The sequence below is a fragment of the Gossypium arboreum genome, chromosome 9 (assembly GCF_025698485.1).
Source record: "Gossypium arboreum isolate Shixiya-1 chromosome 9, ASM2569848v2, whole genome shotgun sequence".
Lineage (NCBI taxonomy): Eukaryota > Viridiplantae > Streptophyta > Magnoliopsida > Malvales > Malvaceae > Gossypium > Gossypium arboreum.
In genome coordinates this window covers 4662243-4734331 of record NC_069078.1, presented here as the reverse complement: position 1 = coordinate 4734331, position 72089 = coordinate 4662243, and the positions used below count along the sequence as shown (strand labels likewise).

The 72089-nt window shown below is 34.3% G+C and overlaps 1 protein-coding gene, 1 long non-coding RNA gene and 2 pseudogenes across 2 annotated transcripts; 2 read left to right on the top strand and 2 right to left on the bottom strand.

Moving 5' to 3' along the window:
• Window positions 1-15687: 15687 nt before the first annotated feature.
• On the bottom strand, window positions 15688-17007 carry LOC108459266 (uncharacterized). Its single transcript, XM_017758613.1, has one exon. It carries the CDS (start codon window positions 17005-17007, stop codon window positions 15688-15690), a length of 1320 nt encoding a protein of 439 aa, XP_017614102.1.
• Window positions 17008-24899: 7892 nt separating this feature from the next.
• On the bottom strand, window positions 24900-26714 carry LOC108459265 (MDIS1-interacting receptor like kinase 2-like; annotated as a pseudogene).
• Window positions 26715-36058: 9344 nt separating this feature from the next.
• LOC128280807 (uncharacterized) lies at window positions 36059-42042 on the top strand. Its single transcript, XR_008270971.1, has 3 exons — window positions 36059-36380; window positions 36469-36606; window positions 41914-42042. It is a non-coding gene; the product is annotated as an uncharacterized LOC128280807 (long non-coding RNA).
• A 23274-nt stretch (window positions 42043-65316) lies between these two features.
• On the top strand, window positions 65317-68027 carry LOC108455051 (protein argonaute 4-like; annotated as a pseudogene).
• The last annotated feature ends 4062 nt before the right edge of the window (window positions 68028-72089 follow it).

Below are 72089 nucleotides of genomic sequence, written 5' to 3'. Positions count from 1 at the left end.
TAGTCTAGATCGGCAAAAGCCAAATGCCAAAACGGTATTTTGTAGATTTGCGAGTGTGCGAATGCTCGTGAGGTAAATCGATTAATGTTTTTGGTAAGCTGTAATGTTTGGACTGCAAAGTGCATATTTCTATGCCCTCGATATTTTTGGGCTTAATGGGCCAAAATTGGAATGATAGGCCAACGGCCCAATTCAAGAAGAACCCTCGATGCGTGATTCATTAGTACGTGAAAAGTAAGAATATGCATGAAAAACCCTAAAATAGATAAATTATGAAATACCTTTAAAAGTGGAAAATTTTCGGTTTACCCTAGTAGATAAATTACCAAATACCCCTAGGTTAAATTGACATAAATGCATGTTTGACTATTGTTATTTATTGCATGCCATGTTGTTATTATCGATGCATGGGACCGGGATATTGACGGAGGAAGTACTGAAAGTGGCTTGTCCACGTCTTGGAGGCTTTGCCTCAATTTATCGATAATCGAGCGAAAGGTGCAAGCTGTGGAGTGTTAAATTGGGTGGGTTGAGCTATTCCCACATGGAGTGTATGGGTGTACGGGTGGAGTGTAGTGGTTGGTGGGTTGAGTAGTCTCCCAAATGGGCTTGCATATGTTTCTTGATGTTGCATGTATTTTGAAATGGGCCTATGGGCCATACTATTATCTGAATAAGGGCTAAGGCCCGGTTTATTGTAATCTGAAAAGGGCTCTGGCCCAGTACCACTATTACCTGAATAGGCTTAGGCCTAATAGGCTTGAGCTGACTTGGGCTTTGAATGGGTTTTCCTTACACACTGAGTTTCCCCAAACTCACCCTTTTAGTTTCATCCACGCAGAAATCCCCAACCATAGTGGGCTTGGAGTGTGAGGGAATTCGAGTGGCCACCGCTCGAAAGTTTGATTTTCTTCCGGTGAACTGGACATCCTTTTATTTACGTTTGAAGTTTTGGGCTTTTAAATGTAATAAGGCCGCTTTTTTATTTTTGATGGTTTTAATATGTATTACTAAGATAGGCATTACTTATTTTAACTGTTGAAATTGGATAGCTTTAGGGCGCGTTTTCAAAAACAACAATTGATTTCAAAATAACACGACAACAAGCAAAGCTTCCGCAATGAAAGTATTTTCCAAAATTAATCACTTTTCCTAAAAATGACTTAATCAAATCGGTTTCCTAGAAATATCCATGACGTTAAGGTGTGGCAATGGCAGTGTGCATGTCTAAGATGGGATCCGAAGGAGCTTGGTATAGCGATCAGATGGACTCACCACCTCTTTTCCGGTTTCCTACGGTGTACACTTCCATTCACTTTAACCTTTAATGAATTAATCTTTTGAACATCAAGTACGATTTTCGGACTTAGAATGGAAATTTTTTACGTTTCGATGTGGCATGCGGATCCGCCATAACTTCGGGCGGGTTTGGGGTGCTACATTTAGTGGTATCGAGCCTAGGTTGCAACAACTCGGTACGTGGAATGGGTTTACAAAATCAAAGATTTTCAAAGCAAAAATTTTATAAAGAATGCGAAAAACTCGATTTTCAAAATTTAGATCTTTAGAAGTGGCATTCAATCTCCTACCAAGCACGTAAGTATTACTCTAAACTCTTCGAATATTTTTCGACTTATCATGTCGTACTAAAATCACGCTAGGATACTCTAGATAGGATGATCTGAAACCATCGAAAAATCGATAAGAGATCGAATCGTAGCTAGACTTTGATTCTGCGAAAACAAACCACGAACTCTTGTCGATTTATAAAACATCGTAATAAACACTGGAATATTAATTGATGCATAAAAATTCGTAATCAAGATAATACGATATGAGTACAAGAGGTCGTGGGCGGAGCCGAGGAAGCGCTCGAGCGAGATCTTCGTCTTCGAGACATATGCCGGCGGTGGATGCACCGGTACCACCGGCAACAGAGGTAGAGTCTCATCATCGCAGTACCGAGGATAATGCCCTATCACAGGTAATGCTTCGTGTTCTGAAAAGGGTTGCCGGAGTAAGTTCGGGCAACGAAATTCAGGGATCTATTTCTGAATGACTTCGGGACTAACGAAACGGAGATCTTTAAGGGCATGTCTGGTATAGCCTCGAATGTGGCGGAATATTGGTTGGAGGCCACAAAACGGATTATGGACGACTTGGACTGCTCTGAGGAGATTGTGAGTAGGGTATCTGTACTAAGTCCCTTGAGTCACTCGGTTAGGGTAGACAAACTGTATAGGAATGTACCCTTAGAAACTCAAGGCAATATTTTTCCTGAAGATCGATGGAGTTACCGTTGGAGAGTTTGACCTCATTCGGGAATGGATTGGCTTGTTAAGCATAAGGCGGTTTTGAGATTAACATTGCTATTGTGATTTTAAATTTATTACCTGATTGTAATTTTTAGGAAATTTGAAACATTTAAATTTGTGAAATGAAAATCATAACACTATTGCATGATTCTTAAAATTAGATTCATCTAAAGTTTTTCAATTGATTTCTATTTAAATTATCGAAGTTTAACTGTCAGGTTTCAATATAAAATGCATAAACTTAAATTTTCAACGGTTGATATTAGAAGCTAAAATCTATTTAATTGAAAGATTTAATGAATGATTTTCCAATGGACTTATCAAATTTTTCAATTGTCAATTTAAATAATTCAGATGTAAGGAAAATTCTTGCATCTTTTGAAATCGTAACGTTATTTAAGCAAATCTTCATTACAACTAAGATGACTGACAGGAAATTTACATATTTCCTTGATGTATTTCATCTTTCAATAGTATTTAAATCAATTCATAGAATCAGATAAATTTGTATCATTTCAACATTTGTTCTATTTTAATTATTCATTCAAGAATCTATCAATTAGAAATTAGAAGAACAGGCAGAAAGGTGTCAAATGAAACCATTAAGCATCCACATCTAAGAATTAGTGGCATGCCATATGGAACCTGATTAACATGCCCATTAGAGCGTGCTCAATTCGACCAAATCTTAACAACATTTTTAAAAAATAAGGAAAAGTTACAATGAACAATTAAAGGATAATTCCTAGAGATCACTCATGATTTTCCAAGCAAAGTGATGGTATCTTGTATTTCAAATGAAAATTTTTATTTTCTAAGATTCTATTAAGATTAACTGAGATTTTAAACATTAGATTTGTTATCTATAGACAAGTTTGATATATTAAACCTATACAAGATGGTACTAAAATCCTAATATTATCATTACGAAGTTTTGATCGAAATAGTGTCTATCTGCCATTGATTTCTATTATCAAGACTATATCCTAACAGGAGATAAACACATGTTTAAACTAATTCAGCTTAAAATACATAAATGATAATGACATAATAGAATGATTAATTAATAGAAGTCAGTTGATTTCATGGTTGTTCATGATCAATTCCTATTATATCTTCATTAATTCGAAGATTATTAATGAATAGATGGATTGATCAATAATAGTTGTGATATATGAATAGAATTATTCATAGAGTGTTCTTTCGCTATGTGTTATTGATTCCAATTATCCTAATTTAAGATAATTATTTTATTTAGCATAACTTTATTTTGGTTAAATAAAAATCATATTATTATAATCTGGTCATTTCAATAGCATCTGTAATAGATTCTATCTATTCTACGTGAAGTATAATTACTAACACGTTAACCTATAGTTGTGCTTAAATCATAAACACTAGATAGATTTATGGCATAGGATTTAATTATAATGATCCAAACACTGATCCTTGTTTGCAAGACGCATTATTCATTTGATAGATCTTAACTTACAAAAAGTGATTAGAATCAGATAACAAGAATACATTGATATTATTTTCGTACAACTCTATTTAATAAGATTTAGCGAATTGATGTGCTATTAAATATAATTAGACTGTATAAGATACTTTAAATTATATGAAATAAGAAATTTCATATAATAGACATTACGGACATAAAAATAAGAATTAAATAGAGACAACATTTAATAATTTTGATATATTTAATTAATTCATGAAATGAATTAAATCCTTGTCCTGTAATTAAATTTATCAAATTTTAATGTAGCAATAAAAATTACTTAATATATTTGCAAATAAAAAGGTTATAATTATAGTTATTAGTAGTCTAACATTGAAATTATTTCATAAATATATAATTATAATTACAATAAAAAATATTAATTACAATTAAATTAAATTATACAATAAATAGATAATTGGAAAAATGGAATTATATTTTAATTATTATAAAAGTTTATCAATATCCATAAATATTTGATTTTAATTAAAATATATTAAAATTTGAATTAAATGACATTTCTTAAATATATAACTAATAAATGAAATGAAATTTGATAATTATAATTTGAAATATATTAAGTTAAAACTATAATTATAAATTTTCTAATTTATTGATTTTTAAAATATAATTCATTTGAATAATCATATTTACATTTTTTAATTAATTTATATATAAGAATTTTTAATATATTTAAAAAATTTTCAATTATCATATTTCATTTATAAATTAACTTTAAATTAGTGATAATTATTCCTAATTAATATAATACTATATCTCAAAAACTATAAAATAATTTAAAGTTATCATAATTTACTTAAGTTTAATTTCATAATTAATAAGATTTTGTAAATAATTTCATTATAATTTCTACTTTTTAATATGCATTAGAAATAATTCAACTTTTCTATACTCTTGTTAAATAGTTCATTTATTTTAACTAAGCTCTTAATTATTCATAAAATTTACATACAAAATTATGCTCATATAATCCTTTTAAACTAATATATGTGGATTATGCCAACAATTATCGGAGATTATCTTGATATTTAACACATTATTTAATTATTTAATTAATTAGTTAATTATTAATTTTCAATCTGAATTGTTAATTATTTGATTTTATGCGAACACTTATTATCAATTTGAAATTACAATATTGCAGTAAGTTTCACAATATTCTGTAAGATAATTGTTCTAGACTATATTAAACTCTTATTAGTGTTTGATCGAAAGTAATGGTGTTGACCATTACAGCAATTCTGGAAAATCATTTAATCATCTTACAATTTTGAGCAAAATTTAACTTTAGTCCATAGTTCTTTAATTACTCTTACAATTTTTAAAATTTTATTAATTTTATTTCTATAAACATTCTTTATATTTATCTTTAACCTCATACTACTTTTAATATTGTCAAGAATTCATATCTGAGAATTGACAATTGCAAAACTTCAAGTATTCATGATTATATGTATACTATAATTACAAATTATTATTATTGAATTTTAAAATTGGTTTGGACTAATTAAATTTGATAACAATGAGACTCAATCAACATTTATACAAATTACTTAAATTCATATAATTAAATTGAATACAATGGATCGATGAATGATCGATTTACTTTACAGTTTAACCTAATTTTAGAAGATTGATAATGACACAGTAAACCGAGGATTATTGGATTAATTGAAATTATAAAAAATGACATTGATGTTGTAAATGAATTGAAGCAGCATTATTGTAGCATAAGAATGACATATAATGTCAATTATTTTGAAAAATAAGCGATATTTTGGTTAGTAATAGTTCATTATTAAAAATAATTTGTAGTAATACTAAAACGATATATTTCAAAATTAGTTTAACTTGAAATTGTCATTGAATTTATCTATAATTTAATTTATTAAACAATGATCCAATTAGAAATCAACTTTGAATTTAAGCTTATCATATATTTAAATGTTTTTTAAGAATTTAATAGTGTCATAATATGGATTAAATAAAGTATAGATAAATATTTACTAATAAATATTGATTAATAAAAATAAAATATATTTATAATATAAAAATGAACTATACATATAAGAATTAAATAATAAAATAATAATAATATATTATATAAAATACTTTATAATTAATAAAAATTATTATATGTAAAAATATATCAATAAAATAAGAAATGTATAATTTAAAATGAGTATGAAAGACATTTATTTAAAATAAAAGTAAAATATAAAGTTATTTGTCCGATAAGAGTAAATCAAGATTTATATAATAAAAAATAAGAATTGTTAAATGAAATTACAAAAATGTTCAAGAATATACATAAATTAACATTAATTAAAATTAATTTCAAATAAATCTCTAAATATAGTTAAATTAATATATATGAAATAATAATTTAATTAATATTAGAATAAAGTAATTTAAGAATAAATAAATAGATGTATAAAAACATAATCAACATTATTTGAAAGTAATATTTAGAAAAATGATAAGATACAAATATTCTAAAGTTGTAATTCATTCAAGTAACAATTTGATTGTAAAAATATTAATTAATTTTACATGTAAAAAATAATGTAACTAAAGATGAATAGAAAATTTTAATTGGAATTTGAAAAATCATGATTATGATTTAAATGATGAGAAATTGATAAAAATTTTAAAGAAAATTTATTGATAATGAGTAAATATAGTAAGAATTCAAAGTTTGATATTATGAGAGGAAAGGAACTTAACCAGATTTGGTAATTTTATCAGTGATTAGATATAAATTAATGATGAATTTAAGTAAATTAATCATAATAGGTTGAATTCATTAATGAAGTTATGACAATGTTGAGATCAAATTAAATGATATTTAGCTTAAATATGAAAGTAATTTAGTTATAATCATAATATAATGGATATATACATGTTAAAATATTAGTAAAATGTTTAATTTATAAATATATATTTTGATTAAATAAAATAGAGATATGATTATAAAATTAATTACATTATTGGTCATGATCAATAAGTAACAAGAGAAAAAATGATAAATGTAAATTTAACATGTAGATTAAGGAATATGGTAGTTGTAATGATGAAACTTTATACTTATTGAATAATTTTTTAATTTGATGAGTTAGTTATTGTAATAATGTTTGTTTAGACATTGATGTAAATAGATAGTGAGTATTGGACTTGAGCGATTAGAGGAAGAAATTAGGTCAATCTCTTTAAATTGATTATTGAGTTATATTCTTAAGAATTTAATTCTATGAATGTGTATTTGATGTTATAATGTTGTAATCTGTGTCTAATATGAAAATAGAGTTTTAAATCTGTTTTGAGTTGACAAAGGAATTAGAATACCATAATTGAGAATTGTAAGCTAATGAAAAGGTAAATACAATGAGTTTAGTACAATAGATAAAGTATGATATTCTATGAGCATAATTTTTGGTAAAAGAGGCAAATTAGGTGAATAGGAATTGATAAAACTTGGCATCATGTAGTTTGAAACAAAAAGTGCTGAAATTATGAAAATTGTATACTTAGGATTAGATTAAATTATGTAAATTGTACAAAATTAGTTGTTAATAAGTCATATATTAATGTAATTGTGAATTTGATAAATGTATGGGAATTAATTTTGATTTTTTAGGCTTGTTTAAAGTTTGATAATGAAATTAATGGAGTTAATTTGAGTGTACTAGTATCAAATGTAGTGATGTATCGGTGTTCATATGTGAATTGAGTTAAAAGTTGAATTTATATTTTTGGAGAGGATTGAATCTTACGATGTACTATGAGGCTTTTATTTAAATTGCGGATAAATTCGATTTAATGTTAGCATTTGTAAATAATTTAGGTTTTAGTTATTTCAAAAGAATATTTCAATGAATACACCTAATGTAGGGCTAGAATTAAAACGTCAAGTTGATTTAATATGAAAGTATTATTGTGAATATGCAAATCTCTAAATGTAAAATTAATATTTAAGAAGTTAATATCAATAATAGGAATATTAATATACTAGTTAATTGAAAGCTTATGTTTTAATAGGAATTTCAAATCAGACAATTAACGAAATAGAAGTATTCAGATATTCTAATGATTATCGTTAGAAAAGTGAATAGTGGAATGGAATTAGGATTGAGAACTAAACAAGTGAAATTTAGGTAAGCTAGTGGAATTATTCCGTAAACTTATATGAATTGATGTTCTATAATTAAATGTTGATTTATGAATATAGCTTATGTAAGTTCTAATTAGATATGGCATTGCAAATAATAGTGTAGTGGACTTTGAATTTAAGTAATTAAAGAATATTTAATATTGATGTTTAATTAATCATGAGTGATGATCATATTGTAGTTATATTGGTATTCGAGTATCTCTAAAGTATGAAGTATCATAAAAATGTATGACTAGTGCTTAGAATAACAACCCTTATTTATTTATAAAGGTAAATTATTACTGAAAGATAGAAACATCTGTACTAAATGGTTAAGGTTAGGTGCCAAGATTACACATCATTTTAATGAAAGAGGAAATACCCTATAGTATTTGCTTCGTTTTCTCTTTTTCTTCAAACTTCTTCTGTAATCTTTGTTCTTTTTTTTTTGAAAAAATCATTTACTTCTATTGCTTTCAAAAGAAAAAGAAAAAAATCCCCTTTTACATTTGATCCTTAGGCTTTTATATAGCCAACTTGTTTTCTACTTGATTGATATGTTCTTTTGTAGGTGAATGGGCGGTGGATGTGATGGGGGTGTTGCTGCAGTGGGCAGGTGGTGGCAGGGGGTAGTTGGCTGAATACCCTAGGTACGGTTGAAGCTAGGGTTTTTTTTCTTTAAGTTTGGGCTAATTGGGCTTTCATAGATTTAGGGGTTTGGGTTTTGGGTATTGGGTTTTAATGGGTTTAGGGGAGGATAAATTGGGCTTGTAACAGCTGCCCCTCTTTGCTCGTTGTCGTGTGACGAGAACAGAGCAAAGACCTTCAACAAAGACCAATTTTGCCCGTCACGCCGAGTCTTGACTTATTTGGTGCTCCTCTTCTTCAGGTAGTCTCATTCCAGTCCACTACGTCTTGTTGCTTCGATCCATTCCATGGAGCTTCATAGATATAGGACTTGTTGCTTTAATCTGTTCCACTACTCCACTGTAACTTTAGGGAAATAAGGTTTGTTTCGATCTGCTCTACCGCAAGTTCAGAGAGGTAAGATCTGTGATTTATTGCTTCAATCTAATCCTACTGGAACTTCAAGGAGATACGAATGGTGGCTTTAAGCCTCTCCAGTGCCATTTGGGGGGAAGAGATGTAGCTTTGATCTACTTCACTGCTCCGCTGCAACTTCAGGGAGATAAGGTCTAATATATTCGGTCCGCTCCACTACAACTTCAGGGTTCCACTACAACTTCATGGAGATTAGAATTGTAATTTCAACCTGCTCCACTGCAACTTCAGGGGAGCAAAATCTGCACATTTGATTAGCTCTAATCTTTATTCTTTATAAAAAACAAACATCGAAAATAGCTCGGCATACAAACTGACGTTCAACTCATCTCTCGTATTATGAGTTAATTTTTGAAGAAAGTGAAAAATTGAAAATACCTTAGTGTGTGACCTGAAGCTTAACTCACCTTTCGTAATATGAGTTGATGGAAACTAAAAATACCTCAGCGTGTGACCCGAGGCTCAACTCACCTCTCATAATATGAGTTGATTTTTTTGAAACATAAACTAAAAATACCTCAGCGTGTGACCTGAGGCTCAACTCACCTCTCGTAATATGAGTTGATTTTTTTTGAAACATAAACTAAAAATACCTCAGCGTGTGACCCGAGGCTCAACTCACCTCTCACAATATGAGTTGATTTTTTTTTTTTGAAACATAAATTGAAAATAACTCAGTGTGTGATTTAAGGCTTAACTCACTTCTCACAATATAAGTTGATTTTTTTGTAAAATAGGAACTGAAGATACCTCAGCGTGTAACCTGAGGCTCAACTCACCTCTCACAATATGAGTTGATTTTTTTTTTGAAAAATAGAAATTGAAAATACCTCAGCATGTGACCCGAGGCTCAACTCACCTCTCGCAATATGAGTTGATTTTTTTGAAAAATAGAAATAAAAATACCAAGATACCAAAACATATCATCTGGTGGAACTTCAGGTGTCTTTTTCTTTGGTCCAGTATAACTATCATCAAAATCTCTCGCTCTGCTGGAGTACCTGCATATGTCATGCATGATGTTATCATGATATGCACATGCTTGTCTTAAATGCCTGTATGCCTACATGATCATGCCATGCGCCTTGGACTTGTTTGTCATATATCTCTTTTCATCATGATTCTTGTGATGATCTGCATTCATTGCTTCGATTCTTGACTTTCTCTTCAGGCTTTGAACCCATCCCCTAGCTTTACTAGTAATTTGTGTTTCTCAGATATCACTCTTTTGCTCCCTGTTGAACTTTGTCCTTGCTTTAGGGCCTCGTACTTATCGAATTCTCATCCGAATAATGCTCAACATTTCTTTTGTTTTGAGTATGTCATTCTACTATTTATCATTCAAATAAACCATACAATGAGATGCATGAAAATGGTCAGGTAAGTACAAAAGAGGTACTTCACATTTATTTCGAAGGTAATAAACAAAAAGTTTAACCAAGGATAGTAAAAAGGTGTCATAAAGAAAAGGGAATCGTATTCAGTAAATACAAATGCTCTAGATATTCAGTGCATGATCTCTTCCACGTTACTTAATCAAGAATCTTTTCGAGCATGGCTTCTTACATAGAAGATTTCGAGCTTTCAGAGGTGCTTCAAATACTATAGCCTTGTCGTTTGACCCACTATTCAAATCACCTTACTCTTTAAGCCCAGGTTTGCTTCATTAGGACGCCTTCTCAGGTTTTCATCCAAATCTTTTTTGTTCATTAAGACACCCTTTTCGGGTTTTCACATTGATTTGATTTTTTTTAGGCATAATATTTCTTTACAGCATCTGAGTTCACTGGGTTAGGTAACTCTTTCCCATCCATCTCAGTGAGAATCAAAGCTCCACCTGAGAAAGCCTTCTTCACGACATATGGTCCTTCTCAATTTGGTGTCCATTTTCCTCGGAAGTCTTTCTGTATTGGGAGAATCTTTCTCAGCATGAGTTCTCCTTCGTGGAATTCTCTTTGTCGTACTTTCTTGTCATGGACTGCGATCATTCTCTTCTGGTACATCTGTCCATGACAGATTGCCTTCAAACATTTTTCTTTGATAAGTTTTAACTGGTCATATCGAGCTCGAACACACTCTGCTTCCTCTAGTTTTGACTCCATTAAGACTCGTAGAGAGGGGATCTCAACTTCGATGGGTAGAACATCTTCCACTCCATAAACCAGAAAGAAATAAGTTGCTCACGTAGATGTCTGCACAGATGTACGATATGCATACAAAGTGAATGGTAGCTTATCGTGCCAGTCTTTATATGTTTCGGTCATTTTCCCAATAATCTTCTTAATATTCTTATTGGCCGCTTCAACTGCTCCATTCATTTTTGGGCGATAGGGTGATGAGTTATGATGCTTTATTTGAAATTGTTCACACACTTCATTCATCATCTTGTTGTTCAAATTCAAATCGTTATCTGAAATGATCCTTTCAGGCAAACCATATCAACAAATAGTCTCCTTTTTTAAGAACTTGTAAACTACAATCTTCGTCACATTAGCAAATGAAGTGACTTCTATCCATTTCGTGAAGTAATCTATCACTACAAAAATGAATCGGTGTCCATTAGAAGCTTTTGGGGAAACTGGCCCTATAACATCCATGCCCCTACATAGAAAAAGACCACGGAGAAGTCATGACATGAAGGGGCGAAGGGGCTACATGAATTTTATCACCATAAATTTGACATTGTGGTATTTTCGTACGAAACTAATGCAGTCACTTTCCATCGTCAGTAATAACTGAGTCTCATAATCTTCCTGGCCATAGTGAAACCATTGGCATGTGTCCTACAAATTCCCTCATGGACATCTTCAAGAATTTTTCTGGCCTCAACAGCATCTACGCATCGCAAGAGCACTTGATCTTTTTCTTTTTTGTACAGAATGTCCCCATCAAGAACAAATCCTACTACCGTTCTTCTGATTGTTCTTTTATCATTCTTATTTACTTGTTCAGGATACTTTTGATTCTTGACATATTCTACAATATCATGGAACCATGGTCGTCCGTCTGGCTCTTTTTCAATGCTGAAACAATGTGCAGGGACTTCATATATGCTCATTTGAAGAGGCATTATTTCTGTTTCTCTATTCGCTTTGAACATTGAAGCCAAAGTGTCTAGGGCATCAGCCAATTGGTTTTGTTCTCGTGGGAAGTAATTAAAAGTTATTTCTTTGAATTCTTTAATCAGTCCTGCCACTAGATCACTGTATTTAACTAATTTCGAATCTCTCACTTCCCAATCTCCACGGATTTGGTATATCACCAACGCTGAGTCCCCGTACACCTCTAGGATTTTGACATTTTGTTCAATAGCTGCACGAAGTCCCATGATACAGGCCTCATATTCCACTATGTTATTGGTGCAGAAGAAATTCAGCCTAGCAGTGAACGGGTAATGGTTCCCTTCTGGTGATACTAAGACTGCTCCAATCCCATGCCCCAATGTATTCGATGCACCATCAAAGCTCATCTTCCATGACTTCTCTTTGGATAACTCACATTATTTCCCCGTAATGCACATCAAGTCTTCATCTAGGAAATCAAATCTCAATGACTCGTATTCCTCCGTTGTTTGAGTTGCCAAGAAATCAGCTTTTGCACTCCATTTTATCAACTTTTGGCTCACATAGATAACATCATATTCTGATAGTAGGATCTGTCATCGTGCCATTCTTCCTGAGAGTGCAAGTGATTCCATCATTTACTTTATTGGGTCTAGCTTTGAAATTAATCATGTCGTATGATACAACATATATTGCCTAAGCCTCCGAACTACCCAAACCAAAGCGCAACTGAATTTTTCAACTGACGAGTACTTTTCCTCATACTCTGTGAACTTTTTGCTGAAATAGTAAATCGCCTTTTCTCTTTTTCCTGACTCATCATGTTGCCCCAGTACGCAACCCATTGAATTTTTGAACACAGTCAGATACAATATTAACGGTCTTCCTGGAGTTAGTGGTACTAGCACCGGGGGACTAGACAAATACTATTTTATCTTGTCAAAAGCCATTTGGCATTCCTTGTTCCATTCTCTCAGATTATGTTTTCAAAGGAGTCGAAAAATTGGGTCACACTGGTTGGTAAGTTGAGCAATGAACCGAGCGATGTAGTTCAACCTCCCTAAAAATCCTCTGACTTCTTTTTGCGTGCGCGGAGGTGGTAGTTCTTGTATGGCTTTTATCTTATCTAGATCAACTTCAATGCCTCTCTCGCTGACGATGAAGCCTAGCAATTTTCCTGAGGTAGCCCTAAACATACGCTTGGTTGGATTAAGCTTTAGCTAGAGCTGTCTCAGTCTTTCGAACAACTTCCTGAGGCTCCCAACATGCTCTCTTTCCCCTTTGGATTTGGCGATCATATCATCGACGTAGACTTCTATTTCTTTGTGCATCATGTCATGAAACAACATCACCATGACCCTCTGATATGTTGCCTCAGTGTTCTTTAATCTGTTCCCCACATCGTTACGAAAGTAGTTTTCTCCATATTCTCAGGAGCCATCTTTATCTAATTATAACTCGAGAATCCATCCATGAAAGAAAACAATGAATGTTTGGCTGTGTTATCCATCAATGTATCGATGTGTGGCAAAGGAAAATTATCTTTAGGACTTGCTCGATTCAGGTCGCGGTAATCTACACACATTCGTACCTTACTGTCTTTCTTCGGTACTGGGACTATATTAGCTACCCATTGTGGATACTTGGAGACTTGTGGGAAGCCAGCATCGAATTATTTTTTGACTTCTTCTTTTATCTTTAACAGCATTTCAGGTCTCATTCGTCTTAGCTTCTATTGAATGGGTTTGCATTCTGGTTTCAGTGGGAATCTATAGACCACTACATCCTCATCCAATCCTGGCATGTACTGATACGACCATGCAAATACATCTTTGTACTCATGAAGCAAAGCAATCAAATCATGTTTGGTGGTATCTGAAATGGAGGTCCCAATCTTTACTTCTTGCCTTTTTTCTTCATTTCCCAAGTTTACTATCTCAACAGATTCTTGATGAGGTAGAATCTATTTATCTTCTTGTTCTACCATTCTTAGTAAGTCAGGAGGCGAGACATAGTCTTTAACATTTTCCTCAGCTTCGAACTCTCCTAAACAAATAGCTTTCTTGAAATCGATTTCAAGATTTATAACGGGTTTGTTCATATCGTTGATATCTAAGCACCTGAAAGTTGAATAGAAAAGAAAACTATAGAGGAGCATCAAAGTATTTGGACCAACAAGCATGGCATGATGTGAGATATATGCAATGACACGCTGTGATAAGAAGGGAAAATTATGACTTTAATAAGAATGAAAAGACCATGACAAAATGCATCTCCATTAATGCTCATTTAAATGATAAAGAGCAAACATAAGCTCTTACAAAATAATCCCACTATTACTTAGGGACACACAAAAAGAAGAGTGTTAACATTGATCATTACTCTGGGAGAGACTTAGAAACTACAAGAAGGTCCATATCAGTCCAATTGTTCAAAACGAATCCAGGAGGACAAGGGCGTATCATTGAAACATCTTTAATTGCATCATCTCCTTTGTTAATGACATTTATACTGACATTTTGAAGATCCTTTTCAATCAATAACAGCGTGCTTCGTGGATTATCTTGCCCGGGTTATATCATTCCTACAGAAGTAAATGTTTTTGACAATGGAAGGTACATTATAGGCTCCCATTCTAATTATCGGCCTAAGGCTCTTGCAATCCGCCTTTCTCGATCTTTCTGCGACTATTTTCTTCTTTGTCGCATATCCAGTTCAAACCCTAAACCATATCGAGCCTTATGAGACACTGGTTTTAGAGCTCTAACTATCCCTTGCCGATATCTTCCCAAACCTTTCCTCGCTCGGGCTCCTTTTCCCACAGTCAGCTTAATTCCCATCTTGGTATTCCTTGATAGCTTAGGCATGAGGATTTTATTTCCCTCAGCAACAAACGTAGCATTGATGAATTTAAAGGAACAGAAGGAACATTCTACTGCATCCTTGCTTACTTCGAGGTATGGTGTATCAGTAGAGATAGATGCGATAATGTCTTCCTTACCCACGATAGTGACCAAAAGACCATCCATAATAAACTTCGCTTTTTGATGGAGAGATGAAAGAACTACCCCAGCAGAGTGGATCTAAGGCCTTCCTAAAAGGCAATTATACGAAGGCGTGATGTCCATGACCTGAAACTCGATGTCATATATATAGGGGCCACTTCTAGAGGAATTTCAATTTTTCCCATGACTTCTCGTCTTGTCCCATCGAATGCTCTTACTGTAGAGTGACAAGGTCTCAGATAAGATAAATCAATTGGAATTCTAGAAAGTGTAGCCAAAGGCATAACATTGAGTGCTGACCCGTTATCAATTAGCACATTTGGTATTATATAACCCTTGCAACGGGTTGTGATATGTAATACTTTTACGGAGCTCCTACCATTTGGCGGTATTTCATCATCACTGAAAGAAATAAAATTATCTGCGTTCAGGTTATTCACCCACCTATTAAGCTTTTCGATAGATATATTGCTTGCCACGTAAGCTTCATTTAACACTTTTAGTAAAGCATTCCGATGTGGTTCTGAATTTAACAGTAGGGATAATACCGAGATTTGTGCCGGTTGTTTGCTTAACTGTTCCACGAGTTATATTCACTATGTTTGATGAACTTCAAGAATTCATGTGCTTCCTCTTCATTCACAGGCCTTTTAACTTCTTGTTTGCTTAACTGTTCCATGACCTCAGCCTCATGCATCGGTGCCTTTCCTTTCTGCTTCAAGTCATTAGTCTTCTCCATTGGTTTGACCACTTTAGAGTAACACCTCCCGCTGATGGTGAAGTGTCCTACTTCTCCAACATTTTCGGCTGTGACTTTAGATTTTTCACCTTTAGGTATGATAATGTTGACATCATATTTCCATAGTACTGCCTTGTTGTCTTTGTAAGGGAAAGGAGATGGTACTTCAATTATCATCTTTGGTTTCACTTGCTCCTTTTTTGTATAGTAATAAATCACCAATAGTCGATCGGCACTATAAGGAAAACCTGATGACTGATTATCAGAAGTGCATACTTCTCCTTCATCGTCCTCTTTTATTTTGTTTAAGATCCCGACTTCCTTATTGTCCATCATGTCTTGAAGTAGTTTTCTAAATCCTTTACAAGACTGAATGTCGTGCCTCTCGATCCCATGAAAATCACAAAAACACTGACTTTTTCTATTTCCTTCTTTGAAAATTCTTTTGGGGTGACAGAACAGCCTCTTTTCAACCATTACCTCCCAAATCTTTCGCAGTGGTGTCTTTATTTCAGAAACACAACTTTTGGCAGGCCACCTGTCTTCTTTCATCAACGCGCTCACGTTTCCTTCAGTGTGGTTAGGTAGCGAATTTCTAGTCGTATTGCCAGCACCATTAAATTGTAAAATACCTGCATCGATAAGACCTTGAACCCTCCTTTTAAAGGCTAGACAATTTTCTGTAGAATGCCCCTGGTTTTCGGTATTGTACATGCAACTGGCATTAGGATCGTACCATTTTGGGTATGCAGGCTTCAGGAGTGCCATATAATGTGGGGATATTAATTGTTTTTCCAACAGTTTTGGGTACAGCTCTCCGTATGACACGGGAATTGGGGTGAACTGGGGTTTTTCAAGATTGGATCTTGTCGGTCTTTGTTCATTTTTGGGTTGGTTTTGAGCAGGCATGGTATTTGGTGGGAACATGGAAAATGGTATTTGGTTATCTGTGGTGTAGACGAGGTAAGGAGGAGGTGCTTGATAGTATGGGCTTTGAGGTGGATAATAAAAGTTTAGAGATGGGCGATATCGAGGTCGTGGCTGGACTGGGTAAGGATTAGAAGTGTGGTGGCTCTCAGTTCCCACCATATGGGCTTCTGCCTCTTTTTTCTTTACAGATGCTATCCTTTTCGAGCTCTCGGAACCTTCCATCCTTCCACTTTTGATGGCATTTTCTATAAGTTCCCTGGATATTACAATATCTGCGAAGTCTTTCGTGATACTTCCTACCAACTTATCATAAAATGGTGCTTTCAAAGTGTTGATGAAGAGGACCGTTATTTCTGTTTTAGACAGTGGGGGTTCTACTTGAGTCGAGATGTCCCTCCACCTTTGCGCAATTACCTAAAAGTCTCCGTCGACTTCTTTTCCATCATCTGTAGAGTTAGCCGATCAGGCACCATGTCAGATACATGCTTGTATTGTTTACAAAATGCTGACGCCAAGTCTTTTCATTATCAGATCCTTTCTCTACTAAGTTAATTATACCATTAAAGGGCTGATCCAACCAAGCTGTCTTGGAAACAGTGTATTAGCAATTTATCTTCATTCACATAACCAGTCATCTTTCAGCAAAACATGATAAGATGCGCCTTTGGACATTTTGTTCCATCAAATTTTTCAAAATCTGACACTTTAAATTTTGGAGGCAGAACCAGATCGGACACCAAACTAAGCTCTTTGGCACTTAGTGCATAGAAGGTTTCAGTACCTTCTATCGCCTTGAGCCTTTCTTACAAGCTCCTGTACTTATCCTAGGCATCATGATCATCCATTTTCAACCTGGTTATTTCTACCGGATCATCCAAATCTGGAACATTGGGATCAGCAGGATTAGCTCCAAGGTTTGATACGAATATACCTTGCCCTAGATGAGCAAGGGGTATGGGTCGTTGCTCCAAGCTTGCAGGTTGTCCTCGAGGACATTCTCTTTGTATTACATGTGCATGAGGTGGAGTGAATCATGGGGGATAGAGCGAATCTTGATCATGATTAGTTCTTGGCTGAGGCTCCATAGTGTCAGGGCTGTGAATAGGTCTCTTTCCTTTGACCAAAGCTGTCATCATTTCCATCATTTTGGCCATCTGATCTCTTTGCTCAAGCGACTCCTCTCGAGATCTTAACATCAGATCTCTTGCTTCCTGTTGTGACTTGGTCAACTGCTCTTGCAATTCTCTTTGGGCACTTTTCATCCTTTCAATTCTCTCACTGAACTCGGCTTCTATAATTCTAGCTTTTTGGCGCGTCCTATAAGAATGGCGTGATTCTAGACTTGTAGTGTTGCAACTACGAATTATACGGTTTTAGCCTTAGTGAATGATTATGGTGATATGTACATGCAATGAATGAATGAATGAATGTCAAATGAATGTTAGTCATGAATGAATATGCAAGAATTTGGTGTTGATTTCAAGATGGCCCCTACTTAGGCATTTCATTAATCAAAAAAGTCTATTACAAAACGTTTCGCTATTTTTGATTCAACAATTACACAAATTTTCTTGCCACATTGCCTTGTTTCTTCACTCGTTCTAAGAATTCTGATATGCTTGATCTTTGACTCGGAGGAAATTGGTAACTGAGAGCTTCGGCTTCATCTGATAATTGCACAACTTGCATAGCTCCTTGCGAATTTCGTTGATAAAAAAGCTGAGTTGCATTTCCTTTTCTTGGAGAGCTCTTTCGTAGGCATGAGTGTCTCTATCGTACTGACTATTCTTTTCTTCCAGGGCTTTTAGGAGATTATCCAACTGTTGCTGTTGAGCTTGCAGTGTATTTTCTAAATCTCGTAATTTCCCTCTTAGCTCTTGATGTTTAGACTGACTAGTCACAAATTCTGCAGACACAGTTTCATATTCAGCATTCTTCTTCCTTAACTCTATCTTAGCACGCGCAGCTTTTTCCTCTTCTTTCTTTGCTTTGCCTTTCTAGAATTCCATCCTTCATTTGATATTGCTAATTTCTTCCTCCCATTCTACTGATGACTTGCCCAAACCACTATTTTTATAGTGTTTCCTAATTTCTTATTTTCCAAATGAAGATCCCTTAAATCGTTTCTTACGATCTCAGCCTCTTTTTAAACTTTCCCAGTTTTAGATTTTTCAATTTGAACGTCGATCTTCAGCTGGTAGTTTTCCTCTTGAAAAGAACTAATATCTCATAACAACTTAGGCTTTTCACGTTCAAATTCGTGTCTTGTTATTTCCAGCTCTGACGGCATTTCTTCTGAGAAAGGATTCTGGAAAGTATAATCTGTCGATGAGATTTGTTGACTATTCATTCGTTAATGCCTCCATATGTCATAATCTTGAGTGATGGTATCAGCGTAGAGGGCTAACTCCATTAGGTGAATTTCCTTCCAAGACTTTGCAGTATCTCGGACTCTTTTCATGTAACCCTCACTTGTAAAGGCAAACTCAGACTGTGCCAATCCTCCGGTAGTGGGTATGAACTGTCGTGAAGTAAACTGTCTTTGAACCATTAACGGAGTGTATCCAATTCCTCCCCATAATCCTAGTAAAGGCACCCAATCTTGGCTTCCACATTTGTATAATAGAACTGAAGGACAGATCCATGGTGCTCTCCAGGTTATATCTTCGGTACGAAGGTTCTGAAAAACTGAAACACAATACTATTCGGTGACATCCTTTGGCCAATCTTTCTCAAGGTAAGCTTTCAATGGGGCGAATGTTTTTGAAAACATGTGGAAAGGTGTGCGTTCCATTCCAAAAATGGCTTAGAATCTAGACATTAAGTAACTGCGCGCATCCGATAAAATGTCCTTCCTCTTTCCTCCTACAACAACTTAGAGATCTAAAAGTCTCGGCCAAAATAGTCGGGACGGGGTTGATCCCTTGCTGTAATCTTTCAAAGAAATCCACTACTGTAACTTCTATATGTCCAAGAACTTTTGGAAAGACAATTAGTCCATAAATGGCCAAAGCAAACAGATCCATCCTCTTCCCAAAATCTGGATGGTTTTGAACTAAATCTCGCAGAGAAAACCATGGGACACAACTGACTTCGTTCTTTTTCCTTATTTGTTTTTCATCCCATATATCAGTCATTCCCGTCAACCTCACTAGCTTTTTCTTGAAAGTCATTGGTTTGGGCTCTTTCACATATATCTTGTTGAAGTGTACGTTGTCAACACGAAGCAAAACATCATACTCTTCTATGGTCAGAGTCATATCTTCCTGATTGAAAGTGAAACATTGGTAAGCTGGATCCCAAAACCAAACTATGGCTTGAATCAGTTGTTCGTCTACGTTGACGGTGATCAAGTGAGCTATATCCCCGTACTTTTCGATAAAGATGCCTCTAGTGTCTAAATCCCACTGTTTCCAAATCCGAGTCAAATCTTCGAGGTTATTCTGACGAGCATTTGAAGTTACTTGCTCGGGAAGATTGTAGATACATCCTTCCGTTAAACTGTCCTCTTTCGCTTTCTGAGTCTTCAAAGACCAGTCTCGAATCACGACATTTTTCTCGATCACTTGTGTAATTGACTCCTCCATCAGAAACCCATTTTTGGTAACCAATCTCTAATCAACACATTCCTAATCAAGATGCCTATGATGCATGATGAAAATAAAAAATAAAGAAAAACAACCTTGGTTAGTAATCACAACAAATATGAACTAAGAAAAACTATGGAAACTTCAACAAATTAAGCTACCCGGTTCAATTCTTTTGCATAAACATTGTAAATGTAAAGGAAATGAAAGGCAAGAGGCGTTTCTCCCGTGTATTTATTTTGGTGACTATTAACGGACAGAGGTTCGGCATGGCTCTAGTTAAGTGGCTCGTATGGTTTACTATATGCGATTTTGGTTTTAGACAGGTACTCGAATTGTTCGTACTATCATTTACTAAGACTAATACGAAGCCTCGGTCGTAGCCCATCACAAGCTCACGAGTTCAATTCAAGGGATTACATTTACTTATGCCTATGCGGAGAGACAAGTTAACTCACGAAAGCATAAGTCATATGTAACCCGGAAGTATTCACTAGCCTGTGCGGAGGGACGAGTTAACTCACAAAGGCATAGCGTTTACTTTCACTTAAGCAGATAGAGCCCGGGTAGAGAGCTCATGTTATGCAAAAAAAATGCAAATGCACGGTGTGTGGGGAGAAACTCACAAACCTTTACGTTTTATTTAAAAACTAAACTAAAAAAACTAAAACCATACAAACTTAGAGCTGAAAAACAAAAAGACAAAACAAGTTAGAAGAATATTTAAGACATGATGCAAATACATGACTTTTCAAAAACAAAATTTAAGGATCACGACTAAATATTAATTTGAACAAGGAATTTTGAAAATTTTGACAACACGCGTTTAATTCTAGACTCAACTCTCAAAAAAATGTTCCCCAGTGGAGTCGTTAGATGTAGCGACGTAAAAATTTCGCTTTGGTCACTAGTTGAGGCGATTATTTGAAAATTTGAAAATGGAATTTCAGTTTTAAAAAGAAAAGGAGTCGCCACTGACCATTTTTCTAGGTGTGATCGGACACCTAATAAACATTCTTTTTCTGAAAAGAAAATTTCTTCTTAAACAAAAGGCTGAATTTGGGTCTACGCGAAAATCCAGAAAAAATAGTGTTTGGGAGTCGGTTACGCACGAGGAAGGTATTAGCACCCTCGCGACGCCCAAAATTGGTATCTTGTTAAACACGCGTTGTCATAATTCTCAAAATACAAGTTTAATTTAATACTTAGTTTCAATCTGATTAAAATACGAGAATTTGAATTTTTTGGTTTTTTAGAAGGACGTCTCGTTTTTAACACGAGCCAATGATATCCACCCAACATAGCGATGAAATCAGCAACTTAGTGTTGAAATCGGTACGTTGCCTTATTTATTTTTGAAATTGATTAAAAACATAAAAAATATCATTTGCGATAGAAAATTGTAAACAATGCAAGCGATGATACAATTAATGAAGGACATTAAAATATAATATTAGCATAAAATAACAATAATATTCACAATAAAAAATAATTTTCTAATAAAATAATAAAAGAAATAGTATTTGTAGTAATGGTAAAAATACTAATATGCACATGAAAAATACACACGTATATATGTATGTTAATGATGAAGATAATGATAATAGAAATAACAAATATCATGAAATATGTGTAAACAAACTTATAATTTAAGTAAAAATGATAAAATAATAATAGAATAAATATAAATAAGTATTATATGAAACAAAACAATGATACAGGATAATAGGAAATTTTCAAAGTTTGAAATTACATAAAAATGTAGCGAATAAATAATGAAATAATAAAGTAGAATTAATGTACCATATAAAAAACGTAAATATATAAAAGAAAAGCTATAATAATAATAATAATTATAATAAAAGTAATAATAATAAATATAACAATAGTAGTATTAGTGATAAAAATAATAGCTATAAAAATAAACATAATAATCATGACAATAAAGAATAATAGTAATAATAATAATAACGAAAATAAAAGTAATATTAATAATATATTGTATTACGATGGTAAAGTAATAACAATAGTGATAATGATAATAATAATTAATAAGTTAAATTAATTAGTAATAAAGTAACAAATAAATAAACATAAAAGGAAAGTGTATAATATAATAATAATATTAAAATAAGGTAATTAAAAATACTACTATATAAATACATATATATATATATATATATATGCATATATAATAAAATATACACTAATATTAATAATAATAATGATAATAGTAATAATATTAAAATACAAAAAAATATAATATAATAAAAATATTAAAATAAAGTAAATAAAAAATACTATGTATAAATATATATACATATACATACATATATAATAAAACATTCACTAATATTAATAATGATAACAATAATAGTAATAACATTTAAATACAAAAAGTAAATATAACATAATAATAATATTAAAATAAGGTAATTAAAATAATACTATATATAAATATATATATATATATACATATATAATAAAACATACACTAATATTAATAATAATAATAATAATACTAGAAATAATAATAACTAGTAATAATAATACATTAAAAATAATAATATGTTAATAATAATAAATTAATGAATTAATAAAAAAAGTAAGTAAAAAACAAAAATAAAATATAATTACAATAATAATAATAATAATATATTAATAAAACTAATAATAAAAGGAATAAAAATGATTTTAATAACAAGAATATTAATAATAGTAATAATAACAATAATATAAATAATAATATTAATAATATTAGAAATGATAATAATATTATTCAATAAAAAATGAAAATAAACAAAAAAACTAAAATTGAACTAAAATAGAGTTTTGGGGTAAATTTAAAAAGAAATCATGGGAAAAGGACCAAAATGAACACGCGTGCAACTTGGAAGGACCAAAACGGAAATTATTCCTTCCCCTCAAAACGCAGCGCAACACGGGGGACCAAATTGCAGAGCATAACAAATTTCGGGGCCAAATTAAAAATAATAAAAATTTGATTTTAAAAGGATAAAAAGCGGAGGGGCTAAAAGTGCAATTAGCCCCTTTAAAAAAATGCGGATCCTGAAGTGGGTCGGGTCGAAACGGGTATGACCAAGGGGTAAAACGGCGTCGTTTTGGTGTTTAAAGGGGCTGCCCAAGACGACGTCGTTTTAAGGAGATATTTAAGGCAAAATTTTGGAAAAAAAAAATCATTTCCAGCTTGTTTAAAAAAAAAATTCATTTCCCCCTTTTGTTTTCTCTTTGCAGGTATGCACTCCGGCGAAAACTCCGGTCGGTCACCGCCACCGATCGTTGTCGGCCACCGTCGTCGGCCACCGTACACGGTGGCTGAAAAATTAAAAAGGTATTTTTTTTATTTTTTATTTTACGATTTTTTTATACTTCGTATATATATATATATAAAAATAAAAATAAAATGATATATTTGTATGATATAACAATTTAGTGTATGGGTATTTTCAAAATAAACAAATAATGCTAATGAAAGAGGAAATACCCTATAGTATTTGCTTCATTTTCTCTTTTTTCTTCAAGCTTCTTGCTGTAATCTTTGTTCTTTTTTTTTGAAAAAAAAATAAGTTACTTCTATTGCTTTCAAAGGAAAAAGAAAAAAAATCCCCTTTTACATTTGATCCTTAAGCTTTTATATAGCCAACTTGTTTTCTATTTGATTGGTCTGTTCTTTTGCGGGTGAATGGGCGGTGGATGTGATGGGGCGGTCTTTGCAAGGGCGGTGGTGGCGGGGGTAGTTGGCGAATACCTAGGTGCAATTGAAGCTAGGGTTTTTTTTCTTTAAGTTTGGGCTAATTGGGCTTTCATGGATTTAGGAGTTTGGGTTTTGGGTATTGGGTTTTAATGGGTTTAGGGGAGGATAAATTGGACTTGTAACAAGGGTATCCTGTAGGGCTCTCATTTTGATGAAAGGTAAAATTATTAAGTCTATTTATTAAGTTGATGTTATTCATCAACTAGATCCCAACTAGGGAATTATTAAAAAAACCATTTTATTTGCAAAGTATGTTATTTGATTACGTGAATATTTTTATCTTTTTATATTTTTAAAAATCAATAAAAATTTATAGCACTGTGCATATAAAATCAAGAAACTAGGCAGAGAATGAGGATCGTGAAAGCTAGGCGTGTATTAGATCATATAACATTGTTTTTGAGGTCACAGTTTCTTTTTCGGGTCAAATATTCTAGTACAAATTTGCAAAAAATCATATCAAATATCCTTCTTCTCCAGAATTTATTTTTTTTAGAGTTCACAAATTAAGTAGTTAGAGCAGTTATATTCTAGATTTCTGTTAGTAACAAATTTGCAGTTAAGCTGTTATACAGCAGTTGAGAAATCATGTGCATAAATACTTGTTCATCTACAGATATAAAGATAAGAATGAATTTCCAGTTTAGTTAGTATGTTCTTTACCTTTCATTAACCCTTTGCTACAAATCTTTTCAATTTTATATATTATCTTTATGTTGTTTGAAAGAAGAAAAAACTTGATGATGTATGAAGATTTGAATTAAATTCAAGAATTTATTTCTTCCATAGCCACCGAATAAACAAGTGTATTCAACATTACATCGTATATAACACAAGAGCTAGTTTAGAAACAAATCATGACAACATGATAAACAGTATCTAACAAGTGCATGGACTTTGAACATCACAATTTTCAGTTTTGCCTCCAATATGGATTTCACGGTTCACAAGTTGTAACAAAGAAATCATCCGAAGGGGAATTCCCAAGGATTTTTTGTCACAAAGAAACTCTTCACACACTTCTTTCATTGTTGGTCGAGACTTCGGTTGTGGATTTAAGCAAGCAAATGCTAGTGTAGCAACGTGAACAAGATTTCGTGCAACTAGTTGGCTTGTCGAAAGTGGTAAACGGTTGTCTAACACATCAACTTCATATTTACCAAATAAGTTGGTGATGACAACGCTGGTAACACTTCTTCCAGATGCTTTCCCATTAATGTTTCTAATGCCACCATTCCAAAACTATAAACATCGCATTTTTCGGTAACAACTATTGTATAGGCAAGTTCTGAATATGACAAACCAGATAAAAAAAGAAAATTAATTATATATTGAATTAATTTTATAAAGCCAAAAGAAAATATCTGTAAATGAAGCAAAGAAATCACCTGGAGCTATATATCCACATGTGCCCACAATAATGGTCTGATTGGATGAGTCAAGATCCAGCATTTTAGCAGTTCCAAAGTCAGCTACAAAGGCCTCAAAGCTCGAGTTTAAAAGAACATTGTTACTTGATCTGTCTCGATGAACTATTAGAGGGTAGCAATCATAGTGCAAGTAAGACAAAGCATGTGCTATGCCTTTGATGGTCTTCAATCTTTCTGTCCAATCCATTTCCACAGCTTCCACTTCATCTCTTAAGTTGCAGAACAAACTCCCTTTTTCCATGTATTCGTAGATTAAAAACATAGACCGTCGGTGTAGACAAAACCCATGAAGCTTCACTATGTTTCGATGTCGTATTTCTGTTAGAAACTTGATCTCGTTCCTAAACTCTTTTCAAAAGTTGGATTTTCGGCTTCTAAATGATGAATTTTCTTCAAAGTAACTACTTTACCACAAGGGAGTTTTGCTCTGTAAACAACTTCCATAACCACTAACTCCGATACAGTATCAGAAGTCGAAATCTTCCGTTGTTGCAAAAATTATCTGTAATAGCCAATTTTGGCCCAAGTCAACAAAACAAAAAAATAATAATAAAACCCAAACAAATAATAAACCCAATACCCAATTATCAGCCTAAAAAAAACACTAAAACCCATTACAAATTAACCCAATACCCAAGGCCAACTATCCTAAAAAAAATTCAGCAAGCTTCCCTAAGCACCCTAGCTTTGCTGCTGTCGCAAGCTATGCTAACCCCCTGGCTGCCGCTTCCTCGCACACCACCTCCTCCACGCGTCACACGTTTGACACTTGCAACCAGGAGAAACACACAACAGCAGAGAAAACAAATAACAAAGAGATAAAAAAATAGAAATCAAAAGATGGTAGTTTCAGCTATAAAAGCCACGATATTTCAATGTATTCTTTCTTCTTCTTCTTTTTTTCGATACAAAAAGATCAATCAAAAAACTAAAAACTTTCAAAGGTGACTACTCTTTTATTTTTTGCTCTTAAGTTGGTGTTATTTTTATTTTATTTTAGCTTTCTTCTTTTTTATGCAAACAAAATATAAAAGGATATAAAAGAAAAAGTCCTATCGTGCAAGAGAGTGAAAAATATAAAAGGATATTAAAAAAAAACCTAAAAAGGGTCTCTTTTACTCTCTCAACTTTCCCCATACTCCGGCGATAGGACTTCCCCGGTGTCCGTCACGCCGCCGTCATGGGCCAGTGGCCGGCCTTGCACAAAAGGGACTTTTCCGGAGCCGAGGAGAATAAAAAGAAGAAAAATAAAAAAAAATGGGGCTTAAATAATGGGTTTGAAATGGCAGCGTTTTGGGTGGCCTTTCCAAGCGCAAAACGACGTCGTTTTGGGAAGGCCAACTCGAATCTGACCCGTACCCAGGGGGATCCGCGCATTTCTATTTTATGGGTTATTTTCGAAAATGGTCCCCCTCTTTTGTGGTGCCATTCAATCAGGCCTATTTTTCGATATTTTCATTTTTATAGATTTTACCCTTTAATTTTGTTTATTTTTTAATCGGGTCCCAGACTCACTGATGCTTTAAAAAAGGACACGTGTCCTAGAGATGGGGTTAATTTCTTTTTTAGTCCCCGAATATTTTTGCGCATTTAATTTCAATCTTTTGTTGTATTTTATTATTTAAATTGTTTGTTTTATTATTATTTTCTATCTTTAATTTCATTTCTATTATGATTTAGTCCTAATCTATTGGATTTTAACCTTTTAATTTGTTATTTATTTAATATTTAATATATTATTTCTTTCAAATTGTTTTACTCATTTTAATTTTTTTAGATATTATTCATACTAAAGTGTTTTATTATATATATATATATTCTGTTTTTAAAATTTTTGTTGGTTTTAAACTCTTTTACATATTATCTATATTGAATTTATATATGTATTGTTTACTTTTAAATTTTCATTTATTATCTATTTTATTTTTTATAATGTCCATCTTAAACTCTTTTTATACATCATTTACTTTAAAATTTTATGTATTATTTATTTTAAATTATTTTTACATATTATTTATTTTAATTTTTATTTATTTTAAATCTTTTTGTATATTATCTATTTGAAATTTTTATATGTATTACTTGATTTAAATTATTTTATATGTTATTTAATTTAATTCTTTTACATTATTATTTTTAAAAATATTTTATATTTTTATATATTATGCATTTTAAATTTTTTTACATATTATTTAGTTTAAACTTTTATATGTCATTTTAAATTGTTTTATAAATTAGTCATTTTAGATTGTTTTATATATTATTTTATTTTAAATTGTTTTGTATATTAATTTTTTAAAATTATTATTTACTTAAAATTGCTTTTGTAATATCTATTTTAAATTTGCTTTTTTATGTATTATTTGTTTAGTATTGTCTTATTATTTATTTTAAATTGTTTTATATTATTTATTTCATTTTTTTATTGTTAATGTTAATACTTAAATAATGTATGTGGTGTGATTATTGTCATTGTGTATCATATTTCGATTATTCGTATTTTCACATCATTGTCATTCACTAATATTGTATTCATATACTATTGTTCCATGATCATTATTATACTTTTATTTCATGTCATCGCATTGTGAATTAAGCTCTAACGTTTTTATTCAATATAGATCGTTTCATTTTACTCCAAAAAAAAATAAACGAACATTGCTAAGTGTTGCACTCGTTATTATTCAAAAAGAAAAATCTTCAAAATAAGGCAATATTTCGCGTTCCGGGAATTCAAGAAATCGTACCCTAACTTACGGGGTTTCGATTTTCTTGTTAAACCTAAATAGCCAAATCCCCTTTTGGATTTTAAAATACATGAAGTTTCGATAAAAATTAGAGGCAAACTTATTCCTGAAGATTAAAACATCGCATCCTAACTTACGGGATGTGGCATTTTGTTATCTCAGGACGAATCGGCCTTTTGATGCTCGTTTCAATGTAATTCAAGCGTTTTGAAATTAACATTCATAAAAAGGAATCGTATTTTAAAATTTCTTTTAAAATCTTTTCAATTCTCGACATCAAGATGTTAATTAATCAATTAGGTACCAATTTTGGGCGTGTCAAGGGTGTTAACCCTTCCTCGTACATAACTGACTCCCGAACCCGTTTTCTCGAATTTTGTAGACCAAAATCGTTGTTTTAGTAAATCAAAATATTTTACTAAAAACGACCAAATTTCTAGGTGATCCGGTCACACCTAAATAAAAAGGATTGGTGACGACTCTATTTTTATTTTTTTAAGTCGACCTTTTTCTTTCAAAATAATAGTTTCGACAATATCCTCGTATGCTATCTTTCCATCATAGTTCCATATGGAACACAAATACCCATTCTTCGTTGATTGTACAGCGACACGGTTATTCTTGAGCTTAAATTGTGAAAATAGAAAACATCCCGAAATGGATAATGTGGATAAGATGGCAATAGGGAGGAATATTTTGATATAGTAAGGAATTTTACTACTGTTGGCTTTGTTGGTTACTAGAAAAGGACACATATAGGGTGATAAACCACTATTGCCTTCAAATGGATCAGGAGAAACCTTGTTACAACCATTTCCAGCATCGACAATGTAGAGATTAGTGGCAGACAAGATAGGGACAGGACCTGAGAGTTGGTTGAAGCTAAGGTTTAGATATAATAGATCAAAAACCTTGCCAATTACTTTCGGGATAGGACCTTTTAATAGATTAGAACCAAGCTTAAGTACTGCATCTTCGATAAACTACCGATACAAGAAGGGATTGAACCACTCAAATTGTTTTAGGAGAGGCTCAATACAGTTAAATTTGATAAATTACAGATTTCCTGAGGAATAGGACCTTTTAATAGATTAGATCCAAGGCTTAAGTACCGCATCTTTGATAAACTACCAATACAAAAAGGGATTGAACCACTCAATATGTTTTGAGAGAGGCTCAATACAGTTAAATTTGATAAATTACAAATTTTTTGGGGAATAGGACCTTTTAATAGATTGGACCCAAGGCTGAAGTCTTGTATTTTTGATAAACTACCAATACAAAAAGGGATTGAGCCATTCAATTGGTTTTGGTAAAGGCTTAATGAAGTTAAATTTGCTAAGTAACAAATTTCTTCAGGAATAGGACCTTTTAATAGATTAGACCCAAGGCTTAAGTCCTGTATCTTTGATAAACTACCAATACAAGAAGGGATTGAACCATTCAATTTGTTTTGTAGAAGCTTAATGAAGTTAAATTTGCTAAGTCACAAATTTCTTCAGGAATAGGACCTTCTAATAGATTTGAATAAGGCTTAAGGTATGCAATTTGGAAAACTTACCATGGAAAACTTACCAAGACGCGAAGGGATTGAACCATTTAATAGATTTGAATCTAGCTCCAAGATTTCCAAGTTGGATTGGTCAAGATAAATTTCTTCTAAAGTGGGCAAACAACACAAAGCTAGAGAAATATGACCAGTAAATCTATTATTAGTTGTTAGAATTAAGTGACCCAAATTCTTATTTAAATAAAATACGATGGAAAATAAAATAAAAGTAAAATCCATATAGAATTAGACTTCTTTTATTTTATTTTAGAATAAGGTTTTTTAAACCTTATTAAAATCCATCTATTTTATATTGATTAGGATAAGGTGTTTCAATCCTACTAGAATATGGCTTTACAAGCCTATAAATAGACATAGTCTATTCCTCTTGTATTGATTCAAATTTTCGACATAGTGAATTTTCTTTTCCTCTGCCCGTGGTTTTTTCCCGAAAGGGTTTCCACGTAAAATTTGTGTGTTCTTTATTTTTTATTTTATTTTATTTTTTTCATAAATTGGTATCAGAGCTTCCGGGTTGTTCATCTCGATCACGGTAATGGGGCCTTTGAAGTATGAAATTTCGCTGTTGGACCACAACATCAGATTTGCATTGTGGCAAATTAAGATGCAAGCAGTTCTTGCACAGATGGTTCTGGACGATGCCCTGCTAGAGATAGATAAAATGCCTTCGACATTAACAGATGAAGAGAAGAAGCGTAAGGATTGAAAGGCATTAACACAATTACATCTGCATTTGTCCAACGAAATTTTACAAGATGTGATGAAAGAGAAGATTGCCACTGCATTATGGAAGAGGCTAAAACAATTATGTATGTTGAAAACTCTAACAAGCAAGTTGCATATGAAGCAACGTCTTTATGCTCATCGTTTGGAGGAAGGTGCGTCTGTACACGAACACTTAACAATGTTTAAAGAAATTCTCTCAAACTTGGGGGCCATGGAGGTTCAGTATGATAAGGAAGATCTAGGGTTGATTCTACTTTGTTCGTTGCCCCAGTCTTATTCAACCTTTAGAGACACGATTTTCTATAGCCGCGAGTCTCTCACAGTTGATGAGGTTTATGATTCTTTGACATTGTATGATAAGATGAAGCATCTTGTGGCTAAACTCGACTCTTAGGGAGAGGGTCTCATTGTTCGTGGGAGACAAGATCGGAATATTGATAATGATCGTGGAAGGACACAGGAACGGAATCCTCACGGTAAATCTAAGGGTAAATCAAAGTCTTCAAACAGAGGTAAAACTTACAACTTCTGTAAGAAGAAAGGGCACATTAAATCTGAGTGTTATAAGCTACAAAATAAGATTAAAAGGGAGGCTGCGAATCAAAATGGAAAACAACCAAAAAATTTCGGTGAAGCTGATGTTGTAGAAGACTACAACGATGGTGAACTTTTAGTCGCTTCTGTCAATGATTCTAAAGTAAGCGAGGAGTGGATACTTGATACAGGCTGCACCTTCCACATGAGTCCCAATTGGGATTGGTTTAATACTTACGAAATAGTGTTTGAAGGTGTTGTTTTGATGGGAAATAATGCTTCGTGTAAAATTGCAGGTGTTGGAACAATTAAAGTTAAGATGTTTGATGGAGTTGTCAGAACACTTAGTGACGTACGACATGTTCGAGTGGAAAGAAATTTAATTTCGTTGAGTACTCTTGATTCAAAAGTGCAGATATACAGTGAAAGTAGGGTTTTAAAGATTCCAAAGGGTCCTTGTTGTGATGAAAGGCGAGAAAGATTGCCAAGTTATATGTTTTGCGGGGTTCTTATTCTTGGTGATGCAGTTGTCGCTTCCTCTTCCTTGTCAGATGATGATATTACTAAACTTTGGCATATGCGCCTAGGGCATATGAGTGAGAATGGCATGGCAGAATTGAGCAAAAGAGGATTTCTTGATGGGCAAGGAATTTGCAAACTGAATTTCTGTGAGCACTGTGTTTTTGGCAAGCAAAAGAGAGTTCGATTCACTAGAGGAATCCATAACATAAAGGGAACATTGGAGTATATTCATTTTGATCTGTGGGGGTCATCCAGAGTGCTTTCGAGAGGTAAAGCTAATTATATGCTAACCTTTATTAGTGATTTTTCCAGAAAAGTTTGGGCGTTCTTCCTGAAGCATAAAAGCGATGTGTTTTTCGCATTTAAGTCTTGGAAATTTATGATTGAAAAATAGACAGGAAAACAGACAAAATACCTCCGCACAAACAATGGCTTAGAGTTCTGTTCTGATGAGTTTAATAGATTGTGCAAGTCAGAAGGGATCATGAGACACTTGACAGTTCGTCATACTCCACAGCAAAACGACGTTGCAGAACGAATCAACAAAATGATCATGGAGAAGGTTCGATGTATGTTGTCAAATGCCAACTTACCGAAGTCATTTTGGGCAGAAGCAGCCTCTATTGCATGTTTTTTGATCAACCGATCTCTATCCGTTGCCATTGAGAAAAAGACTCCACAAGAGGTATGGTCTGGTAATCCTGCTAATTATTCTGATTTAAAGATTTTTGGGTGTCCTGCATATACTCATGTTGATAATGGAAAATTGGAACCGAGATCCATTAAATGTGTTTTTCTTGGCTATAAAGCTGGTGTAAAAGGGTCTAAGTTATGGTGTCTTGAAAATAAAAAAGTTGTGATTAGCAGAGAGGTTGTTTTTGATGTAACTAATATGCTACCTAACTTATCTCTTAAAGACTCTTCCAATAAAGAAAATCAAAAGCAGGTGGAGCATCAGATTAATACAGAGTCAACTCCTCAAGCTAGAGCAAAAATTGAGAATAGAGTTGCTTCTTCACCACAATACTCTATCGTCAAAAATAGAACTAGAAGAGAAATTAAACCTCCAAAGAAGTATGCTGAGGTTGATCTAGTTGCTTATGCTTTAAATGTGGCTGAAGATATAGATGCGAATCAAGAGCCATCTAATTATTCTGAGGCGGTTAGCTGTTAAGACTCAGAAAAGTGGATATTTGCAATGCAAGAAGAGATGGAATCACTCCACAAAAATAGAACATGGGACCTTGTGAAACTTCATAAAGGTAAAAAGGCTGTTCGTTGTAAATGGGTGTTTAAAAAGAAAGAAGAGACTCCAGGAGTTGAAGAACCCAGATATAAAGCAAGGCTTGTTGCAAAAGGTTACAGTCAAATTCCAGGAGTGGACTTCACAAATGTGTTCTCTCCAGTTGTTAAGCATAGTTCAATCTGAGCTTTACTTGGTATTGTGGCCATGCATGATTTGGAGCTTGAGCAGTTAGATGTAAAAACTGCATTTCTGCATGGAGAACTTGAGGAGGATATTTACATACAACAACCAGAGGGTTTTATAGTCTCAGAAAAAGAGGACTATGTTTACTTGTTGAGAAAGTCCCTTTATGGTTTGAAACAGTCACCAAGACAGTGGTACAAGAGGTTTGATTCCTTTATGACTTCTCATGATTTCAAAAGAAGTAGTTTTGACAGTTGTGTTTACTTTAAGAAAAATAGTGATGATTCTTTTGTGTATCTACTTCTTTATATTGATGACAAATTGATAGTAGCAAAAGATAAAGGAGAGATAAGAAAGGTCAAAACCCAAATAAGTAAAGAATTTGAGATGAAAGATTTAGAACCAATAAAGAAGATACTTGGAATGGAGATTCTCAGAGATAGAAAAACAAGTAAATTGTACCTAAGTCAGAAGGGGTACATTGAGAAAGTTCTTTGTAGGTTCAATATGCAGAGTGCTAATCCTATTAGTACTCCTTTAGTAGCCCATTTTAGACTTTCATCGGTTTTGTCTCTACAATCAGATGATGAGATTGAGTACATGTCACATGTTCCATACTCTAGTGCAGTGGGATCTCTCATGTATGCTATGGTTTGTTCACGTCCAGATTTATCATATGCAGTAAGTGCAGTTAGCAGATACATGATAAATCCCGATAAAGAACACTGGAAAGCAATTCAGTGGATTCTAAGATACTTACGAGGTATTACTGATGTTTGCTTACAATTTGGAAGAACTAGAGATGGAGTCCACTACACCAAAACAGGTTTTTTTGTGGCGTTTTAGTAAAAAATGCCCCTAAAAAGAGCATTAGCGGCGCTATAGGTTGACAATTAGCGGCGCTTTATAGAAAACTCCGCAAAACAATAAACACAACGTCGTCGTTTTTTGTTGAGATTTAGTGGCTTTAGTGACACTTTGTAAAAATGCCGCTAATTCTGACTTATAGCAGCGTTTTTAGAAAAGCGCCGTAAAAGATCGATATATAGCGGCATTTTTTCAAAAAACGCCGCAAAAAAAACTAAACACATCGGTGTCATTTTTTAGCTTTAGTTGCTTTAGCAGCGCCTTCTTGCAAAACGCCACTATAAATCAATCTTTTGTGGCACTTTTTTGAAGAACGCTGCTATAAGTCAGCATTAGCGGCGTTTTTAAGAAGCGCCGCTAAAAGTATAATCTATTTTTAATTAAATATTTAAATTCTTAAAAAAATAATGACACGTAGAATAATTTTAAAAGTAAAAACATAGGAAAATATTTATTAAAATACTATTATTTAAAATAATTTTAAAGTTTATTGGTATATGACTAATTGTTTTTATTTATATATTAAATATTTTCTTATGTAATTTTAAAAGAGATAGTATTAATTTTAAAATATTAAATTAATTATCATTATAGTTTAGTGTTTATGATTTGGGGTATATGGTTCAGTGTTTAATGTTTAGGAGTTGCTATTTTAAGGGTTATGAATTATATAGTTTAGGGTACTTTAGGGTTTAATAGTTGGAGGGTACTTTAGGGTTTAATAATTGGAGGGTAAGATTTAGGGGTTATCGATTAAGAATTAGGGGTTAGGGGTTAGGGGATAAGGATTAGGGGTTAAGAGTTAAGAGTTTATGGTTTAAGGTTATAGTCTAAGGTATATGTATTGTGATTTAGGGTTTCGGGTTTAAAGTTTAGGGTTTAAAGACCAATTAGGGGTTAAAGGTTTAGGGTTTTGATCAATTATCATTTTTAATTTATATATTAAACGATTTCTTATATAATTGTAAAAGAGATAATATTAATCTTAATATATTAAAATTATATATGATTATAGTTTAAATTATTTAGAGATAATAGATAAACTTTATATATATTAAATGGTTTAGGATTTAAGGTTTACGTGAAATTTGTTAAATGATGAAATTTATACAATTAATTAATGCTTTTATATATTTAAAATATTTAATCTAGACTATTTGAAATTTTGATAATTATTAGAATTAAAAAAACATTGATAAATAAATAAAAAAAGTAACAAAATTTGATATGGATAGGTAACTATATCTACTTAATAACATTATAAACACATAGAACCCAAATTATATTAGAAATTAAAATATAAGGATTAAATATTAAGCATATTTAAAAGATAAAAACTGAAAATTATCTACTTAGTAAAATGTAAAAAAAAATTAGTATGTACCATATATCGAAATAGATAAATATTCTAAACTTTAATTCATAATATTAGGAATAAATTATAACTAATTATCATCATATTAACATTTATCATCATTAGTATTAATATTTAAAATTATTAATCTAAAGAATTAATTGAATGAAGAATTCAATTCAAATTAATTCCTCTACGCTTAATTTATATAAGGAAATTTAAACTTAAAATTTCAAAGTTATCATGCAATATAGATATATTATTAAATATTGACTATCATAAGTTAATTATTTTGGCTACCAAATTATAACAAATAAAAATAAATATAAAAATTAAGAGATTAGTGGCGTTTTTCCAAAAAACGCCACAAAAAACAGTATAGTTTAAAGAAAACGGAGTCGTTTTAGTCGGATATTTAGGGGATTAGCGGCGTTTGCAAAAAAAAGTTTATAGTTTAATAGAACGGCATCGTTTTAGTTGGATAGGGGATTAGTGGCGTTTATAAAAAACGCCACAAAAGAATTAAAGTTTATGGAAATGACGGTGTTTTAGTTGAATATATAGGGGATTAGCGGCATTTTTTGAAAAAACGCCGCAAAAAACATTAGTGCTTAAAGAAAACGGCCTCGTTTTTGTTATAGATTAGTGGCGTTTTCTTAGAAACGCCGCAATAGATAGCTTTTAGTGGCGCGTTTATAAAGCGCAGCAAACGGTCAATTTTTTTTTGCCGAAATGGCGTCCTTTTAATTTGTTAAATTTCATTTCTTTCATACCCGGCAGCCTTAGGCTTTTCCCCCAAAACACCAAATCAGTTTTCCCCTAAATTCACATAAACAACATTGTTTTTTTCCACCCTTTTAACCTCAAAGACATACCCGAAAAGCTTAAGTGTTTTCCCCTAAAATTTTCCCCCAAAATTTTCTCCCTAACCCTAAATTTTCAGCAAATCTAAAGCCAACCCATCTCTCCATCGCCGGACCCGACCATCTATTGCATCGCCGTCGACTCGACTATCTGCTACGTCACCGTCGCACTCCTCTGCTGCACCTAATCGGTAAGCCAAAACCCTCACTTAGCTATTTCACCCATCTTCTTCTTGGTTCTCATTTTATTGGTTCGATGCTTTTCGATTTTTGTAACAGGGAATTGAAACCTGGGTTAGAGAAATTACTGGTGGAGGAATTCACAATCTTTTGCAGCAGCTTCACCTGCTACTTCATCATCATATTTACTTTCGGATACTGAATAGAAGAGAAAGGGGAAGAAGGGAAAGATAAAGGGTACGCTTTTTTGGATTATTTCTTCTTGTGTACCATAATGACTTGCTTTTTTGTTCATCTTTCGTATATGTTCTAGTTTTTGTTTTGCTAGTTAAATGACTTAATATATATATGATTTGTTGTTGTATCGAGATGGACATAGTTGAAATTGTGATATTACTGAGGATTAGATAGAATGTTAGTTCCATATGTTATGATCGCCTGTATCATTGCACTGGAAATGTGTCTGGATTATTCCTTGTTTGGAAATTCTTACTGGTGTAATTAGTGCATTAGGATATTATGCTAACCTGCTCTGTATAATTTCATTATTACTTTGTAGCAAGGTGAATTCTTTTGCTGGTTCCTGATTGATCTTGCATGTTAAGTTACCCTTTTAGGCCAAGTGTCTTAAAAAGCATGTAATTTATTTCCTTGAAGCTGTTCTTTCTGGTATTTTTGATATTTTGGATACTCACCCTTTTACTTGCTGGTCTTTTTGGTCTTCTTTCATATCATATTATTTGTTTACTTGAATCATTAGTTTTTTTTTTGGAGTACCTGATTGTAGAAGTTTGAAACTTATATTATTCTTATTTCTTTAGATTGAATGAATAGTATATACCTGTAGTTCTGTAGAAGTGGACTACTCTAGCTTATCAGTATAAATGGATTTTTAGTGTAATTATTTTTTTTATACCCTAAGTATAATAATCTACTTTACCAAGATTCGGGTAAATGTTATGGAAAAGCTTATCTTTTTCCAAGTTTTTCCATATAGTTGGATGATTATACTTTCATTCCATTCTTATGACTGTATGTATTGGATATGGAGAATTTAGGAAAAGTAAAAGACTCCAGATAATGAAAGACCATAATTATTACAATTTGATTTCTAGTGGAATGATACACATGCCTTTGTGGGTGGCTGTGTAACTTTTTAAGCTCTAATGGCTTCGAAGTGTCTGCAAATGGGTTATTTTGATCTTTATCAAATCTATTTCTTTAGGGGATAGGTTGATGACCAGTGTTACTTGTGTAGGTATGGATATGGGCATGATTAGATTTTGTTTTTCATATATTTGGAATCTTGAAGGTTATATGAGTATGGTGAATTGTATTTTAGTTTAATTGGTATTGGTATTATTATCAACGTAGGACTATATGGGTTTGAGTTTATCTTCTATTTATGGATTTATTAAGGGGTTATAGGTAATTTGAGATATTTTATCAAAATAAAAATTTCAAATCTTGACTTGTTTTTGACTTGCACACTTTAAAAGTCCATTTTGTTATTAAATTTTAATAAAATATTAAATATATTTTTAATTAATATTTTATATTTTAAAATTAAAATTAAAAAATATTTTTTTATTCAAATTAAAATGAGTCAGGCTGGTTTGAAGTGCAAAAAATACTTGTCTAAGTTAGCCCATTGGGTTGGGTAGGCTACGACTTGAGGTTGTGGAGTTGCAAAAATTGAGCACAATATCTTTTATGCCATTTTTCAATGTACGTGAGGTGAGTATGCGTATAGAGGTGAATTTTTATTTCACAATTAATTTAAAAAATTGATATCTGTTTTTTATATTTATATTCTTTTAATATTTTATTATACTTTTATAAGACATTTAAAGACATTTATTAATTTTTGAATTTTGTCAGTAGGATTTTAAGTCTCCATAAAGAGATTAATAAGTGTTTCTGAAGTTGTAATAAAGAATTAAAATAAATATTTAAGAAACGCAATTTATACCAATTTTTAAAATTATTTATGAAGTAAAAGAAATACATACCAGATGCTCACTCTTTATAGACTCAAAGAAGAACAAATTTTAAACATAGGTAATTTAAGGCTGAAAGTACTGTTGAAGCTTGATGCCTTCTTTACTAATTTTGATTCCTACTAATTAAAAAAACGAGAACATATATGATTTGATGTCTTCTTTACTAATTTTTCAACCCTATTTTTGTAATTTGTGATTTAATATTTCTATATTTCTATTACGATTTTTAATAAATTTATTATTGATATAATATGTCCCATCTAATATACAAATATTTCTATCACGATTTTTAATAAATTTATTTATTAATATAATATGTCTCATCTAATATACAAATATTTAATAAAATATTTTACATAGTTTTTAACTTCAATTTAAATTATTATTGAAATATTCTCGTCCGTTTTAACACAAATATTATTGTCCGTTTTATCACAAATATTATCGTCCGTTTTATCATTTAAGTTAAACTTTTTAATCAAAATAAATCATACCTTTTAAGCTAAATAAGGATGTCCACATAGTGGTTTAACATGTACTTAAGAAAAGATGACTTGTAAAACATAAATTAAATTAATTGTGGACTATTTTAACTGCACATGTGATTTGTCAAATAAAAGCAAACGACATGTGTATTATTTAATTAAAATAATTTTTTCAATATTATTTAATTAAAATAATTTTATAAATATTATTTAATTAAATATTATTTAATTCATAACTTACCTGTAGATACTTGATGCTTGATATGTATTATCAATGTGATTTTCCACATCGTCAAATAAAAACTTACATAATACATAAATATATTTGATAAATATTTAACATAACTTACAAAACTTACATAACTTATATAACTTAGATAAATATATAACTTATATAACTTACATAACTTATATAACGTATATAACTTGGATAAATATATAACTTACATAACTTACATAACTTATATAACTTAGATAAATATATAACTTACATAAATATATATCATATCATAACTTACATAACTTACATAATACTTAAATATATTTGATATCATAATTTACATAACTAGCTTACGAAACTTACTTAACTTACATAACTTCCATAATACTTAAATATATTTGATATCATAATTTACATAACTAGCTTACTGAAACTTACTTAACTTACATAATACACAAATCTATACTTGAAAATCCATAACTTACGAATTAGTTTATACCCATTAGAGGCTTGATATTTAGTATAATGACATGATTTAAATCAATTGAGAACATTTAAGTAACTATAATATGTTGTCAACTTTAGATTTCAAGAACTACGAAATGGATAGGAGTTGGATGAAATTGTCAAGGGTAAGCAATGCCTATCAAAATAGAGTACAAACTTTTCTAAATTTTGCATTTCAAAATGCAAGCCAAGAAAATATGATTCTTTGCCCGTGTAAGAAGTGTGGCAACATCAACTGCATTTTCGTGAAGTTGCCTACGAACATTTAATTGTTGATGGCTTTATTCGGGGGTATAAAAAATGGATTTTCCATGGAGAGTGTACATCTAGTGGAACTTCTTCAACGATTAATCCGACTTATCCTGACACTGATTACCATCAGTATGTTAGACAAGATGACATGAAAGATATGTTGCGGGATGCATTTAATATGTATAGCCATGGTGAGCAATCGTTTCCACCTGACTTTATTGCATCCGATGATTGTAATATTGGTGGAAATGTTTTTTACGAAACGGGAACAAGTGCACCTGATGAGGAGCCAAATGAAGAAGCGGCGAAGTTCTACAATTTACTTAATGAAATGAATGAAGAACTTTACAAGGGATCAAAATATTTGAAATTGTCCTTCTGCATTCGTCTATTTCACTTAAAATGTTTAGGAGGGTGGACCGGAAACTCTTTTACAATGCTGCTAGAGTTTCTGAGAGAGATGTTTCCGTTTGCAAAAATTCCCCAGTCTTGTCAAGTTATGAAGAGACTAATAGAATATTTGGGTCTTGGGTACGATAAAATTCATAGTTGCCCAAATGACTGCATGTTGTACTGGGGTGATCAGAAAAACCAACAGTCTTGTCATGTTTGCAGTAAGTCTCGTTGGATGAATAGTAATACAGAAGATGTGAATACGGATAAAGGTGGGGCACAGTTAAGAAAGAAGCCAGTTAAGGTCTTGCGATATTTTCCCCTAATACCAAGACTTCAAAGGCTTTTCATGTCCTCAAAAACAGCCGAATCTATGAGGTGGCATAATGATCAACGAACCTTCTGTTCTAGATATTTAGAAGATGTTGAAACATGATTAAATAGACCAAGTAGAAATGATGGGCTCAATGATCATAACTTGGCCGAAACTTATTTATTCCAAAGTTATGGAGAACCAATCGGCAAAGTTGAAATTGCAGAATTAGATGATATATCGTGGATACAAGCACATCGATATGTACTTTTTCATCACGATTTAGTTGAACCGTTACGCAAGTAAGTTCTAAAATTTCCTCATATATTCGTCGTTTTGATTTGTTTATCTTCTAACCAATTAAACTTGTTTTTAACATAGTGAGTACAAACAAATTTTGAGATCTCGTGCACGCTCTCGAAGATTACAACATCGAGAGATTAACAAGTTATTCACAGAATCTTTTCATGAATGGTTAAGTCAAACGGTATGTAACTAAAGTTAATAAGTTACATATAATCGCGAAATTTTACATAATACATTTATAATTATTCAATTTACTTTCGATTCAATAGGTTTGGAGTGGGAAGGATGTCAATGACGAAGTTAAATGGCTTTCCCAAGGTTCGAACAGAGTAATAAAAAGATATAGTGCCTTCCTCATCAATAGATACAGATTTCATACAAAGTATCGCGAGAGAATAAGGAGAACTCAAAATTGTGGAGTTGTTGTTAATTCTTCAATTACAAGTTATGCTAGTGCTAGGGACAGTAATCCAATTGAGGGTAATGTGGAGTATTACGGACTTCTTACCGACATTATTGAGTTGGATTACTATGGCAGATGGAAAGTTGTCTTATTTCGGTGTGATTGGGCTGATGTTAATACTGCTCGAGGAATTAAAAAAGATGAATTTGGTTTTACAATGGTGAATTTTTCTCGCTTGATTCACACTGGACAACAATTGATGGACGAGCCATATGTATTTTCATCTCAAGTGAAACAAGTTTTTTATTCGAAATATTTAACTGATGAGGATTGGTATGTTGTACTCCGGAACACCCCTAGAGACTTGTTTGACATGGTAATGGAAGTAGAGATGACATCGTCGAAAGATCAGAAACATTACCTTTTCCAGAACAAAACTTAGATGAAAATATCCTTAGTACTAGTACACAACATCAATGGGTTCGACATGATGTGGATGAAGATATTTACGAATAATGATGTAGTAAGATTTTACGATTTTTTTAATTATATGTAATATTATAATTTTAATCTTGGTCATGTTATATAATTTAACTATTTTATATGTACTATTATTATTGTAATTTGTTACTAAAACTTTAACTATTTTATGTGTATTGCAGGAAAAATACGTAGAAGAAGATTACGAGATTTAAGTATTGTCCAGAATACTCCAAATTCGGAAGAAGGAAATAGTGAACAGTAGACAATTGTTGGATCTTTGAATGTGCCTGAGACACTTGACGAGCCTGAAGAATTTCAAAGTAATGTTAAGTTCATTTTACATGTGTTGACTTTTATTATTGATTTATTTGTCAATTTTAATATAATTATAGTATATCATTTTTCAGCTGAAAGTGGTGGGACGCGTAGAGTTCGAGGACGTACGCTGCTTAAAGATTTATACAACTTAGATCCTGTCGAGCGTGTCAAAGTAAGTAGAAATACTCATGGTCAGCCTGTTGGATCTGAAGCTCGACTTTTAGTAGGCTATTTGGGCATTTTAGCACGAAATGCCAATATGTTGCCCATTAACTACAAATCATGGCATCACATGCCTGATAGCAACAAAAATCAGGCTCTTGCTAATATTAAGGTAACAAAATGTGAATGTAATTTATAATACTTTGGTTTAATTTTCATTTATATTTACATTCTAAACTTGTGTTTTTTTAGGAGAGGTTTGCTTTAGAGGTCTTCGATGATTATATCAAGAAGGCATTGGGTAAAAAATGGAGAGACAATAAACGTACTTTAAAAAATAATATTTTAAGAAAGACATAAGCCTCGAGGAAAAATTGAGAAATGTCCCGTCGGGAATGCTGAGGTATCAATGGAAAGATGCAGTTAGATTCTGGAATTCAAAGAAAGAAAAGGTATTACGTATTTCCAAACTCTTATATATAGTGTTTACTATATACATAATAATAATTTTATTATGTAGGACCGTGAGCGAGTTGGAACAAGCAGCAGGCAAAAACAAAAATTTACGCACACGGCAGGGTTGAGAAGTTTTGCTTCTGTAGCTGAGGCCGAGGTATTATGAATTTATTAATTCTTTCAAATATTAATAAATTTTACTATTAAATAATATTTTTACTACTATATTGTAGGAAGTCAAATCTGGACAAAAAATTAGACGCCTTCAGCTTTTTGAGATTACGCATAGGAAGAAAGATGGATCTCCTATGACATCCGAAGCTAGAGAAATTATGGTATATTTACTTAATAATATTTGATTTATTCTAAATATTTATAATGTTTAATTATAATTGTTTAATTCAATTCATCATTAGTAGTTTTAAATAATGTTAAGTTATGTTGTATTCCTTTTTATTATATATTTCGTTTCTAACTCTTTAATTGATTTTTTTAGGAGAAACTAAAGGAGAAGAAGGTAGAATATGAAGCGATTGCTTCGACTGATAGTTCTGTTAATCTTGAGAACATTGATAACAGAATTATCACTGAAGTTTTAGGTCCTAAAAGGTACGGTCGGGTTCGATTTCAAGGATCTGGTGTTACCCCGACCTAATATTTTGGATCCGGCTCCCAGCAATACATGCCTTCTGGAAGTCAAGCTCAAGCTGAAGTTCAGAGGTTAAGAGACCAGATAGCTCAGATGCAAGCGAACACAGTTGAGCAAATTGCCGAGGTTCAACGAAAATATGAAGAACTCCAAGAACAACTTAGGCGGAGGCGAGAGAGGAGGCAAGGCAAAGAAGGGAGGCAACGGCAGAAGAGGAAAGGCGAGGCGCGATAGCGAGCGAGCAGCAAAAAGTACGATGACCTCTAGCTACAGCTTCAGAGATGATGCAGATGTTTCAGCAATCGCAAAAGCTGCCATCTTAGACATTAGTTTTCTCATTGTAAGAATGTTTTTAACTTTTTCACGTTTAACATTATTGTAAGAATATTTTAAATTATACTTTATTTATTAATTATATCATATATCTTTAGTTAAATTTGAAGTATCATTTAGAATTAATGTTTTTGGTTGTATTTTTTATGCTAAATTTGTTGTTTTTGGCTACATTTTATATTATATTTGTTGTATTTGGTTGGATTTTAATGCAGGAAGGGCTGGATATTGGTGAAAAAAAATTACAAATCTGCTAAAATTAGCGGCGTTTGTAGGAAAAGCGCGCTACAAGCCATGACTTTTAGCGGCGCTTTCCCAACAAACACTGTTAAAAGCCATTACTTTTAGCGGCGTTTTTTAAATAAACACCACAAATTTTTGTGGCGTTACCTATAGCGGCATTTTTTGCAGCGTTTTAAAAAACGCCGCTAAAAGTTTTAGTGGCATTTAAAAGTGCAGCTGAAGGCTAAAAAAAGCGCCGCTAAAAGTCTATTTTCTTGTAGTGGTCATTGGGTATGTTGATGATGATTTTGCTGGAGACCTTGACAGAAGAAGATCTCTCACAGGTTACGTTTTTACAATCGGAGGTTGTGCAATTAGTTGGAAAGCCACTTTGCAAACTACAATCGCTTTGTCTACCACTGAAGCTGAGTACATGGCGATTACTAAGGCTTGTAAAGAAGCTATTTGGTTGAAGGGACTATTCAGTGAACTCAATAAAGACCTTTAAATCAGTACAGTATTTTGTGACAGTCAGAGTGCCATCTTCCTTACAAAAGATCAAATGTTTCATGAGAGAACAAAACATATTAATGTTCGGTATCATTTTGTTCGTGATATTATTGCTCGTGGTGATATTGTTGTGAGAAAAATTAGTACTCATGAAAATCCTGCAGATATGATGACTAAGTCACTTCATATAACCAAGCTTGAGCATTACTTAGACTTTGTTGGTGTTCATTGTTGAAGTTAAACCCTTAAGGGGTTTTATGGAAGAGGTGGAGAACTTGTTCATTAAAAGTTCGCGATGAAGAACTTGTTCATTGAGCATTTGTGTCAAGGTGGAGATTATTAGAATTAAGTGTCCCAAATTCTTATTTAAATAAAATACGATGTAAAATAAAATAAAAGTAAAATCCATATAGAATTAGACTTCTTTTATTTTATTTTAGAATAAGGTTTTTTTAAACCTTATTAAACTCCATATATTTTATATTGATTAGGATAAGGTGTTTCAGTCCTACTAGAATATGGCTTTACAAGCCTATAAATAGACATAGTCTATTCCTCTTGTATTGATTCAAATTTTCGACATAGTGAATTTTTTTCTCCTCTGCCCGTGGTTTTCTTTCGAAAGGGTTTCCACATAAAATTTGTGTGTTCTTTATTTTTTTATTTTATTTTTTTCACATTAGTGATGCTTAAAAAGCTTATTTTCTTGAAATTTTCAATATTTTTAGAGATCGATCCTTCAAGGTAGTTATCACCAATGTTTAGATGTTCCAAATCTGTCAAATGGTACAGAGTAAATGGTATTGGACCAAAAAGATTGTTCCTATAAAGATCCAAATAAACCAAATTTGATAAAAATCCTAATTCTGAAGGAATCTTCCTAGTAAGACTGTCGGCACTCAAGTTTAAACTGACAAGATTCACTAGATTTCCTAGTTGTGGAGGGATGGAACCGTTAATATTATCAATATAGGAAATGTCAAGGTACTCTAATCGGGTTAGGTTTCCTAGAGAAGGAGGTAACTCACCGGATAAACCACAATAGGACAAGTCAAGGTACTTCAGTGAGGATAGATCACCTATCTGATGCGGTATATTTACATCAAGTGGACGATCACTAAGATCAAGAAGGACAAGATTTGGAAATGAAGAGAAATTCAATTTCCCAAATCTATCTCCAACCTCAATATTGGACGCATCAGAAATATTAATTTTGGTGATGCTTCCGGCACTGTTACATGATATACCAGCCCACTTGCAATGTTGTGGATTATCATTGCTGTAATAGCCCAAATTCGCTCGGGCTTAATAAACTAAACAGAAAACAAAAAAAATAAAATAAAATGTCCAATTTGTACAGTCCTTGTTACAAAAGAAATAAAGCCCAAAAGGCAAACAACACCCAATACCCCATTAGCCTAAATCAAACCTAAATACCTAACTAAACGAAACCAATTCTAAGCCTACCCCAAACCCAATAAGCAGCAGCCCAACGAAGCCCAAACTTGAAACACCAGGAGACCTAGGGTTTCCTGGGAAACCCTCGCGCCGCAGCAAGTAACACAGCCCCATGTCGCGCCGTAATCGGTGCATGGATTGTGCCCCACCGCCGAAGATTGCGCTGTTAAACCTGCAAGAAAAAGAAAGAAGCAAGCAATCAGTCAATAAATCAGAATCTGAATCGGGATTTAATTTTTTAGATTCATCTGTAAACAGTATAAATGGGTGTAAAAAAAGTGTAAAAAGGGGATACAAGGATTTTGAAAGAAAATACAGGTTTAGTTTTCTACTTTATTCGGATTAGAACTGCATTTTTATTTTATTTTCATTTCATTCATATATACATGAAACAAAAAATACCGAAAGGTTTTTGGGTTACTATTGCTTTCGTACAAAATATTTTTTAAGAAAAATAAAAGGAGAGGGTTTACCTGTGTTTCCACCGAAAAAGAGAAGTTTTTGGGCCCACTGACCGCCGTGTGTGACCACGCGTGTGTTGGTGCATGACGTCAGAGCTAGGCCGATCACTGGCCGAAGCTCAAGAGGCCTTTAGAGGTTTTAGAGGAGTTTTTTTTTTTAAAACAAAGGTTAAAATGAATTTTAGGTTTAAAATTAGCTTATATAGCATAACCAAAATGACGCCGTTTTTGTTTAATTCATCAGCCTCAAAACGACGCCGTTTAAGCAAAGGATCCACGCGTTGACCCGTTTACCTGGGGAGGATCTGCGCGTTTTATTAAAAGGGATATTTCCCTTCCAGGTCCTTCCGCATTTTTTAATCTTCATAATTTCATTTTATTTTTATTTTAATTCGGCCCCAATCTTTTATACTAGTTTTGTAACGTCCCAATTTTCGGGAATTCTGTGAATGTTGGCAAAATTTCATGCTTTGATTTTGTCATTTCTGAGTGAAATTATGAAATAGGACCTATGTGAAAATGTTTGAAAATGCTATAGGCTAAATTGAAATGGCCAAATAAATAGGAGTGCAAAATAGGAGGATTTGCATGACAAACCTGTGATGACCCAAAATTGACCCTAGTCGGAAGGTGGTCTCGGGACCACAAAACCGAGGCATAAAAATAATTAAAATTTATTTTGATGCCTATAATATGTGTGTGCTCATGTATGACATTTTATGATGATTGATTTAGTGTTATAAGGGTGAATTCCACAAGAAAGGACTTAGTAATGAACTTTGAAAGTATGATAGGAAATGTGTGATGACTAATTAAAGCATGCATGCAAAATAATGGACTTGCATGTCAAATTCCCCTTTATAGGTGGTGGCGGCCATGACAAGGGAGGATGGGCTAAACATGTCATGAAACATGTTTTGTTGGTGCATTAGGGTGAAATAATAAACAAAGGTGTATGGGTGATAAAAAATGAAAAAAATGTGTGTGAGTGTGGTAATCCCCCATTGCCGTGAGTTGTAGAGAAGGAAAGAAAAAAATTTTGTTCATCCTTTCTTTGAGCCAAAACTAAGGAAGAAGGAGGATTTTTGCTTCATGCTTGGTTTGGAAGAGATCTAGAAGGAGATTTGGCCAAGTTTGCATCAAGATTAAGGTATGTATGAGGTTGTGTTAGGAGTTTCATGCATGTTTTGGTTGCTAACTTGATGTGCATGTTAGCCATGGCTCAAATCTTTGTTAAGCCATGGAAATGGTATTTGGCCAAAGTTGTTATGGTGATAAAGCCATTGCATGCTAAGTGTGAAGCTTGATGATGATGCATGCAATGATGGATTGTCTACTCTTGAGCAAGATTTTGAGCCTTCTTTTGATTTATCATGATTGAAGTTGAAAAGGAGCATGATTGTCATATTCGGCCATTCATGAGCATGGTTCATGCTTCTTGCATGTTAGTTAAAATTTGTATTTTGGATGGCTATGGACACCTTGAAAATTCGCCATGCTCATATTGTATATATATGTTTGCACATGATGTTTTGGCTATGAAGTAAGTGATGAATAAGTTGGTTTAAAGAAGAAGATGTTGAAGAATAATTGTGAAATTTCAAGCACAATTGACCTAGCACACATATAAGTGCTTGATGCTATATTATAAGTTTTGAGCCACAATATGCAAAGCATTAACTAGTAAAATGCATGCTGTTTTTGTGAGGTATTAAGTGCATAATTGGCCTCAACATGTACATGAATATTCGGCCTTGGGTAGCCTATTGAAGGCCTTAGCATTTCCTTGATGCTCAAATAAATTGTATTGAATTGCTTGATGTAGTATAAAATGTGCATGACCATTGTGTATTCAAGCTAAAGAGTGGCCATATGACCATTTAAAATCCTTGTCATATTCGGCCATAAGCAAGCACAATGAGGTTTTAATAAATTGAATTTGTTTGAATTAGCTCAAGAGCTAAGAGGGCCACAATTGGACAAGGGGAAGGAAAAGGTGATCGAATAGCCGAAAAAGCCGTTCGACAACATCCGAGGTAAGTCCTCAAGAAGTGATCTTACTTGAATTATGTAAGATGAAACATGGATGTGTATGATTATTGATCATGTGTGTATGAGTATTTGAATTCCACCGGGCTAAGTCCCGAAGGCGAATATGCTAATGATTATAATTGTGTTTGAGCCTTAGTAACTAAAATGAAATATGTATGTCCAATGATTATTGATGTATGTGTGCATGAGAAATTGAATGATATCCGGGCTAAGCCCAAGACAATTATGCTGAAATTTATATCCGGGTTAAGACCGAAGGCAATTGTGCTAGTAGCTATATCCGGGCTAAGACCGAAGGCATTCGTGCAAGTTGTTAAATCCGGCTAAGACCAAGAAGGCATTTGTGCAAATCGTGATATCCGGGTAAAGTCCGTTGGCCTTGGTGCGGGTTACCATAACCGGGCTATGTCCCGGCGATTGAGCGAGTACCGACATCCGGATAAACTCGAAGGTATGTGATTTGAAAATTATGAGCTTGCTGGAAAATTTCAGCTAATGCACTTGTGAAATTTCCCAATGATAAGGTAAGTGCGGTGTGTGCTTTGCGCTAGGAGTAAGAGCGTATGAATATCCGCTCCTATGATGGAGCGAGTTATCGGCCTTAATGAAGCCGTTATTTGTGTATGAACATAAGAGTTGGGATGGTAAAGTAAGTATGATTATGTGAATGCGCATTAATGAAATGATGCATTTAACTATGTGAATGTATTGCTGTAATTAGAGTTGATTATATTCCTTGAGACTTACTAAGCATAAAAATGCTTACTCATTGCTTTGGCTCTCGCTTTTCTAGATTTCGCTCGATAGCAATCGGATTCGGGATCGTTGAAGTCGAAGTCATCCACACTATCAAGCCCCCATTTTGGTATAAATTCTTGGTTGAACTTGAAATGGCATGTATAGGACTACCCTTGTTTGTTAAATATGTGGTGATGTAAGTATGTACGGCCATGCGAAAATGGCTCGAAAGGGAACATGAACTTAGAATAATTGTGGTTTGTATGTATATATTTGGTGTCATGATGTGGCTATGGCTTGAAATGGGAATGTTGGTCATATGATCAGCCATTGGCATGGTTAAAATGATCATATATGAACCTATGTATGGCAAAGACTAGTTGGTTCATGGAGACTACCAAATAGGTAAGACCTACCTTAAAACAGATGCTGCCAGCTGCAGTGACGTGAATGTGAAAAATCACCAAAATTCGTAGAAATGGAATTAAATAGTGAATAAGCTATGTAAATGAACCTTGATGAGTCTATTTTCATATGGAAGAAACGAAATGGTCATAGGAGTTACATGTTAAGAGATATTAATGCTATTGTGAGACAGGGCCAGAACGGTTTCTGGGTTCCCTGTCGCAACTTTAAAAATTTACTATAAATTATACAGAAAGAATTAGGCGACATACCTTATATGTACAGATTCCATTTTGAGTCTAGTTTCATTAGAAACAAACGACACCAGCATTAAAGCCCTGTACAGAGAGATATTCAAGTTATACCGCGCGAATGTCAGAGCAGTCGATCCCTGTAACATGGGTGACTTTAACTAATAAACTGTACCAATTGGCCCATCCAAAAATTCTAGAAATAAATCCATGGATGGATATATGAGTCAAAATTCAGGGAAAATTTACGAAACCAGTTTTCGAGTTTTGAAACTCGAGATATGATTTTAAAGCGACGGTGATGCAGTCTTCCAGCCTGACTGGAAATGTCAAATTGGTGGGCAAACCATGTGAACTTGGCTTGTTAACCCCTCGTGTCCGACACGCAATGGTCTCGTGTTCGGGTGTTACAATTTTATGGTATCGAGCCACGGTTTAGTCGATTCTAGGACTACCGTGAGGTGTTTGGGGTCTAGCTATACATGCCATTAAATGATGAATCGATAGTGTGGTGATTTCGACAATTTGACTTTGAGTTTGTTTATAGCAATGGGTCCCGATCCCAACCGAGCAATAGCTGATGATGTGGAGAGTGTGGCGCTGCTCCGCACAAGGGACAGCGCCATGACTCTCAACCTATGGCCAACAATCCGAATGATGAGGCTAGGCAAGCCTTTTATAGTGTGATGAGCGAATGGTTTAATCAATACATTCGAACTAACACGGCTGTCCCGACCTCCATTCCCGACAAATGCAACCCCGCACCTACAATACCTCCGATGAATGACCAAATAAGGTCAAGTAAGCCCCAATCGATAGGATTCGAAAACATGGGGCCACTGAATTTAAAGCTACGGATGATGATGATGCGAACGAGCTGAATTTCGGTTGGACAACACTATCCGGTGCTCGATGAGCTATCTTGTACACCGATGAATGCTTAAAGTGTACCATCTCCTTGCTACGTGATTCCACCTACTATTGGTGGAGTACTCGACTTCTGTGGTACCTAGAGAGCAAGTGACTTGGGAATTTCTTGATCTTAAGCAAGGTTCTATGTCGGTTACCGACTATGAGCGAAAATTTGTGAGGCTTAGCCGATACACGCGAGAATGCATTTCGTCCGAAGCTATTATGTGTAAATGCTTGAGGATGGGCTGAATGATGATATAAGGATGTTCGTTGGCATTCTCGAAATCGAGAGATCGTAGTACTTGTTGAGCGAGCTTGTAAAGTCGAAGAGCTTAGAAAGGAGAAACAAAAAGCGATGTGGGAACTGGAGAATTCGAAAGAGGTCCTCGGAAAGTCTCTTCAACAGCAATCAAGAGATTTCGAGATGATGTGAACCGGTCTAGAGGCGCTTTGGGCTTTTTAGGCGAGGACGCGATCGACCCTGTGACCACACGAGTCACTTCGATCGCCAATGGTGGAAATGATCGCCGAGAGAGGCGGAGTGTCAACATTGTGGCAAATGGCATTCGGGGAGCTGTTGGTTTCGTGATCACTCCTGCTATAAGTGTGGATCGGCCGACCACTTTAGGAAGGATTGCCCGAGAAGCTTGAGCAGAATGTGAGTCGAGTGGAAACTCGGGTGCTACCATTTGCTCGAGGTAGGCCACCTAGAAATATGGGCAATGTCGGTGGCGGTCGAGAGGATCTAGAGATGCTACCATCGGATCTCGAGGCTCGTGCTCTGCGAGGACTTATGCCATCGCGCACGCCGAGGATCTTGCCTCTCCGGATGTCATTACCGGTGTTTTCACCCTTTTCAATACTAAAGTGATTGCATTGATTGACCACCGGTTCTACTCAATCTTATATATGTGAAACCTTAGCATCCAATAAGACTTTGCCTATCGAGTCTCTCGAGTTTGTAATCTGGTGTCAAACCCTTGGGTCATTACGTGCTTGTCAACAAAGTGTGCAAGAAAAGTCTCCTAGTGTTCCGAGGTTCTTGTTTCCGGCGGACTTGATGCTTTTGCCGTTCGATGAATTCAATGTTATTCTTGGTTTGGATGGGTTGACCATGCACGATGCGGTCGTAAATTGCAAAAGCAAGACTATTGATTTGAGGTCTTGTGAATAACGAGATAATTCGGGTTAAGTCTACGGACTTAAAGGGGTTGCCACCGTAATATCGCAATGTTGGCCCGAAAGTATGTAAGAAAAGAGTCGAAGCGTGCACGGCGTGTGCTCGATGACAAGGAATCGAAAAAGAAACCCGAATCTGTGCCGTGGTTTGTGAATACCGGATGTTTTCCTCAAGAATTGCGGTTTACCACTGTTCGGAAATAGAATTTGGCATCGAATTGGTACCGGTACCACTCAATTCGATAGCTCCGTATCGTATGGCACCAACGGAATTAAAGGAGTTGGAAGCTCGATTGCAAGAATTGGTGGATAGAGGTTTTGCTCGCCGAGTTTTTCGCCTTAGGGTGCGCCGGTGTTGTTCGTGAAAAGAAGGATGGAACCATGCGGTTGTGCATCGACTATCGTCGACTTAATAAAGCGACGATAAAGAACAAATATCCGTTGCCACGTATTGACGACTTGTTCGACCAACCGAAGGAGCCTCGGTGTTCTCGAAAATAGATTTGAGATCGGGCTACTATCAATTGCGAATCCGAGATTCGGACGTGCCCAAGACCGCCTTGAGCGAGATATGGTCACTATGAGTTCCTAGTGATGCCGTTTGGGCTCACTAATGCCCTGCGGTATTTATGGATTTAATGAATCGGATCTTTAGACCATATTTGGATCGATTCGTAGTCGTGTTCATTGATGACATCTTGGTCTATTCAAGAAATGAGACCGAACATCTTTGAACACTGCGGTTAGTCTGCAAATTTTACGGGACAAGCAATTATATGCTAAGTTCAAGAAGTGTGAGTTACGGTTAAGAGAGGTTAGCTTATTGGGTCATGTGGTATCTCAGATCGGTATTCGAGTCGACCGAATAAAATTTCAGCCATACTTAATTGGAAGCCTCAGAAATATTCTTGAGGTTCGGAGCTTTTTGGGGCTTGCTTGTTATTACCGACGATTTGTAAAAGGCTTCTCAACGATAGCCACGCCGATGACGGCTTCTCCAAAAGGACGTTAAGTTCGAATGGACGGAGAAATGCCAAAAAGTTTCGATCAACTGAAAACTTATTTGACTGAAGCCCCAATTCTAGTGCAACCCGAGTCCGCAAGGAGTTTGTCATCTATAGCGACGCCTCTCTACTTGGGTTAGGTTGCGTATTAATGCAAGAAGGTCGAGTTGTGGCCTATCGTCGAGGCAATTAAAGCCACATGAGAAAAATTATCCGACTCATGATCTCGAGTGGCCGCCATCGTATTCGCCTTAAAGATTTGGCGACATTACTTATTTGGTGAAAGGTGCCATGTATACTCGGATCACAAAAGTCTCAAATATTTGATGACCCAAAGAGACTTAAATCTGCGACAAAGACGTTGGCTCGAGTGTTAAAGGATTATGAGTGATCATTGACTATCACCGGGAAAGGCGAATATGGTTGCGGATGCCTTGAGTCATAAATCGTTATTCACTTTACGACGATGAATGTGCACTTGTCCGTCCGATCCGACGGTGTGTTAGTGGCTGAATTGAAAGCCAAACCATTATTGACACACCAAATTCGAGAAGCTCGAAAAGTCGACGACGAGTTGGTTGCAAAATGGGCTGCGTGTGTTCGAACAAGGACTCGGAGTTTCAAATCGGCGATGACGATTGTTTGAGGTTCAAAAGTCGTCGGTGTGTCCCAAAGAATTGAACTCATTTCGATAATTCGAATGAAGCCCATTGTAGCGAATGGCAATCCACCGGGAGTACGAAGATGTACAACGATTTGAAACGTCGGTTTTGGTGGCATGGTATGAAACGAGACATCTCCGATTTTGTTTCGAGATGTTTAATATGTCAACAAGTGAAAGCGGAACATCAAGTGCCTTGAGGATTACTTCACCGATCACGATACCCGAGTGGAAATGGGATTGAGTCACAATGGACTTTGTGTCCGGACCGCCATTGTCGACAAGTAAGAAGGATGCGATTTGGGTTGTTGTTGATAGATTGACTAAGTCGGCTCACTTTATCCTGTATGTCGGATTTTTCATTAGATAAACTAGCTGAATTGTACGTTTCTCAGTTGTGAGATTACACGGGTATCGATTTACATTGTGTCGGATAGAGATCCGAGGTTCACCTCGCGATTTTGGAAGAAATTGCAAGAAGCTTTGGGTACCAAGTTGCATTTCAGACCGCCTTTCACCCCAAACCGATGGTCAATCCGGCGGATAATTCGGATACTTGAGGATATGTTGAGATGTTGCATCCTCGAGTTCGATGGTTCATGGAATGGTACCTACCTTTGATTGAATTCGCTTACAACAATAGTTTTCAATCAAGTATTAAGATGGCACCTTACGAGGCTTTGTACGGGCGTAAATGCCGTACACCATTGTTTTGGACCGAGCTCGGTGAAAACAAAATTTTCGAGTGGATTTGATTAAAGATGCTGAATGAAAGTAAAAGTAATCCGTGAAAGTCGAAAATAGCCTCCGATCGTCGAGAAGTCGTCGCGGATTTGAAGCGAAAGGACATTGAGTATCGGTGGGAGATAAATTGTTTCTTAAGGTTTCGCCTTGGAAAAAGATACTCGATTCTACCGTAAGGGCAAGTTGAGCCGAGGTTCATTGGACCATATGAGATATCCGAGCGAGTCGGTCCGAGTGGCATATCGTCTAATTTTGCCCCCGAACTCGAAAAGGTTCACGATGTCTTTCACGTTTGATGCTTGACGCTATAGATCCGATCCATCGCACGTGATTAGTCCATCGAAATTGAAATTCAAGCTAATATGAGTTATGAGGAAGAACCGATTCGTATCCTATCACGAGAAGTGAAAGAGTTGTGAAACAAGCGGGTTCCGCTAGTAAAAGTGTTATGGCTCAAGCACGGGATAGAAGAAGCTACTTGGGAGACCGAGAACTCTATGAAAGAGCGATATCCAAACCTATTTACGGTAAGATTTTGAGGACGAAAATTTCTTAAGTGGGGAGAGTTGTGACAGCCAAAATTGACCCTAGTCGGAAGGTGGTCTCGGGACCACAAAACCGAGGCATAAAATAATTAAAATTTATTTTGATGCCTATAATATGTGTGCTCATGTATGACATTTTATGATGATTGATTTAGTGTTATAAGGGTGAATTCCACAAGAAAGGACTTAGTAATGAACTTTGAAAGTATGATAGGAAATGTGTGATGACTAATTAAAGCATGCATGCAAAATAATGGACTTGCATGTCAAATTCCCCTTTATAGGTGGTGGCGGCCATGACAAGGGAGGATGGGCTAAACATGTCATGAAACATGTTTTGTTGGTGCATTAGGGTGAAATAATAAACAAAGGTGTATGGGTGATAAAAAATGAAAAAAATGTGTGTGAGTGTGGTAATCCCCCATTGCCGTGAGTTGTAGAGAAGGAAAGAAAAAAATTTTGTTCATCCTTTCTTTGAGCCAAAACTAAGGAAGAAGGAGGATTTTTGCTTCATGCTTGGTTTGGAAGAGATCTAGAAGGAGATTTGGCCAAGTTTGCATCAAGATTAAGGTATGTATGAGGTTGTGTTAGGAGTTTCATGCATGTTTTGGTTGCTAACTTGATGTGCATGTTAGCCATGGCTCAAATCTTTGTTAAGCCATGGAAATGGTATTTGGCCAAAGTTGTTATGGTGATAAAGCCATTGCATGCTAAGTGTGAAGCTTGATGATGATGCATGCAATGATGGATTGTCTACTCTTGAGCAAGATTTTGAGCCTTCTTTTTGATTTATCATGATTGAAGTTGAAAAGGAGCATGATTGTCATATTCGGCCATTCATGAGCATGGTTCATGCTTCTTGCATGTTAGTTAAAATTTGTATTTTTGGATGGCTATGGACACCTTGAAAATTCGGCCATGCTCATATTGTATATATATGTTTGCACATGATGTTTTGGCTATGAAGTAAGTGATGAATAAGTTGGTTTAAAGAAGAAGATGTTGAAGAATAATTGTGAAATTTCAAGCACAATTGCCTAGCACACATATAAGTGCTTGATGCTATATTATAAGTTTTGAGCCACAATATGCAAAGCATTAACTAGTAAAATGCATGCTGTTTTGTGAGGTATTAAGTGCATAATTGGCCTCAACATGTACATGAATATTCGGCCTTGGGTAGCCTATTGAAGGCCTTAGCATTTCCTTGATGCTCAAATAAATTGTATTGAATTGCTTGATGTAGTATAAAATGTGCATGACCATTGTGTATTCAAGCTAAAGAGTGGCCATATGACCATTTAAAATCCTTGTCATATTCGCCATAAGCAAGCACAATGAGGTTTTAATAAATTGAATTTGTTTGAATTAGCTCAAGAGCTAAGAGGGCCACAATTGGACAAGGGGAAGGAAAAGGTGATCGAATAGCCGAAAAAGCCGTTCGACAACATCCGAGGTAAGTCCTCAAGAAGTGATCTTACTTGAATTATGTAAGATGAAACATGGATGTGTATGATTATTGATCATGTGTGTATGAGTATTTGAATTCCACCCGGGCTAAGTCCCGAAGGCGAATATGCTAATGATTATAATTGTGTTTGAGCCTTAGTAACGAAAATGAAATATGTATGTCCAATGATTATTGATGTATGTGTGCATGAGAAATTGAATGATATCCGGGCTAAGCCCCGAAGACAATTATGCTGAAATTTATATCCGGGTTAAGACCCGAAGGCAATTGTGCTAGTAGCTATATCCGGGCTAAGACCCGAAGGCATTCGTGCAAGTTGTTAAATCCGGGCTAAGACCCGAAGGCATTTGTGCAAATCGTGATATCCGGGTAAAGTCCCGTTGGCCTTGGTGCGGGTTACCATAACCGGGCTATGTCCCGAAGGCGATTGAACGAGTACCGACATCCGGATAAACTCCGAAGGTATGTGATTTGAAAATTATGAGCTTGCTGGAAAATTTCAGCTAATGCACTTGTGAAATTTCCCAATGATAAGGTAAGTGCGGTGTGTGCTTTGCGCGCTAGGAGTAAGAGCGTATGAATATCCGCTCCTATGATGGAGCGAGTTATCGGCCTTAATGAAGCCGTTATTTGTGTATGAACATAAGAGTTGGGATGGTAAAGTAAGTATGATTATGTGAATGCGCATTAATGAAATGATGCATTTAACTATGTGAATGTATTGCTGTAATTAGAGTTGATTATATTCCTTGAGACTTACTAAGCATAAAAATGCTTACTCATTGCTTTGGCTCTCAGTTTTCTAGATTTCGCTCGATAGCAATCGGATTCGGGATCGTTGAAGTCGAAGTCATCCACACTATCAAGCCCCCATTTTGGTATAAATTCTTGGTTGAACTTGAAATGGCATGTATAGGACTACCCCTTGTTTGTTAAATATGTGGTGATGTAAGTATGTACGGCCATGCGAAAATGGCTCGAAAAGGGAACATGAACTTAGAATAATTGTGGTTTGTATGTATATATTTGGTGTCATGATGTGGCTATGGCTTGGAAATGGGAATGTTGGTCATATGATCAGCCATTGGCATGGTTAAAATGATCATATATGAACCTATGTATGGCAAAGACTAGTTGGTTCATGGAGACTACCAAATAGGTAAGACCTACCTTAAAACAGATGCTGCCAGCTGCAGTGACGTGAATGTGAAAAATCACCAAAATTCGTAGAAATGGAATTAAATAGTGAATAAGCTATGTAAATGAACCTTGATGAGTCTATTTTCATATGGAAGAAACGAAATGGTCATAGGAGTTACATGTTAAGAGATATTAATGCTATTGTGAGACAGGGCCAGAACGGTTTCTGGGTTCCCTGTCGCAACTTTAAAATTTACTATAAATTATACAGAAAGAATTAGGCGACATACCTTATATGTACAGATTCCATTTTGAGTCTAGTTTCATTAGAAACAAACGACACCAGCATTAAAGCCCTGTACAGAGAGATATTCAAGTTATACCGCGCGAAGGTCAGAGCAGTCGATCCCTGTAACATGGGTGACTTTAACTAATAAACTGTACCAATTGGCCCATCCAAAATTCTAGAAATAAATCCATGGATGGATATATGAGTCAAAATTCAGGAAAATTTACGAAACCAGTTTTCGAGTTTTGAAACTCGAGATATGATTTTTAAGGCGACGGTGATGCAGTCTTCCAGCCTGACTGGAAATGTCAAATTGGTGGGCAAACCATGTGAACTTGGCTTGTTAACCCCTCGTGTCCGACACCGGCAATGGTCTCAGGTTCGGGGTGTTACAAAACCTCCCATTTTACATGAAGTGGCTAGCCATCATGTTGTTGTAGACAATATGAGCACTTGATATCCATAATTCATGGTACAAATTGATAATGTGTTAGGTAAATGTTCCATGATAATGGATTAGGTAAATATTCAATGATAATGGGTTAGGTAAATGTTCCATGATAATGGATTAGGTAAATATTTTATGATAATGGGTTAGGTAAATGTTCCATGATAATGGTTTAGGTAAATGTTCCATGATGGGCATTTCATGTCTTTTGTATTAAAGAATTAAATGGATGAAATATGAAGTTTTATTAAAAGAAAAAGGGGTGAAAAGAACAAAGTTTTGTCCATCTTTGTTCATCATAGCTGAAAGTTAGAGAAGAGAAAGGAGAGGAGAAAGCTCTTGAGTATTCGGTCATTAGGATGAGGAAAATTGAAGGTAAGTTCTTGGTACCTTGCTTCTATTTTGAGGTTCATGAGTTCTTCTTGATTCTACCTTAACTCTTGAAGTATATTTTGATTTTTAGTTGTGTTGTGAGCATTTGGTCACGAATTAAAATGAAGGAAATGGTTGTTGTTTCATGTTCTTTTGATGAAAAATGGAAGATATGTGAAGTTGAGCCAAACAAATGAGCATGCATGTGCCTTAGATGCTAAAGGGAAAAATCGGCTAACATGTTGTGATTTAAAATGATGAAATGGAGATTATGCTTAAGTAAAAATCATAGTTATGTGATGATTGATTGGTGATATACATGTTTAAATAACATGCATGCAAGATAGGTGTATGAAAGAGTGATTTGGTAATAAATCTGCTTGGGACAGCAGCAGTAACTTGACTTTGGAAAATCACCATAAATTGTGGAAGATGAATTAGAAGCTGAATAAATTATGTAATTAAAGCTTAATGAGTCTAGTTTCAAATGAAATAAACTATAACATATTTTGAATTCTGTACAATGAGAAATTTGATTCAAAATGAAGAGTGGTCAGATTAGTCAAACAGTGAAACATGGGAAACTTTGAGAAAATTCTGGTATTGATTGGCTAAACCAAAAATTCTGAAAATTTTATGGATAGAAGATATATGAGTCTATTTTCAGGGAAAATTAACAGCACTTGATTTGGAGTTTCGTAGCTCAAGTTATAAATGATTTAGTGACTATTGCTCAGGAAGACAGCTTGCAGTGAAATTATGATTATGTGGTAAACATTAACAAAAATTTGTTAATGAATTGCTTATTGATTTCTTATAAGCTTACTATGATCTGTAGGTGTGGTTGGCCGAATATTGTAAGGGATTAATCGTAGTTCGTATTTGAATAGTTAGATTAACGTGTTAGTAATCCAATTGTAGGCGGTTCGTGTGTGGATCTCAAATCGAGATATAAATGCAAAATGTGTGTAACTAACACCCTCTTTCTTAGTCTAGATCGGCAAAAGCGAAAAGCGAAATGCCGAAACGGTATTTTGTAGATTTGCGAAAAGTGAATGCTCGTGAGGTAAATCGATTAATGTTTTTAGTAAGCTGCAATGTTTGGACCGCAAAGTGCATGATTTCTATGCCCTCGATATTTTTGGGCTTAATGGGCCAAAATTGGAATGATGGGCCAACAGCCCAATTCGGTAAGAACCCTCGATGCGTGATTACATTAGTACGTGAAAAGTAGGAATATGCAAGAAAAACCCTAAAATAGATAAATTACTGAAATACCTTTAAAAGTGGAAAATTTACGTTTTACCCTAGTAGATAAATTACGAAATACCCCTAGGGTTAAATTGACCTAAATGCATGTTTGATTGTTGTTTTTACCGCATGCCATGTTATTATTATCGATGCATGGGATGGGATATTGACGGAGGAAGTCTTGAAAGTGGCTTGTCCACGTCTTGGAGGCTTTGCCTCAATTCTTGATAATCGAGCACAAAGGCAAGCTGTGGAGTGTTAAATTTGGGTGGGTTGAGCTATTCCCACATGGAGTGTATGACTGGTACGGTGGAGTGTAGTGGTTGGTGGGTTGAGTAGTCTCCCAAATGGGCTTGCATATGTTCTTGATGTTGCATGTATTTTGAAATGGGCCTATGGGCCATCTTGTTATCTGAATAAGGGCTAAGGCCCGTTTATTATGTCTGAAAAGGGCTTTGGCCCAAGATATCTATTACCCAAATGGGCTTGCATATTTTATTGATGTTGCATGTATTTTGCAATGGGCCTATAGGCCATCTTGTTATCTGAATAAGGGCTAAGGCCCGGTTTATTATGTCTGAAAAGGGCTCGGCCCAGTACCACTATTACTGAATGGGCTTAGGCCCAATGGGCTTGAGTGACTTGGGCTTTGAATGGGTTTTCCTTACACATGAGTTTCCCCAAACTCACCCTTTTATTTTCATCCACGCAGAAATCTCCAACCATAGTGGGCTTGGAGTCGTGAGGGAATTCGGAGTGGCCACCCGCTCGAAAGTTTGATTTTCTTCGGTGAATGGACATCCTTTTATTTACGTTTGAAGTTTTGGGCTTTTAAATGTAATAAGGCCGCTTAATTATTTTTGATGGTTTTAATATGTATTACTAAGATAGGTAATACTTATTTTAACTGTTGAAATTAGATAGCTTTAGGGCAAGTTTTCAAAAACAATAGTTGATTTCAAAATAACACGACAACAAGCAAAGCTTCCTTAATGAAAGTATTTTTCCAAAATTAATCACTTTTCCTAAAATGACTTAATCAAATCTGTTTCTTAGAAATATCCATGACGTTAAGGTGTGGCAATGGCGGTATGCATGTCTAGGATTGGATCCGAAGGAGCTTGGTATTAGCGATCCGATGGACTCACCACCTCTTTTCGGTTTCCTACGGTGCATGACTTCCATTCACTTTAACCCTTAATGAATTAATCTTTTGAACATCAAATGCGATTTTCTGGATTTAGAATGGAAATTTTTTTTTAACGTTTTTGATGTGGCATGCCGGATCCAGCCATAACTTCTGGGCCGGGTTTGGGGTGCTACAAGTTTCAATTTAGTCTCAGTTGTTATAGTAAGATTTTTTTTAAACGGTGTCGTTTTGGGGATTAGGACTAATTGCCCAGGGAGTCCCACCGAATTTAACACGCCTTTCAATTAAGCCCGAAATTTTTCATTTATTTGTAATTTACCCTAGATTGTTAAATTAAATTTGATTTTAGTTTTTTTACATATTTAATTTATTTTAAAATAATATATGTATTATTTATTTGTATAAACATTTATTATATGAAAACTAATATATATTACCTATAATATTATATACATTTTTTATAAATTTTTATTATATGTTATTTTTAATATATATATTATTTATTCTATTATATTGATATTTTATTGTGTGTTATATATTTTTACTATATGTTATTTATTTAATTATGTTTTATATCATTTTTATATTTTATCTATCATATAGTTTATATCATTATACATGTATTTGGTTATAAATTTTATTATATATCATATATCTTGCTGTAAATTATTCCTTACATTACTACTATTTTATTATGAAAATATATATTATTTTATTACTTATTAATTATACATGTTTTTAAATTATTATTATTATTATATAAATATGTAATATCATTAATTAGCACATTATTTCTTAGTATACTAAGTTGTTAAATCTTATAATATGATTTATACATATATCATTTTTAAAGGGGTTCTCTTTTATTATTTTTATATTATTCTAAATATTTCTAAATATCTTTATTTTTATTTTATTTGATTTATATGTATATATTATAATTTGCTTATTTATTTTTGGTTTTCATTTATTTTGATATTGTTTCGTAGGTTAAATCTTATATATTTTTACATATTCGCATGAAATTAATTATTTATGTTGATTTAAGTTACATTTGCATAAAGCATTATGTATATTGCAATTTGTATTTGTCGTATTCATTATGCACTACGTTGTATTTTGCATGAACATTTATGTTATTTATGATAATAACGTATATTGTGTAATTTATGCCATTATTATATTTATACTATATCGCATAAAATGATAAAGCATGTATTATGTAGCTAGGTTTACTTAATATTAATTTCTTGTAATATGTGAAATACATCATTATTTTCAAAAAAATAATATCTCATTTGATTCAAAAGGAATTTTTAAAAAAAAGTAATGCAATATTTTTGGTAGTTAAGAATTTGGGAAGTAGTGCCCTAACATGCTGGGTTGCAGCTTCCCGTTTGTTTAAATACCTAAAATACCCTTCTAAACGATTTTATAAATTACGAGGTGACTTTAGTTACAAGGGTTTTAGAATATTGTGCCCTATCATGCTGGATGTGATATTCATATTCTTTTGGAACAAAGAAATCTCGGTTTTCAACTCAAACTATTTTAATTTCAAAAGGGATCATATTTTTAAATACTTTCAAAAGTATAGCATTAAAGACAGAAAATTATTCAATTTGGTACCAATTTTTTGGGCGTTTCGAAGGTGCAAACCCTTTTTCTTACGTAACCGACTCCCAAACCCGTTTTCTTGATTTTGTAGACCAAAACAAATAATTTCAAACAAAAAGCGGCTTAAAGGTGGTTCAATCACACTTAAACTGATTGGTGGCGACTCCCTATTTTCATTTTCTAAAGTCGAACCCCGTTTTTCAAACCTTCCCCTTTAAAAAAGGGTTTCGACAGCTTGGCGACTCCACTGGGGACTATAAGAGAGTCAAGCCGAAAATTGATTATTTTCTGTCTTAATGTCAGAAATTTGGAAAAATTTTAAAATACGTCATTTTTACATGTGTTTGTTGCATATGTTTGTTATTGTTTACACACGCATTTCATTTGCATGACCGTTGTGGTCACATCCTTAAGTGGGAGTGAGAAGCTATACTTTCATGAGGTTTTCACCTCTGCATGGGCTAGTGGATTGCTTCCGGGATACATCCGTACCTAAGTCTTCGTAAGATTTTCATCTCCGTATAGCCATACGGAAATGTGTCCCCTTGAACCGAACTTGGTCCATATGAGCCTATAATTGGTGAGGATCGAGGAATCTGCTGGTTCAGGTACCCTTGCTTTAGAACCAAACTACATATAGTGAACTTTAAGTGCTTGCTCTAGGTAATATGATGATGAACTTTAGTGCCTACCTTTATAAGTTCTTATTTATTATTTTTTTTATATATGTGACACTGACTTGTTTTTCTTATTTTGCTATCATTGCATGTCATTTATCATTAAAAGGTGTCGATTCAAGGCTCGATTTCTGAGTTAGAAATTTTTGTAATGGGGAACGAATATCTTAATAAAATGGAGGACAACTCTTTCGTTTGTGCTTGGTCAGAGAAAACCCAAATAGAAAAAGGAAATAGTGTCACCGAAGGATACACATCAGAATTATGGGACTACACTCTCATTAGTGTGATGCAAAATAACCTCCAAGAGTTAAAGGAAATATGGGATTAATGGAGTAACGAAGCCAAGCAGTTGTTCTACAATAGTTATGAGGAATTGCAGTATTTGCTTGACATGAAGATAGATGAACAATTCAAGGTGAGCGTGGGGAGTACTGATGGACACTTCTACCATTACAGATAAAGATAGTCACTTCGTGGATGGTAAGGGTATAAAACATAAAAAAAGTGAATTAGATGGAAAGAATTTTACTTATGATGGTAGAAAGGCTCACTTACTATAGGACCGCTACCAAACAACAAGCTGGAATTTACTGTGGTACTTTAGGATGTTTTACCTATCAGAAATAATGGAAATGCAAGCCCTAATGGTTGGGACAGTCCAAATGAGCATGAAAGAAAGAGATTAAAGAAGATCGTATCGTTTAAAGACCTTTAAAGTGGAGATTAGCTATGCTGTGAAGATACCCATGCAAGCAATTCAAAATGTTCTGTGGGGGCAGAAATTTGAAGACTCTCAAGAAGCACTGAGGATGTTTGATATCATTTTAAGGCAGTATGTTGTGAAGCTGGAATGCCTATTTGTTCGCCAATCTTTCTTTCAAGGTAATCAGAGCAACTTTACAGACATTAGAGGAGGTGTCTTTGGCTGTAGAGCTTACTTCATAGGTGAAGCCATAATTCAAATTCAAGAGAGAGCTGATCATTTACAAATACTGGTAGAAAGGGCGAGCACGTTGAGCACCAATATGAGCTACAGTCAAATCGTGGTCGAAAGTTAGCTTTGTTATTAAATAGGGTTAAGACTTTGCGCCTACGGGCAAAAGCGTATTTGTAATTCGTTTTATAAAAAGATTTTTGTTCCTTAAATAACGTTTTCTAAAATGAAACTGAATCAGAATCGATATCCTTTTGCATTCATGCATTTGTATCTCATAGCATTTCATCACATCATATGCATTCAAGATTATAGAAAGACCCTAATTAGTTAAAATTATTAGGGAGAAGGAGAGTAGGAGAAAGAAAATCTGGAAGCAACACATCATTATGGTACACGCGCTAAGTCGAAGAATATGGATAAAAATTTTGAACAGCTATAGAAAGACATGCTGGACCAATTGCAAGAGCAATTGACCAAGATGCAAAATGACATAAAGGAGCAGATGCTAGAGGCTCAGAGGAATATGATGACTGAGATGGCTCAGTTGTTGAGGGCCACTAATAAGGGCAAAACCCCTATGGCAATCACTGGTAAGGAGGAAGAGGATCATCCTCCATGCTTTACTCCACCCCACGGGCCTACACAAACCGAGGCACTTCCTAGGAGGCTGTCTGTCACTATAAGATCTCAACACGGGCCGGTTGATGCTGGGATTCATATGAATTACCTAGCTAGCTCGGGATTCAATTTGGGTGACAACCCTACTAATCCTCTATTCCTGACTCGGATGGGGCTGAAAAGGAGGATTTGAGAGCCGAAGCTGCAAGGCAGTTGGATGAACGCTGCAGATGGTTGGAGGAAAAATTCAAGACATTGGAGAGTGCTGAGGGGCATCATAGAGTTGATGCCAAAGACTTGAGTTTGGTCCCAGATCTGGTGCTTCCCCATAAGTTCAAAATGCCGGAGCTTGAGAAGTATAATGGTATTACTTGCCCAGCGGCCCACATAACGGGATATGTAAATAATGACCAGTTGCTGATCCACTGTTTTCAAGATAGTCTAGTTGGAGCAGCAGCTAAGTGATATAATCAACTGAGCCGGGTCAGAATAAGTTCATAGAGGGATCTGGCACAAGCCTTCATGCAGCAATACAATCACGTGACCGACATGACTCCAGATAGGATCATGCTACAAAACATGGAGAAAAAGCCTAATGAAAATTTTATGCAATATGTACAAAGGTGGAGGGAAGTGGCCATGCAAGTTCAGCCACCACTCCTTGAAAAAGAAACCACAATGCTCTTCATTAATACTTTGAAGGCCCCATTCATCACCCATATGATTGGGAATACTACTAAAAGTTTTTCAGATATAGTGATGGCGGGCGAGATGATTGAGAATGCCATAAAAGGTGGCAAGATTGAAGTTGGAGAAACTACCAAGAGGTCATTTCCAAAGAAAAGGGAGAATGAAGTGAACAGTACGAGCTCATACAATAAAGATCACTCAAGGTTAATAACTGTCAATCAACCAAAGGTAACTACTGTGGGGCAACAAGGTCCAAAGGTAACTACTGTGGGGCAACAAGGTTCGACAAAGTAGGAATCAAGCGTAAGGCAGAATTTTGAAAAGCTCCAATTTACGCCAATCCCGATGTCGTATAAGGAGTTATATCAAAGTTTATTTGATTCACATGTGGTGTCTCCATATTATATAAAGCCGTTGTAGCCCCCGTACCCCAAATGGTATGATTCAAACGCTTAATATGATTATCATTCGGGAGTATCGGGGCATTTAATAGAAAACTGTACTGCCTTCAAAAAGACGGTTGAAAGACTCCTTGAGATGGGGATTGTTAAGTTTGATGATACTCTTAGAACAAAGAGTCCGTTACCAAATCACGATGATAAGGGAGTAAAAGCAAATGATTAAAGGACTCCATCAAAGATGGAAGAATAAGAAGAGGATTAGTAGTATTGGATCCTGAGTAGAGAAACTTGCGAGGCATTCGTCCTTACAAACATGGAAATATTTTGAACGATTAGTCTGTAGAGGAACCTCTTGTAGTTTTTAGAGATTATACAGAGTAATATTCAGAACACTTTCATTGCTCTAAAGCCTAAAAGTAATGAGATTTCTTTTGAGAAGTAGGCTCATGTTCAGACATTTTTATTTTCAAAAAAACATACTTTTATTATTTATCTGAGTAAATATTCTTTCATTCTGATTCTTTTTACCGTTGACATTCTTTATAAATTTCCATTTCATAGTCATTCTTGAATTCATTTATTCCTTGTATATTCTTTTGTGTGTATATCATAGATCCCTAGATATCAATGACACGGGCAATGATACTACAGATTCAGAGTTCCTTTTGAGTGTGATATGTGTTTAGAGGAATCTCAGTACTTTAAAGGTGACAGAAATTGTGACTTGTTTCTGAATTTGTTGAAAATAGTTTTTACCCTATGAAGTGGTGGTAGGAAATATAGCCTTAGAGAAAGAAAGATTGTGAAATTAGAATTAGCTGAGGAGACAAAACAAGACCTTGTTGAGACTATTATTCAAATATGTGGTCCAAAGACGCATGCAGGAGGATTTACAATTGCCAAGATAAACATGAGGTTTTGGGGCACTGTTGGTTCACCATGGAAGGGGATCGCATCAGTTATACCATAAATGCCGAATTTAATGAGCCAAGACTTATAGGGCATGTATGTTATGGGCGCATCAAAAGTTTCAAGTTGACAATGGTTCATCTTTGTGGTTGTCGACTGCTCCGTTAAGAGGGTAGAGATAGCTTCATATGCCAATATTACAAAGTCAATAGTCATCGAATTTCAAAAAAAAAAAATCTTATCCAGCTGCACAATGCCAAAAGTTTGCAGTCTTTTCAAAGATAAGGCGTCATACCACAGTACAACAAAGGTTGCCAAAAGAAAAGAAAAAGAAAAAAATAAATTACAGAAGATGACCGAGACTGGTAAAAATTGGCATAAGAAACTACCGCCTACTCTCTATACTTACGCTAGGGCAAACACCTTCAATTCTAGTTGTTTCAAAGGTTCCAGCCATCATCCTTGGAATAGGTGCATTGTTTGGTTTTCTTGAGCAGTCTGATGTGCCATCAATAGCTGCAATGGTTAGCTCCAGGCGGTGGCCATTGATTTCCAGCTATGGGGCATCAGGCCGTACACAGTCTCTGAAGCTTAAAACGATAGATTCTTTCTTCAAAACTAGTTTTTGACAAAGTGGATGACGGTATCATGAAGGAAGCTCTCTTAGATTTCTATACAAGTTCAGGGAAGAGAAAACCTGATCAAATCATTATTTTTAGGGATGGGGTTAGCGAGTCTCAATTCAATCAAGTTTTGATCAAGTTATTGAGGCTTGCAAGTTCCTTGACGAGAAGTGGAACCATAAAGATTGCGGTTATTGTTGTACGAAAAACCATCATACCAAGTTTTTTCAGCAGGGATCTCCTGACAATGTGCTACATGGTACTGTCATTGACAACAAAGTATGCCATCCAAAGAACAATGGTTTTTACCTTGGTACCCATGCTGGAATGATTGGAATCACAAGGCAGACCCACTATCATGTTCTTTTAGACCAGGCTGGGTTTTCGGCTGAGGATCTGCAAGTGTTTGTTCATTCTCTATCTTATGTGTATCAAAGGAGCACCACAGCCATATTTGTTATGGCTCCTATTTGCTACGCTTATTTGGCAGTTTCACAGTTGGGGGCAATTTATGAAGATTAGGGATACTTCAAAAACATCATCTAGTCATGGTGGGATGTATGCTCCAGGAGTAATCTCTGTACCTCAGCTTTCCAGGTTGAAGGATAAAGTTAGCAACTTCATTATTGTCTACTGAGAATCATTGAACCATCTTTTTGTAGGGCTTGACAAACAACAGCCAGGACTGCTGCTGGGGTAATCCCTTTCTCATGGGTTTATGAATCAAGATTTTTCCTCCAAGCTTTGATAGAGTCAAGAATTGAATACCTCTAGTAAACTTAACTTGAAGGTATTCATCCTAAGCAAATGGATGACACAGACTTATGACAAAGAAGGTTTGTCCAAAAGAATTTCATAAAGGAAACCTTGTACTGAAAGAGATCCTTCCCATACAAAAAGATGCTGAATTGGGAAGGGCCATATGTTGCAAAGAGGGCTTTCTCTAGAGGTGTACTGATTTTGACAAGAAATGGATAGGAAGAATTTATCTGATCCAGTGAATTCAGACTCGGTCAAAGAGTACTTTGTCTGAAGGAGAAGGGAAGCCAAGGTGAAAACCCGCAAAGGGTACTTTGGGACTTCTATTTCAAAAAAAAAAAGGGAAAAAAGAAAAGAAAAAATTAAAAAGAAAAAATTAAAAGGAAAAAATGGAGAGGCCAAGGTGAAAATCCGCAAAGGGCGTCTTAAGACGAAAGGGGTTTTGAGTTGAAAACCTGAAAGGGCAGCTCAAATTTGGGAAAGTCATGCAGTGACCTTGCTATACCAGATTCGACGAGAAGTGAAGTATGTTACATATCGAGGCATCAACAAATTACTTTGGATCTTTTAAACACATGTTGAATTCAAGAAAGTCTTCATGGAGCTAGTGTATAGACGCTCAAGCGGCGATATCTAGGGCATCTAACTTTTGTCCTGTTTGCTATCTTTAGATTTTCTTTCTTCTCAAAGATAAGCTATCAGATTAATTTCCTTTGTATTTTTGACAAATTTATTTAAATTTAATTATCCTCTGGATTTATTTATTCATCCTCCATTATTCATAAAGTGTGTTACATAGAAATTATGATTGATGAACTAAATATCTTTACAAACGAAGTTTTGCATATTACTCTGGAAATTTCTAGATAATACAAGAAACTGAAACAAGACAATTGTTTAAAGAATTTTCATATTTGTGGGTCGGATGTACTCGAGGAAATTTTTTCTTCAGTCCAAAAGGTAGTTGGACGTTTTAAGAAAGGATCATTTCATAAACATCTCTAGCGAGTCACAACATTTGGAGAATGGTACAATAGGACTAAGTTGATTCAAGCAGAGAATGATTGATACATCAAGAAGTATAAAAATAAAACTTCGATGAGGGAATGAGTGATGACGTCTGAAATAGGAGTTATTTTTATAACATTTTGCATTATAACATGTCTAATTAGGAGAATTTGACTCACTTCGATCATAGCATCCTAATTATTAGGCATGGACTCATACGCATTCTACAGGTCATGTCTTTTATGGGACAAAGTAGATCAAAGAAACAAGATTTGGCATCTCTGTATTTATAGGGAACAAATTGAAGATAGCAGATCTGACATTCCTGTGCTTACAGTGAAGCAGATCGAAGATTTCAGCATGGCATCCCTGTGTTTATAGGGAACAAGTTGAAGATAGCAGATTTGGCATCCCTGTATTTATAGGGAACAAATCGAAGATAGCAGATCTGACATTCCTGTGCTTACAGCAAAGTAGATCGAAGATTTTAGCATGGCATCCCTATGTTTATAGGGAACAAGTTGAAGATAGCAGATTTGGCATCCCTGTGTTTATAGGGAACAAATTGAAGATATCAGATTTGACATTCCTGTGCTTACAGCGAAACAGATCCAAGATGATTTGGCATTCTTGTGTTTACAAGGAACAAATCAAAGACATAGCAGATTTGACTTTCGGATGTTCTCACACCAAAGTAGATTCAAGATAACAGATCTGGCATCTCCGTTTCGACGGAGAGTAGGTACATAGCAGGTCTGACCTTCAGATGTTTACATCGAAGTAGATCCAAGATGATAGATTTGGCATCTCTGTATTAGATAGGGAGCAAATCGAAAACATAGCAGATCTAAGTTTCATCAAAGCAGCTCCAAGATGATTTGGCATCCCTGTATTCGACAGAGAGCAGATCAAAGACATTAGTACGACAGTTCTGAGTTTGCAAGGAGCAGATTGAGGACCTTGAAGTCAGGATCCGATAAGATCGGGCAAATTTAGTCCTTTTATAGTCTTTGCTCTATTCCTGTTACACAGCAATAAGCAAAGAGGGGCAGCTGTAATAGCCCAAATTCACCGGGGCTTAATAAACTAAACAGAAAACGAAAAAAATAAAATAAAATGTCCAATTTGTACAGTCCATGTTACAAAAGAAATAAAGCCCCAAAGGCAAACAACACCCAATACCCCATTAGCCTAAATCAAACCCAAATACCTAACTAAACGAAACCAATTCTAAGCCTACCCCAAACCCAATAAGCAGCAGCCCAACGAAGCCCAAACTTGAAACACCAGGAGACCTAGGGTTTCTGGAAACCTCAGCGCAGACAAGTAACACAATGACCCATGTCGCGCAATAATCGGCATGGATTGTGCCCCCACCAAGATTGCGCTGTTAAACCTGCAAGAAAAGGAAAGAAGCAAGCAATCAGTCAATAAATCAGGATCTGAATCGGGATTTAATTTTTTAGATTCATCTGTAAACAGTATAAATGGGTGTAAAAAAAGTGTAAAAAGGGGATGCAAGGATTTTGAAAGAAAATACAGGTTTAGTTTTCTACTTTATTCGATTAGAACTGCATTTTTATTTTATTTTCATTTCATTCATATATACATGAAACAAAAAATACCGAAAGGTTTTTGGGTTACTATTGCTTTCGTACAAAATATTTTTTAAAAAAAATAAAAGGAGAGGGTTTACCTGTGTTTCCACCGAAAAAGAGAAGTTTTTGGGCCCACTGACCACCATGTGTGACCGCGCATGTGTTGGCGTGTGACGTCGGAGCTAGGCCGATCACTGGCCGAAGCTTAGGAGGCCTTCAGAGGTTTTGGAGGAGGTTTTTTTTTTTAAAAACAAAGGTTAAAATGAATTTTAGGTTTAAAATTAGATTATATAGCATAACCAAAACGATGCCGTTTTTGCTTAATTCATAAGCCTCAAAACGACGCCGTTTAAGGAAAGGATCCACGCATTGACCCGTTTACCCGGGGAGGATCCGCGCATTTTATTAAAAGGGATATTTTCCTTCCACGTCCTTCCGCATTTTTTAATCTTCATAATTTCATTTTATTTTTATTTTAATTCGGCCCCAATCTTTTATACTAGTTTCAATTTAGTCCCAGTTGTTATAGTAAGATTTTTTTAAACGGTGCCGTTTTGAGGATTAGGACTAATTGCCTGTGAGTCCTCCAATTTAACACGCCTTTCAATTAAGCCCAAATTTTTCATTTATTTGTAATTTACCTAGATTGTTAAATTAAATTGATTTTAGTTTTTTTACATATTTAATTTATTTTAAAATAATATATGTATTATTTATTTGTATAAACATTTATTATATGAAAACTAATATATATTACCTATAATATTATATACATTTTTTTATAAATTTTTATTATATGTTATTTTTAATATATATATTATTTATTCTATTATATTGATATTTTATTGTGTGTTATATATTTTTACTATATGTTATTTATTTAATTATGTTTTATATCTTTTTATATTTTATCTATCATATAGTTTATATCATTATACATGTATTTGGTTATAAATTTTATTATATATCATATATCTTGCTGTAAATTATTCCTTACATTACTACTATTTTATTATGAAAATATATATTATTTTATTACTTATTAATTATACATGTTTTTAAATTATTATTATTATTATATAAATATGTAATATCATTAATTAGCACATTATTTCTTAGTATATTAAGTTGTTAATCTTATAATATGATTTATACATATATTATTTTTTAAAAGGGCTCTCTTTTATTATTTTTATATTATTCTAAATATTTCTAAATATCTTTATTTTTATTTTATTTTATTTATATGTATATATTATAATTTGCTTATTTATTTTGGTTTTCATTTATTTTGATATTGTTTCGTAGGTTAAATCTTATATATTTTTACATAT

Excerpts from the sequence above, each read along its gene's own strand:
- LOC108459266 (XM_017758613.1), bottom strand. The coding sequence starts at position 17,007 with ATGGAAGGTTCCGAGAGCTCGAAAAGGATAGCATCTGTAAAGAAAAAA.